The sequence below is a fragment of the Hemitrygon akajei genome, chromosome 14 (genome assembly GCF_048418815.1).
Source record: "Hemitrygon akajei chromosome 14, sHemAka1.3, whole genome shotgun sequence".
Lineage (NCBI taxonomy): Eukaryota > Metazoa > Chordata > Chondrichthyes > Myliobatiformes > Dasyatidae > Hemitrygon > Hemitrygon akajei.
This window is the reverse complement of record NC_133137.1, coordinates 91,516,543-91,588,631: the sequence shown is the minus strand read 5'-3', so window position 1 is coordinate 91,588,631 and position 72,089 is coordinate 91,516,543. Positions and strand designations below refer to the sequence as shown.

General features: G+C 41.9%; 1 long non-coding RNA gene across 2 annotated transcripts; it reads right to left on the bottom strand.

Moving 5' to 3' along the window:
- Positions 1–30,875: 30,875 nt before the first annotated feature.
- LOC140738777 (uncharacterized) lies at positions 30,876–47,101 on the bottom strand. 2 transcript variants are annotated; one of them, XR_012101449.1, is made up of 4 exons: positions 46,754–47,101; positions 38,341–38,449; positions 35,520–35,633; positions 30,876–32,477 (listed from the first exon to the last, which is right to left on the bottom strand). It is a non-coding gene; the product is annotated as an uncharacterized lncRNA (long non-coding RNA). The 2 variants fall into 2 exon arrangements; XR_012101448.1 differs by lacking the exon at positions 30,876–32,477 and having other exon boundaries at positions 34,902–35,633.
- Between the last annotated feature and the right edge of the window lie 24,988 nt (positions 47,102–72,089).

Genomic DNA, 72,089 nt, shown 5'->3' with positions numbered 1-72,089 from the left:
GACAAATGTTCCAAAGTGGATAATGACAATGCCATGCTTTAAAGTAAAGTTGGGGAATTTTTAGGTGTAGCTTCTAGGTCAAACAGGGATTCATTTTTTATCAATTTATGTGGTAAGTCTTGGTATGAGATTCGAATCCATGATCCTTTGACTTATTAGGGGCATTACAGCTATCTTGGTTTCTAAAGAATTCTGGCAAATGATTGTCCATAGATCTGGTAGTTTCTCCCAGTCTCCTTCACTATTCTGCAAAGATACAAGTGGAGCCTGTTATTGTTCTATTTTCACTTCCATTAACTTTTGTTTCAGTACAACAGCCAGTTAAATTCTCACAACCAAATAGCTCAAACACTGTTTGATTGGCACCTTATTCTGTCCAAATTCTGCAAATACTTTATCCTTTTCCAGGTCCAAGAGATTTCAACCCTTTACTGATTAACTGTTCACTTACAATAATTTCATACACTGATAGCTTTGCAAAGCTTAAACACCATTGCTTTGTTGACCTTTAATCTTTTTTCATGTTCTTTCTCAGCTTTCCTGATTTCTGTTTTCTTTCATACCTTTTACATTCCCCAAATTTGTTATATGCTACATTTCACTGTAACATTTGCTTTGTTGGAATATTCAACCTTATCCATTTTACTATTAAATAATACACATTTCTGGTCTGTTGTTCAATTACTCGTTTTATCCCCCCTCAAACAAAGGACTTTGATCCAGTTTTATAGAACTAATTTCATTGTCTGCTCATTTCCTTTACTTCATGCTCAGCTTTTATCAAAATACGGATCTTTCTGTTGCCTCAACTGCTCCAAAGTCTTTGTAACTTCTATTTACTTGATCATTCAGAACCAGATCCAGTTGTGCATCTTTCCGTATTTGACGATCTCGGACAGAAGGATTTACGTAAGCGCTTCTGGGAAAGTTGATAAAATGGTTTTATTTTCATCAACTTGTTTTTGCTTTTAAAAAGAATAAGCTGTTCACTGGGTTGAGTGGGCGCTCAGCCATTTTGTAGCTGAATCTGGTATGTCTGGCTGACATGACATAGCTCTGCTATATCTGAGGAGGCTCAGGATTACTCTTAAAAATAGTTAGAAGCTCCAGCAGCAAAGCGATTTAACATGATGCAAGAGTTATGAATTTACAGTACAGAAAGCCAGCAAGCTGCTAGCAGACTGCATTTGATAATTTACTTATAAAGATGTCAGACATCTAATTATTGCAGTCTCAAACTGTAATTTGTGAAATGGTTAATATATATATAACTCTAACCTCTCTTTAAAAATTCACTGAAATAGGAAAGGAATTTCTCCTCCTTTCAAAAGTTTCTCATTCTATTTCACTCATCAAAGTCAAACATTATATGTTAACAATGGTACCCAAACACTTTTCCAGACTTAGCTTAAATTTTGAAGCAAGTGAAACAAAATGATCTGGAAATTAGGCGGAGTAGGAACAATGATTGTCTCTATTGAAAGCAGAAATACCAATATGTCATCGCATAAAGTTCAAAGTAAATTTATTATCAAAGTATGTACAGTATATAAGAAGTGTTGGCGCGTGGCCTAGTGGATAAGGCATCGGTCTAGTGATCTGAAGGTCACTGGTTCGAGCCTCAGCTGAAGCAGCGTGTTGTGTCCTTGAACAAGGCACTTAACCACACATTGCTCTGCAACGACACTGGTGCCAAGCTGCTTGGGTCCTAGTGCCCTTCCCTTGGACAACATCGGTGGCGTGGAGAGGGGAAGGCTTGCAACTTGGGCAACTGCCGGTCTCCCTCCAACCCTGCCCAGGCCTGCGCCCTGGAAACCTTCCAAGGCGCAAATCCATGGTCTCACGAGACTAACGGATGCCTACATACAGTATATATCACCATATATTCCCACAAGCTTCACGTTTTTGTGGGCAACCGCAGTGGGCACAAAGAAACACAATAGAATCAATAAAAATCTGCACACAAACAAAAACAAACAACCAATGTGCAAAAGAAGTCCAAGTCAAGTTCAAGTTTATTGTCATTCAACTGTACACTTGTATACTGCCAAACAAAACAATTGTTTCTCTGTAGGAAGGTGCACAACACATAATTCACACACATAAAGGAATATCACCGCTAGTAAATAAACAAGTAACATGGTGCATTTGCGACACAAGTTCAAAAGTAAACAGTATAGGACCACTGGTACTTCAGGCAAGATGAGGTCTGGGTGGTGGCGGGGAGTTCAGTAGTCTCACGGCCTGGGGGAAGAAGCTGTTTCCCCTCCTAATAGTTCGTGTCCTAATGCTACAGTATTTCCTGCTGATGGTAGTGGATCGAAGAGATTGTTGGATGGATGGGAGGGATCGTTGACAATGCTAAGGGCCCTGCACGTGCAGAGTTCCTGATAAGTATCTCAGATAGATGGAAGAGCGAGCCCAATGATCCTCTTGGCTGCCCTCGGAATCCTTTGTAGGGTCTTGCAGTCAGATGGCCTACAATTCCCATACCAGACAATAATGTAGCTGGTCAGGACACTCTCAATGGTGCCCCCGTAAAAATTGGTTAGAATGGGGTCGGGAGCCTCACTCACCTCAGGAAGTGGAGACACTGCTGTGCTTTCTTGACCAAAGAGGTGGTATTAAGGGAGCAGGTGATATGGCTCAGCTACAAAATAAAAATAAAAATAATAAATAAATAAGCCATAAAGAACATTGAGAACTTAAGTTGTAGAGTTCTTAGGATGTGGAATCAGTTCAGTGCTGAGGTGGGTGAAGCTATCCACATTTGTTCAGGAGCCAGATGGTTGAGGAGTCATAACTGTTCCTGAAGTTGCTGATGTGGGAACTGAGGTTCCTTTATCTTCTTCTTGATGGCAGCAGTGAGGAGTGGGGTCCTTGATGATGGATGCTGCTTTCTCATGCCAGCCCGCCTTGTAGGTGTGCTCAGTGGTGGGGAGGACTGTTCCTATGATGGACTGGAACATTTCCACTACTTTTTGTAGGCTTGTCCATTCATGGGCATTGGTGTTTTCATACCAGTCCACATATAATTTGTCAGGATACTCTCCACTGTGCATCTATAGAAGTTCGTCAGAAGTTTAGATGACATACTGAATCTGTTCAAAATTCTAAGGAAGTAGAAGCACTACTTTGCCTTCTTTGTAATGGCACTTACACACTGGCCCCAGGACAGATCCCCTGAAATTACACTGCCAAGAAATTTAAAGTTACTGACCTTCTCCACGTCTGATCCCCTGATGAGAAGTGGCTCATCACCCTCCTCCTGTTGGCTTTGCTGATGTTGAGTGAGAGGTTGTTGCTGTGGCATCACTCACTAGGTTTCCAATCTCCCTCTCACACGCTGATACTGTCAATACAGTGACGTTACTAATGCTGATTCCCAGAACTACATTTATTGTTTGTGGTAGTTTGATGGTAAGCAGAGCTAGGAAGGCTTGAATTCCTGCCCTTACAGTCTAACATTGGCAGAAGGGAATCCAAATACATCAAGAAGTGCTACAAGTTTTGACATCAGCCCAGACTTGTGGTATAAAGTGGATGAGTATTAGAGAGGTTATATTGATGCAGGAGGAAAGTGTTACGAGAGGAGAGTGAGGCAGGCTGGGCAGGTGTAAAAGTGAGAGCTCCAGCAATTGGTGCTGAAGCCTCCTTATAAAAGGGACTGTTTTAAGATAGTTGGTCCTTGTGGCATTTTTATTTGCTTGGCATTAGCGGCGGACCAGTCGATTCGCGATTCATTAGCAGGAGCAAATAAAAGTAAAGCAGGGTCAAAGCAGAGTGGACATTGTGTGAGTGGACCTGTGTAGGAGTGGGAACTTGAGGGTTTGGCGAGGAGGAACAGGTCAGGCTTTTGTAGCGGTTGAATAAAAAGTCACTGAACTACAGCTAATTAAATAAAGTAGGGATGATGCGGGATCAGGTGATGTTGTGGGAGCTGGTGGACCCCATTGGGGTTCCTGGTGACCACATCTGCAGCAAGTGTTGGCTGCTTGAGGAACTCAGGCTCAAAGCTGATTATCTGAAATCTCAACTTCAAACCCACTGTGGAACATCAGGGAGGGGGAGAGTAACCTGGATTCTCTGTTTCAGGAGGTAGTCACACCTCAAATTCAGTCTGCGGTCAAGAACAAGAAGGTGTCGCTGTGAGTGAGGTGGGTAGTGGGATCCATGGGACAATGCTGGGGGGTCCTCAGCCCTTGACCAACAGATCTAAGATTCTTCCTTCCTGTTTGGATGAGAGCGGGGACTGTAGGAAAGATGAACAACCTAACTGAGGCACTATAGTTCAGGGAGCCATTCTAGAGGGGGGAAAGAGGAGAAATGTACTGGTAATTAGGGATAGGATAGTCAGGGAAATACACGGAGTTCTTTGTCGTGAGGATAGAGCTGTGGTTTGCCTGCCTGGTGCCCGGGTTCAGGACCTGCAGAGGAATTTGCAGTGGGAGGGGAAAGATCCAGTTGTCATGGCCAGTGTGGGTACCAACGACACAGATGGATGAGGAAAGAGGTTCTGCTGAGGGAATTTGAGCAGATAGGGACTAAATTATAAAGCAGGGCCATGTGCAAATTGGCACAGGGTCAAGAAGATTAGAGAGTTAAATGTGTAGATTGGTGTCGGAGAAGTGGGTTTGAATTCATGGGAAATTGGCACCAGTATCGGGGAAGGAGGGAGCTGTACCAAAGGGATGGGCTCCACCTGAGCCGTGATAGGACCTGGATCCAGTGAATCGCATCATTAGGGCTGTGGATAGGGCTTTAAACTAAATAGTGGGGGTGGGGAGTGGATTCAGCAGATTGGAGAAGTATGAATAAAGTAAAAAAGAAAAGTGGGGATAAAGATAAAATAAAAGCAAAAGATATAAAAGAAAAGTGTAAGAATGGAGTGAAGAAAAGTCAAGTGCAAAGGAGTAAAAGGTTATAAGATCTTAAAAGCACAATAAGGGCATTTTATTTGAATTCCCACATCATTCGAAACAAGGTCAGTGAACTTGTGACACAAATCAGTACAACGGGGTATGATTTAATGGCCATTACAGAGACATGGTTGCAGGGTGGAGAGGATTAGGAATTAAATATCCAAGGATATCATGTAATAAGGAAGGATAGGCAGGAAGGTAAGGGAGGTGGGGTAGCACTCTTAATTAAAGATGAAATTAAGGCAATAGTGAGAAATTATATAAGATCCAAGGAGCAGAATGTTGAATCTATTTGGGTAGAGATTAGGAATAGTAAAGGGAAAATAAACACTGGTGGGAGTTGTCTATCGGCCACTGAATAATAACGTTACAGTGGCACAGGCAATAAACTGAGAAGTATCTGAGGCATGTAGAAATGGAACAGCAGTTATCATGGGGGACATTAATTTGCGCATAAATTGGGTGAATCAAATTGGTCAAGGTAGTCTTGAGGCAGACTGCATAGAATGCATCCGTGAAGGTTTTCTTGAACGGCATGTAACTGAACCTACAAGAGAAAATGCTATCTTAGATCCGGTACTATGCAATGAGACAAGTAAAATTAGTGATCTTCTGGTTAGGGATCCTCTTGAAAGAAGTGATCACAGTATGATTGAATTTCTCATACAAATGGAGGGTGCAATAGTTCGAACTAAAACCTGTGTATTATGCCTAAACAGTGGAGACTACAATGGTATGAGAGAGGATTTGGCTAGTGTAGACTAGGAACACAGGCTATATGGTGGAATGGTTGAGGAACTGTAGAGATTTTACAGTATTCAACAAAAGTATGTTCCAGTTAAAAGCAATGTGAGGACCTCGATACAAGAGCTATCACTAAAGATGTAGTGCTGAGCAAATTGTGGGCCTGAAGATAGATAGGTCCCCTGGTCCTGATGAAATGCATCCCAGGGTACTGAAAGAAATGGCAGAAGTTATAATGGTTATAATTTACCAAAATTTTCTGGACTCTGAGCAGATCCTGACAGATTGGAAGACAGTGAATGTCATGGCATGGTTTAAAAAATGATGCAGGGAAAAGGCAGGTACCTATAGGCCAGTTAGTTTAACTTCTGTCTTGGGAAAATGTTAGAAGCTATCACTGAAGAAGAAATAGCAAGGTATCTGGAAAGAAGTGGATCCATCAGGCAGAAGTAGCATGGGTTCAGCAAAGGCAGGTCCTGTTTGATAAACGTATTGGAGTTCTTTGAGGATATAATGAGCACAGTGGATCGAGGGAAACAGATGGACGTTGTTGATTTGGATTTCTAGAAGGTGTTTGATATGGTGGCGCATAAAAGGTTTATCCATAAGATAAGGATGCATAGAGTTGGGGGTGATGTACTAGCATGAATAGAGGATTTGTTAACTAATAGAAAGCAGAGAGTTGGAATACATGGGTGTTACTCTGGCTGACAATCAGTGGTGAATGGTGTCGTAACTGTTCACCATATACATTAACAAACTGGAAGAGGGGAGTGTATCTAAGTTTGCTGATGATACTAAATTGACTGGAAAAGCAAATTGTGCAGAAGATACAGAGAGTCTGCAGAGAGGTATAGATAGGTTAAGTGAGTGGGCAATGGTCTGGCTGATGGAGTACAATGTTGGTAAGTGTGAGGTCATCCACTTTGGAAAGTAAAACAGAAAATCAGATTATTATTTAAATGGTAAAAAATTGTAGCATGCCGTGGTGCAGGTGGACGGGGAGAATTTGTGCATGACTCACAAAAGGTTGGTTTGCAGGTGTAGTAGGCTATGAAGAAAGCAAATGGAATGTTGGCCTTCATTGCTAGAGGGATTGAATTTAAGAGCCGGGAGGTTATGCTGCAACTGTACAGGGTACTGGTGAGGCCACACCTGGAGTACTGTGTGCAGTTCTGGTCTCCATGCTTGAAGAAGGATATACTGGCTTTGGAGGTGGTGCAGAAGAGGTTCACCAGGTTGATTCCAGAGATGAAGGGGTTAGACAATGAGGAGAGATTGAGTCACCTGGGACTGTACTTGCTAGAATTCAGAAGAATGAGAGAAGATCTTATAGAAACATAAAAAAATTATGAAAGGGATAGATAAGGTACAGGCAGAAAATTGTATCTACTGGTAGGTGAGACTAGAACTGGGGGCATAGCCTCAAAATTCGGGATAGTAGATTTAGGACAGAGATAAGGAAGAACTGTTTTTCCCAGAGAGTGGTGAATCTGTGGAATTCTCTGCCCAATGAAGCAGTGGAGGCTACCTCTGTAAATATATTTAAGACCAAGTTGGATAGATTTTTGCATAGTAGGGGAATTAAGAGTGATAGGGAAAAGGCAGGTGGGTGGAGATGAGTCCATGGCCAGATCAGCCATGATCTTATTGAATGGTGGAGCAGGCTCGACGGGCCAGATGACCGACTCTCACTCCTATTTCTTACATTCTTATGTGCTTAAATAATTTTACTGAGAATCAAGTAACCCCAGATCTCCACTGTCATGTTGATGAAATAATACTAATCACTACTAACCTGTACCTGTTGGCCACTGAGTCAATAGAAGGCAATTTGTCTGGCTTACAGTACTTGGTGATATTACTTTAAGTTCTGTAATGCATGTATTTTTTATGATTTTGTGATTTTATGGGAAGTTTTACATTTGCCAATTACTTCCCTGATATGATCTTTAAAATATTTGCTTGTTTTGTCCACAGCTTTTTCCTCTGAAACACTCAGAAAGTTGAGGTTTAACTGGATGCCAATAGCAACACTGCACCAGATCTCCATTTAGCAATCTAGAGTGATAATTTCACTTTATCTATCTGTAGTTATTAACTTTGGACACTCACAACCTCTTGGAAATACTCTTTGGTTACAAAGCACTCATTTTAATATGTTCCATATGCAAATACTAGGATAGGTGCAGAAAAATGTCATTGTACACCAGTTCACTCAGGGCACTAGCTACACGTTGCACACAGAGAGGCAGCAAGCAGCAATGAAATGAGCAGCTGTTTACAGGGTCTATGATTAAAATGCAAGATGAGCTCAGCAATCTGCTAGTGAGACCTCCGAATGACCCTGTGCCTCTTGCTCTTTCATGTTTCCAATAGCCCAGGACTAATTTGGTTCTGTCTTGCTTAGCTTGTCATACATATGCTGTGATCTAACCTGTTATCTATAGTGCTCTGCACAATAACTTTTTAAAACTTTCATAATGGATCCAAGTAACTTAATATTACAGATTTACCAAGATGAAGGCAAAATATAGCAGACTGGAAAACATGTAGAGAGGTCAGTTGGACAATCACCAAGATTAGATGCATCTACATCAGGGGTCCACAAACCCCTTGGTTAATGGTAGGGGTCCATGGCATAAAAAAAGGTTGGGAAACCCTGATTTAAATCAATGTATGAAGAACTTTAGGTAAAGCCACCGAACTGGAGGCATTAGAGACAGCCTACAATTATAACATCTGAAGTAAGACAGCAGTGAAAGTGAATGAAAATTTCAGTAACACAGCACACTAAAGAGTAAATAGGGAAAACAGGAAGATCGCTGAGGCGGTGCGTTGAGAAGGAGCAGATGGTGCGTTGATGATGAGGTCTGTAGATTTTAAGATCAGTAACAGCATTGCAGGCAAAGCTAAATTATAGAAGGTACTTTCAAATTGCTTCCATTGAGATGATTTTACAGTAGAGTGATCAGCTTTTGCTTGCTGCAGGTGAAAACAAGAACAAGGGAGAACTGTACTTTCCACTGGGAGACACAGGATCATGTCTCACAGAACACCAAAGTTCAAAGTAAATTTGTTATCAAAGTACCTTTCTGTCACCAAATACAACACTAAGATTCATTGTCTTGCAGGCATACTCAATAAATGCAGAGAATAATAACCATAACAGCATTAATGAAAGACCGCACTAACTTGGGCATTCAACTGGCCTGCAAAAGACAATAAACTATGCAAACACAAAAAGAATGAAGTAATAGTAATAATAAATAAATAAGCAGTAAATATCAAGCACAAGAGGTGAAGTGTCCTTGAAAGTGAGTCCATAGGTTGTGGGAACAGTTCAATGATGGGGCAAGTGAAGTTGAATGAAGTTATCCTCTTTGCTTCAGGAGCCTGATAGTTGAGGGGAAATAACTTCCTGAACCTGTTGGTGTGAGCCCTGAGGCTCCTCTACTTTCTTCCTGATGGCAGCAGCGAGAAGACAGCATGGCCTGAATCGTGGAGGTCCCTGATGATGATACTGCTTTCTTGTGATAGCATTTTGTGTAGATATGCTCAATGATAGGGTTGGCTTGACCTATTGGGACGCATCCAGTTCCTGCAGGATTTCTCGTGGGAGTGTATTAGAGTTTCCATGCCAGGCTGTGACGCAGTTAGTCAATATCCTCTCAACTACATACCTGTAGAAGTTTGCCCAGCTAACTTAAATGTAACACTGAACCTATACTTAGCCGCACAGTTATTACATAAGAACATAAGAACATAAGAGATAGGAGCAGGAGTAGGCCAATCGGCCCCTCAAGCCTGCTCCGCCATTCAACAAGATCATGGCTGATCCAATCTTAACTCTAGTTTTCACCAAATCCCACAAGGCAACAGTGCCAACCAACAGGGCACCATGCCGCCCATTTTATTTTATTATTCATCCCGCCCAAACCCATGTGATCACCTGGGGAAAAAAAACTGAGTTGCCAATTGAGGAGAAAAAATCTGGAAAATTCCTCTCCGACCCATCCAGGCTATCGAAAACTGGACCAGGAGATCACATGGCTGATCTAAACCTAGCCTCATGTCCACTTACCTGCTCGCTCACCGTATCCCCTAATGCCATTTTTATCCAGGAAAATGTCTATCTCCGTTTTGAATTTATTGAGTGTAGTAGCTTCCACAGCTCTCTGGGGCAGTAAATTCCACAGCCCCACTACCCTCTGAGTGAAGAAATTTCTCCGCGTCTCAGTCCTGGAACGGCATCCCCTTATTTTAAGATTATGCCCCCTAGTCCTAGTTTCACCCATCATTGGGAACATTCTCCCCGCATCCACCCGATCAAGCCCCTTCACAATCTTATATGTTTCAATAAGATCGCCTCTCATTCTTCGGAACGCCAATGAGTAGAGTCCCAATCTACTCAACCTCTCATCATACATCAACCCACCCATCCCCATTAGTGTAAATCAAGTAGAGCAGTGGGCTAAGCACACAGCCTTGTGGTACACCTGTGCTGTTGGAGCTCATGGAGGAGATATTGTTGCCAATCTGAACTGGCTGGGCTCTGCAAGAGAAGAAATCAAAGATCCAAATGCAGAAAGAGGTATTCAGGCCCAGGTGTTGCTGCAGACTCAAAGCTTTTGCAAGGGTTAATGCCCATTCCAAGGTTATGTCTCTTTCTGCCAGTAGCCTTGTTGAGTGCTTTGACTATGCATGCCACCTACAAACTCGTCCCTTGATGCATCAGAAAGTCCATTTCTAAAGTCATAGTACGGGAAAGTTTGCGCTGTTCTGCAATGTATTCAGAAAAGTTCCTGTCCTTTGTAAAATCTAAATCTCTCAGCCATTGCCAGCAACTTAGAGCTCAAGTGATTTTGTAAAACTGTGACAATTTTGTCGAACGTCTTGCTTGCTGGTTTTTTAGTGGTTACTAGGTTGTGTGAGAGACCGTACCCATTAAGGCAATAAGTGTAGGGGCTTTCTTGTGCTCCTCCACGTTCTTCGCATTACAATACAATTCAACCCTGTCAATATACGACTCCCAGCCTTCATTAGTGCTCTCAAATTCATCGTCTTTCTCGAATGAAACCATTACCGAGTTATTTTCACTTTAAATTCAGTGCATCTTTTCACTGTTTCTCATGCATTCATTAGTGCCCGTGATGGCCCTCTCTGTACTGTTGAACTCTCTCTGTTTCATTCCAGAATCGTGCTGTAGCTGTCGGTGCAGTTGGTGATATTTCCCGACCTTCAGATCCGTACTCTTTGCCAATTTGTTGTGTCTGTGCACAACGACATATTGATTAAATAAAAGCACGGACATGGAAGATGTCTTTAACTGGTGTATTCACATTGCAGTGAGAGAGAGAGAGAACAGTGCGCATGTGTAGACAACAGATCGATACGGGGTCCTGGGGAGGGGGGTGTTATTGCTCTAAAAGAAATTGATCTATACATTACAGTTTTCAAGGTCAGGGGTACACGAGTCTGACAAAACCACCACATCAAAACCCACCTGGTCAGCAGCACAGGGGCGCCGCAGGGAACCGTACTCTCTCCGGTCCTGTTCACCCTGTACACATCAGACTTCCAATATAACTCAGAGTCCTGCCATGTGCAGAAGTTCGCTGATGACACGGCCATAGTGGGGTGTGTCAGGAATGGACAGGAGGAGGAGTATAGGAAACTGATACAGGACTTTGTGATATGGTGCAACTCAAACTACCTGCGTCTCAATATCACCAAGACCAAGGAGATGGTGGTGGACTTTAGGAGATCTAGGCCTCATATGGAGCCAGTGATCATTAATGGAGAATGTGTGGAGCAGGTTAAGACCTACAAGTATCTGGGAGTACAGTTAGACGAGAAGCTTGACTGGACTGCCAACACAGATGCCTTGTGCAGGAAGGCACAGAGTCGAATGTACTTCCTTAGAAGGTTGGCGTCATTCAATGTCTGTAGTGAGATGCTGAAGATGTTCTATAGGTCAGTTATGGAGAGCGCCCTCTTCTTTGTGGTGGCGTGTTGGAGAGGAAGCATTAAGAAGAGGGACGCCTCACGTCTTAATAAGCTGGTAAGGAAGGCGGGCTCTGTCGTGGGCAAAGTACTGGAGAGTTTAACATCGGTAGCTGAGCGAAGGGCGCTGAGTAGGCTACGGTCAATTATGGATAACTCTGAACATCCTCTACATAGCACCATCCAGAGACAGAGAAGCAGTTTCAGTGACAGGTTACTATCGATGCAATGCTCCTCAGACAGGATGAAGAGATCAATACTCCCCAATGCCATTAGGCTTTACAATTCTACCGCCAGGACTTAAGAACTTTTTAAAAGCTATTATTAATGCTTTTTGAGATGGTGATTTAGATGCATATCATATTTTTTTACTGAGTTAAGTATTGTATGTAATTAGTTTTGCTACAACAAGTGTATGGGACATTGGAAAAAAAGTTGAATTTCCCCATGGGGATGAATAAAGTATCTATCTATCTATCTATCTAAAACATCACCTATCGTGAAACACACACGATCCTTATGGTATATCGAAAAGCCTTCCAGTTTGTTCGCTGTGTCTGGCATGCCTGGAGGCCCAGCAAGGCCCAGTGTGTACCCTTCCACTGATGGGAGATTGCTTACAGAACATCAGCAGGGTCCAGTATATCCTTGAACAAGGTCCATTTGATCTTGAAGGCTGTGTTGTACTGATGCCCACCTCTGCATCATCAGCTCACAGCTTCCCAGCTCTGGGACTGGGAAATCTGCAGACCCATTTGGAATCAGAATCAGGTTTATTATCACCGGCATGTGACGTGATATTTGTTAACTTAGCAGCAGCAGCTCAATGTCAATACATAATATGGAAGAGAAAAAATGAAATAATAATAATAATATGTAAATAAGTAAATCAATTACAGTATATGTGTATTGAATAGATTAAAAATGTGCAAACAACAGAATCACTGTATATTATAAAAAAAGCGAAGTAGTGTCCAAGGGCTCAATGTCCATTTAGGAATCGGGTGGCAGAGGGGAAGAAACTGTTTCTGAATCGCTGAGTGTGTGCCTTCAGGCTTCTGCACCTCCTACCTGGTGGTAACAGTGAGAAAAGGGCATGCCCTGGGTGCTGGAGGTCCTTAATAATGACCGCTGCCTTTCTGAGACACCGCTCCCTGAACATGTCCTGGGTACTTTGTCGGCTAGTACCCAAGATGGAGCTGACTAGATTTACAACCTTCTGCAGCTTCTATTGGTCCTGTGTAGAAGTCCCCCTGTACCAAACAGTGATGCAGCCTGTCAGTATGTTACATACTACCTGTATGTATAATCTATATTTTCATTTATATTTATCATTATTATTGTTATGAGCAGAGAGACAACATCTGCCGGAAGTAAATTCCTTGTATGTGCATAGGTACTTAGCGATTAATGTCTGATTCTGATTCTGAGAATGCTCTCCACGGTACATCTATAGAAGTTTTTGAATGTATTTGCTTACTTGCCAAATCTCTTCAAACTCCTAATGTTTCTCTCTAAAAACTCCTAACTCCGCTGTCTTGCCTTCTTTATAAGTACATCGATATGTTGGGACCAGGTTAGGTCCCCAGATAACTTGAAACTGCTCACTCTCTTCACTTCTAATCCCTCTATGGGGATTGGTGTGTGTTCCTTCGTCTTACCCTTCCTGACGTAAACAAAAGCTAAATGGAGCTTTGTGTTCATGCGTTTTACTTTTAGTTTTAAAACTATGTAAAACAAAATGTTAATTTCCATCTTTTTTAACTATTTTAAGTCTTGTACAGACTGAGCAATATTCAGGGCAGCGTGGTGCTGTGACTGGCAGTTCTACTGCCTCTCCATTCCAGGGTCCCATCCTGATCTCACCTGCTGTCCTCCATGGGCTTTGCATGTTCTCACTGTGGCTGCTCAGGTTTTCTCTGGATGGTCCAGTTTCCCCCACCCTTGTCCCAAAAATGTAGAGGTTGCTAGGTTAATTGAACACTAAAAGTAGAAGAAGGTTGGGGTTGGGTGAAGATGGAATGGGGGGGGGGGGCGGTGTGAGGCTAGTTGATGGGAATTCAGGGAGAATAAAATGGCTAGAATAAGGTTAGTGTGAATGAGTAATGTATTACTGAAGAGGATTCAGCAGGACAAAAAGTCAGTATCTGTGCTATCTCTCTCTCTCTCTCTCTTTCCTTTCACCACACGAGGTTCCTTGCTGTAGTAGGTTGAGCTACCCTGGACTTTGTTGATGTTCTATGAGACACCTCTCTTTGGAAGAGTACACATTGGGCCTTCCTGATGTTCCGTGAGATATGGTCCCATGTCTCCCAGTGGAACGGTAGACACTGGACCTTGTTGATGTGCCCGATTCTCCTGCGGACGGATACACGCTGGGCTCTGCAGAAACAAGGTTCTACAGAAACTGATGGTACTGAGTAGCATTTGGGAAATCAAGCAGCAGTAAAAACAAAAACAAACTTAGAAACTCTCAGGGCATCATCAGCATAAGGTGGAGCTGTAACCCTGAGGGATCAAAATGAGATGTACATGATACAAATTAATCAGGAAGGCTTTAAAAAAAAGCAGTTCATCAATTTTAATGGAAAGGCCTATCAAGTGGATCACCCTGACCAGTCAAGCAATATCTCTGTACTATATCATTGTCAGAAGTTAAATAATGGAACACAGACAATGGTAAAACAGAGTATCTGGGCTACCAAGTAATAACTTCTGTAGCACTGGGGATGCCACAGGTATGAGAAATGAAAAATGAAGGGGTTCTTCAGGCATAATTTCATTTTGAGGAGACCAATAAATACTGGAGAGGGTTCCACAGAAAACAGATATTAAATGTGTTTCATAGTTGCACAAATAACAATAAACCTACTTGCCTGACCCTGATGAGAAGAAAATACAAATTGGAAAAAATATAACAGGAAAAAATGAATGCCAAAATCCAAAATAGGTTTGGAAGGACCAGGATCAGATAATGTTTGACATATTGCAAGGCACCAGTGTAAGCTTATAAGTGTTTATAACCTGTTTTAGAGCTTCGTGCACCCTAGTTGCCTCTAACTAAATACCAGCAAACACAACTCCAACCTTTCCAACTTCTGTTCGCGAGACACCCTAGGCCAGATACTTACTCCCCCATTTCCGCATTTTACGAAGGTGGTTCTTTTGGCTCCCATTTTTTTTCCCCAGTGAGTACATGTAGTACTATTCAGTTTCCTACACTGTTTCTGAACTTCCTCGTGATCTTTGTGCATTGAAGTCTCATTTAAAGTTGAACTCTTTTGGTTTCAAACGTACGACATGGGTGTGGGTTCATAATTTGTTCAGAGGAAGGAAACAAAGCATTAAGAACAGAGGTGGATTACAAAGAAGGAAGCAAATTAGGGTGCTCTGGGGAATCATATGGCATCCCACCTATTCCTGGTAAACACAATGATCTGGAACTGCAGTTTCAATAGAAGCTGTTAAGCGCACGGGTGACACTGTGACGCACTGTGGATCATGCACCGATAGAGCCGGTAGCAATGCACCATGGCCTGGCAATTCCAGAGAGGTTAGTTAAAGGGAACTGGCTTTAGAATGGATTGGAAATGGGAAGTGATTGCAAGGAGGCAAATGTCTCCCACCGTCAGTCATAAAATGGTCCACTGAAGAACTGTGGATTCACTTTCTGGAGCACTGGACACATTTGTAGCCTCACTAACACTGGCCAGCAATTCAGTTTCAGCGGAGCACCTACACTCCGTCCGCCAGTCAAGATGGTGTTAAACGGCGGCTCCTTTGCTTGCATCTTTGGAAACAGCTCTATTTCTATCTTTGATATCTCTTTGTTTCCTTTTCAAGGTTCTTTTGAAGACCCTGACCTGGAGTTCTTTGTGGGAACGGGACCTGCTCTCAGGGTCTCACGACCAGCCGCTTTTTGATAGGCCAAGGACGCGGCCCGGAAGGCTAGTGCACCTTCAGGGTGCCGGGTTTTTGTGGCTCTGGGGACGGGCTGATTCTAGGCCGGTACCCCTGACTGAAGCGCCGTGGGAGAACATGGAACATCGGGAGCAGCTGGTTGGCCGCCGGGGTTTGTGTGTCCGGAGAGCTGCACCTTTCATGCTGCCGATTCTCTGGGTGCAGAGCTCGGAAAAAGCGACGTAACAGACTTTCAACATCATAAATCACCATGTTGTTCGTTAAGCCTTCCCTCTCGCTGTGAAACAGGAACACCCCTTTTCCCCTTATTAGGGAGAGAGAGAGCCTGTGGTATGTCGAATACCGGGTGAACGAGTAGCTTCTGGGGTACTGCAAGTCCCTGTCTTTACTGATACTCTGCTGCATGCTTGAGTGCTCGGTGGAAGACGCTGATTTTTTTTGCTGATGGGGGAGGGAGGGGGTCATTACCTTGTTGCTGCTTGTGTGTGTGGGAGGGGGAGCTGGGGGAGGCTTTGGGGTTCTAATGTTTTAACTGTCATTCATTCTTTGGGAACACTCCTCTGTTTTTATAGACATTTGCAAAGAAAAAGAATTTCAGGATGCATGTTGTATACATTTCTCTGACATTAAGTGTACCTATTGAACCTATTGAAAAGCGGGATCTCCCAGTGAACACCCATTTTCAGTCTGATTGAAATATTTTAAACTGGGCTATACAAGTATTAAGTCAAGGCAAGTTTCTCAACACCAAAAGGAGAGAAGAAAGAAGCTGGCCCAAAATGATATGTAGAAATACATCTATTTCTACTTTCTTTGTAGGGCTGGGAGAGGTGGCAGTGTTCATCCAGGTCTCATGTACAAGATTTTGGGCTTGTTTTCCATGAAGTCACCCTCCCAACCCTATCATGGAAGAATCTCTCAGCGACGACTGGCTTGCCTTCCATTCTGAAGTCAGTCATCAGGCTGCAGGTGGTTTTTCCAATGATGGCAGGATTTAAAATGGTTAAATGGTCGACTGAAGAACTGTGACTTAATTTCCTGGAAAACTGGACACGCTTGCAACCTCCTTACCAATGGCCAGCAATTCAGATTCAGCCACAGGCCTGCGAACAATGGCTATATTTATGAACGTTGGAGACAAGCCAACCGAATTTTGCAAGAGCTGTTACACACATCAACCAGGATAGTAAACACAAGGTGCAAACACGCAAGTTTGGATTTTAACACAGTTGGCTTGTGGGAAAGAAGTTCTTCCTTCTCCCGTTCATTTCCTGGACTGAAACCCCCTGGGAAGCATCGTGGGAAGCTTTCCTTCTCAAGCTGTCTTTCAGAAAGTAATTTTCAATTTTTTTTTGCAATGCGTTAGAAATAAATTAAAGATGTTTTAAATAAAAACACTAGGAAATTAAATTAGAGAAATGACTTCGCAGCGAAGTCCATGTCTCCTTTGCAAAGTTAGCCTTATTTAATCTTCAGTGATCTCCAGACATGATTTCTATATGTTTTTCTACCAGCCCCTCTGGCAACTGTAGCTGAGCTATTGTTGGATGCAATGACTCATAGTCTCTGATGAAGTCTATTTAAAACTCTTGCCTTTAACTTAATATTCTTAAAGGTATTTTCCAACTATTACACCTTCACATCCATTCCCACAGCCTACAAGCATACAGGCCTGGCCATTTATCTTTTCCTACCTCCTTTGCTTCACAGTTGGCAACAGATTAAGTTTTCATCCTCTTCTCTGGAACTTTGAAATCTCATTTTTTCCCCCCTATTAAGTGCTGAAGGACACTATTCCTCCCTCACTATCATTCAGGGCCCCAGACAGTCCTTCCAGGTGAGGCCACACTTCACCTGTGAGTCTGTTGAGGCCATCTACTGTATCCGGTTCTCCTAGTGTGGCCTCCTGTCTATCGGTAAGACCTGACATAGATTGGGAGACTGCTTCGTCGAGCACCAATGCTGTGTCTGGCAGAAGAAACGGGATCTCCCAGCGGCCACACATTTTAATTCCCACTTCCCATTCCCATTCTGACATGTCAGTCAGTCCATGGTCTCCTCTACTGTTGCGATGAGGCCACATTCAGTTCGGAGGAGCAACACCTTATAATCCATCTGGGTAGCCTCCAACTTGATAGCATGAACTTCAGTTTCTTGAATTTCTGGTCATTCCCCCACCTCCTCACCATTCCCTATTCACTTTCCCTCTCTCACCTCATCTCCTTACTTGCCCATTGCATGCCTCCTTCCTCTTTTCTTTCTTCCATGGACTTCTGTCCTCTCCTATCAGATTCCCCCTTCTCTACCAACCAACTTCCCAGCTCTTTACGTCACCTCTTCCTCCTCCCAATTTCACCCATCACCTTGTATTTCTTTCTCTCCTCCCCCCCCGCCTTCTTAATCTGACACCTCATCTTTTTTTTCTTCAGTCTTGATGAAGGGTCTTGGGTCGAAACATTGATTATACTCTTTTCCATAGGTGCTGCCTGGCCTGCTGAGTTCCTCCAGCATTTAGCGTGTGTTGCTCGGATTTCCAGCATCTGCAGATTTTCTCCTCTCAGTGGTCCTGCCAATCTTAATAGCCACAACTGAGACCTCATAAGACCTTCCCCAGAAGCCTTTACTTAATGCACCATCAAAAATGAAAATGAGATTGTTGCAAATTAATCCAAACCGGTGTTATAAAGAAAGCAGTGACTGTGGTCATAATTAAATTTCAATGACTGGGAAAACCAGCTGTATATACAACTGCTCACTATGTTCTACTTACCTGAAGAAAGTGAAAATCGTTCTTAACAGTTCCAGGAGTAAAATAGAATTAAAGTATTTCCAGATAGAGCTCGGTGTGCAGATATTTAGAGATTTGACACACTCTTCAAGACCGATTGATTTGGATCGCTTTCAGTTTAAGCTTCTTTCAAAGTTTAACTAGACAAACACATTTCTTTTAGACAAAATGTAACATTTAAGTCTTAACCCTTATATCAGTGGTTAGTGGCACCGTAACTTGAGGCACAAGACCAGACCAACCGTTAGTACAGCAGGCACTTCCAAAAGAAAGGATGAGGTACTGGAATGAACAAGGGAAGAACCATAGCTCTGCAGGTGGAGAGCACTTGTCACAATGTGTATGAAACTCAGCAATCTCATCCAACCTTTCCAACCTGACAGACATTATTGGGGATACATAAATTAGCATCAGGGTGCCCAACAATTCCCCTTGACTGGAGGCACAGAATGAGTTCATGCTATTTAACAGTTGGTAAGTCAAGTACATCCTTTCAATTTTCTCTACAGATCTACGGAAAACAGGTCCCGCAACGATACAGCGCTGGCCAGAACCAAACAGTGAAATAGTTCCAATCATGAACATGCCGACCCCAAGGATTCCTCTGGTGGTGTTCAAAGTGACCTCAGCTTCATATGCGCAGACCAGAACCATCTTGGGGGATTCTGAGATTTTACATGATTGGTCAATCGCACTAACTGGAATAGCTTGCCGAACACCTGCTCTATCCCGACTAACATTCAGATTCCATTCTGGATCCTTGTCAACGTAATTTTCACAGTTGTGATCGTCCTCAGCTTTGCCTCCCTGCTCCTTTGCGTGCCGCTACCATTGCTCCATCCATGTCAATTTGCTGCTGTCGTCCACGTCCGATAGGCATTCCCATTTTGTGTTAATTGTTAAATTTTAATTTAGCCTCGTTAACGATGGACAGTGCAATCTCTATGAGTTTGAAGGTGGTGAAGCCTTGAATTCTAATCCTGCTCGGAAACAGGAACTACAGAAAATGCATCAATACAACGTCATACACCTGGAGTCTGGTATTATTCCATTCCTATCAGATTCATCATCAACATCTTGCAGCCAAAATCTTCAACCAGTGACTTTTTTCAAGCATGACTCTTGTAATATCTGCTATCTACCAAATAAAAGCTCATCCATTAAATAGCAGAATATTTCACCAGTTATATCAAGTTAATGATGAAGAGTTTGAACACTTGAACAGTCCATTGGCTGTCAAAAGTCTGCTGCTTAAAATGTTTCTTTGAACTTTTTGACACTGTTCTGGAACTTTTGCTCAAAGTCGACAAGAGCTTCAGAAACAAAACTGAACAACATCATGGAGATGTGGCATTCCTAGCCGATCTGTATGACAAAATGAACTTTCTAAATATGAAACTGCAGGGTGCGAATTTCAATTTAGTCTGGGCAAAAAGTGCATGTCCACTTTTATCAGAAAATTGGAAATACATAAGCAGAATATTGGGAGAAGAATGTTCTCACAGTTTCCCTGCTTGGAAAGTATGGTATTGTCTTTCACAGAAAGTGATTTGCAAGAGTACTGCTTACACCTGCAGTCACTGAAAGATTTTCAGAATTGATTCAAGGATTTGAATGACCTGGAAATGCTGGACTGGGTAATTAACCCATTTCTTTGCAAGGTGGAAGAACAGGAAGAGAGCCCGCAAGACAAAATTATCAAAATTCAGAATGATGAAGAAGCAAAAATGCTTTTCAAAAATGTTGATTTTTGTGGCATGTGGTTGCACTATCATACAAAGTTTCCTGGTGTTTGGAGAACAGCCAAACTGCTCTTCATTGCATTTCCATCCTCTTACATTGTTGAAAGAGGCTCAGTGCAGTGAACTATGTACTCACATAACCAGAAACCTCTTGGATATTATTATGCAAGGGGACAAGGCTTTCGCTGTCACAGTTTGAACTAGATATTTCAACTCTTGCTAAAAACCATCAAGCTCAAGTATCACACTGATGTTGAAGCTGTTGTATGGTGCACAGGTACTGTGTAAACTAGGTGTAAAGGCAAATAAAAATTTAAAGCAGAATCATTTTTCTCATGTTAGCATATGGTAGACACAAACTCAGAATAAAGGAATGTACCTTTCCAACTAAGAAAAGATTTCCAACTAAAAAAAAACACTTGGAGGTCAATTCAGTGGGTGCATTTAAGACGGGATTGATAGGTTATTGATTGGTAAAGAGGTTAATGTAAAGAGGGAGAAGGTGAGAGAATGGGATTAGAGTTGTTAGGAGAGTTGTATCTTTGTACATGTTTAGCTCTTCTTTGGTTTTGAATTTCTCGTTTCAATAATAGGAGCAGTAGTGTTCCTCGGGAGAACTGTGCCTCTTGCTTTAGTGCCGTGGAGGGCAAAGTAAGAATCGGCTTTGCTGGGGATTCCATTCATTAGCTACAAAGTTTTGAGAGGAGGTGGGATCAAGGCTCAATAATTGCTGTGGTCAGGCTGCCATTCTCTACAAAAGGACAGGAAAGCTAGTTTCTGAGGATGCATTGGAAGAGGAGTTTTGACTTGCACTAAGAGTAGATCTTCATCTTGCTCAAAGTTCAAAGTAAGTTTTATTATCAAAGTACATATATGAAACCACATACAACTCTGAGATACATTTTCTTGTGGGCATATGCAGTAAATCTCTAGAACAGTAACTGTAACAGGATGAAAGACAGATCAACCAGAGTGCAGAAGACAACAAACTCTGCAAATGCAAATATAAATAAATAGTAATAAATAAGAGAACATGAGATATTGAGATAAAGAGTCCATAAAGTGAAATTATTGGTTTGAGGAACATTTCAAGGATGGGGCAAGTGAAGCTGAGTATAGCTGAGGGTCAGCAACTGCTTCTGAACCTGGTGTGGTGAGTCCTAAGGCCCTGGCACCTTCTACCTGATGGCAGCAACAAGAAGAGAAGATGGCCTCACTCCTGCCATATCTGATTCATTCCATGGTAATGCCAACAGTGAAGTTACATGCTGCACACCTCTCAAGTTACTGCTGGGCACCCGCAGGCCTTGGTGGTTAAGTGCATCACCCACCCAGTAATTTATGACTGAACAGAGCCAATACCTTCTCTCTCATGCTGTACAAACGCAGCATTGCACAACAGAACTTCTGCACAGTTCTCCAGACTTTGTGTGAAAGGGAGGTGGTGAGGGAGGGTCAGAGGTTGGGTGGGATTTCAGGGGTTAGGTGGCAGGTCAGAGGTTGCATGGGAGAATGTTACATTCTTTGCCACATTATTTCATTGGGTTTTCCTCTTCAAGGTTTCAGTTAAGATACTGTTTCCAGGCCTTTCCTCTTGCCCCTGAATTTTGTTTCAATAGAAAATAATATCACTCACTTCTCTTTGGAATTGTCACAGATGGATTGATTCACAAATTTATAATTGAATCCTTACAGAGCTGGATCATTAAAGGTCACAGAGTTAAGCAACATTTATACAAACACGGTGCCCTTCCTAGAGCATGTATTTAACACCATAAAGTAATATAGGCAAATATTTGGACTCATTGATACATTAGGACATATGCTACTTTCAACTCTTTCTGGTGGGGAGAATTTCTATGGTGTCAAAATCTGTTTTTAATGATACACATATGGTTATTATTAAAGTAATTGTTTCCCCAAGAATACTTGCCAAACATTTTCAGTCATGTCAAAATTTGCTCTCTGACATTTCCTTAGAAGAATATAACTGAAATTCTGATATATTGGTTCCTATATAAACCTGTATAAAATTGAAGTCCTTAGAATGAGATAATTCTGTCTGAACCTGTCAGTACGTAGAGATTTCTTTATAACTACATGCGGGATATTGAAACCTGTTCTCAATTTTAAGAAAAGAAGGAAACTTACATCAGTTAAAGTACTGAACAAAATGAATAGGTTTACAGTAAATGGACAGCGTTTGATTCTGTCTTTTGAAGAAAGTTATCTCCAAAGATTTAGCAGGTTTAATCTGTTCTAGTGTGACTTCCAAAATACTGGGGGGGGTGGGGGGAAGGTTGACCAGATTGAAAATGTGAATTATATTTTATTGCTGCTGCTTCACATATTTATACCACTGCTTGTTTTGTTATAGGAGAGCAGTAACGTTATACTGTCTCATGTAAACATGCACCTCACACTTTATATCAACCTGTTAATCTTCTGGCCATACATTTTAATTCCACGTCCCATTCCTATTCTGATACGTCTATCCATGGCCTCCTCTACTGTCAAAATGAATCCAAACTCAGGTTGGAGGAACAACACCTTATATACTGGCTGGGTAGCCTCCAACCTGATGGCATGAACATTGACTTCTCTAACTTCCGTTAATGCCCCTCCTCCCCTTCTTACCCCATCCCTGACATAGTTAGTTGTTTGCCTGCTCTCCATCTCCCTCTGGTGCTTTCCTCCCCCTCCTTTCTTTCTCCTGAGGCATCCCGTCCCATGATCCTTTCCCTTCTCCAGCTCGGTATCACTTTCGCCAATCACCTTTCCAGCTCTTAGCTTCATCCCACCCCCTCCGGTCTTCTCCTATCATTTTGCATTTCCCCCTCCCCCCACTACTTTCAAATCTCTTACTATCTTTCCTTTCAGTTAGTCCTGACGAAGGGTCTCAGCCCGAAACATCGACAGTGCTTCTCCCTGTAGATGCTGCCTGGCCTGTTGTGTTCCACCAACATCTTGTGTGTGGTGGTGTTTGAATCTTCAGGCCATGTCACTCAGGGACTTGTGCTAATATTATTTTGTGGCTGTATGTGCTGGATCATAACTATATGGGCTGTGTGACTGTGGTTTGCCCTTGGCCCTAGAGAAACAATATTTTGTTTGGCTGTACACAAGTGCATCCTTGAATTTGAACTTGAACTTGAAAATTGAACAAAAAAAACTAAGTAATCATTCACAGTGGGATTACAGTGGAAGTTAAAATATTGTAGTTAAAAACAAAGATTATTTCTTTTATCAAGGTAAATATCAAAGGTTCAACGGTACAATTTAATGTCAGAGAAATGTATACAATATACATCCTGGAATGATGTTTTCTTCACAACAGTCCACAAAAACAGAGGAGTGCCCCAAAGGATGAATGACAGTTAAATGTTGGAGTCCCAAAGCACCCGCCCCAGCTCCCCCACTCCCATGCATAAGCAGAGGCAACAATCCCCCGTTCCCCCACCAGTAAAAGAAGCATCGGTACTGCCACCGAGTACTCAAGTGTGAGCAAAGCAATAGCAAAGACACAGACGTTTTGTATGTGTCACTCTCAGTTCCTTTGCCAATCACGTTCATTCCCTGTCCTCCAATTCTTGACTCCTGCATTAAGGTGACGAGGTTCTCTTCATTTACTTTGTGTCTATCTTTTTATGGTTTTAAATGTTCCCCTCTTTTCCAAGAAGATTGATCCTGGCTTTCCCAATCTACCCACACAACGACAGTCCGACATCCCTGATATCTTTCAGGTAAGTCTTATGTCCAACATCTTCACAACTTTCATAAAGTGTGGTGCCTAGAACAGTGGCGTATACTGGTTACTGCTTCATAAAGGATTGTTATTATTTCCTTGCTATTGAACTCTAAGTCTCTCTATATAAACACTAGGATCCCATATGCTTTTTTTAAACACTTCCTCTATCGCTGTGGCGACTCACTTTCTACGCAGGCGAACCGGCTCACAAAATGGTGCGCGTGTCGGCAGAGAGGCCAGCCCCAAAATGGCGCTGGGCCTTCTTCTTCACCAGCAAGGGGAGAAAGCCCACGCGCAGGAAGGGGCTTCTGTAATGCACCTCTGACGTCATTTCCGCCCGGAGAGGGCAGGAACGGAACTGCGTAAAAGCCAGTGCCGCGAAGTTTGAATAAACCAGTCTCGAGTGCAAATTACAGACTGCGTGTCGTTATTTCTAGATCTGTCTGTAGCACATCGTTACATTGGTGACCCTGACTACATCACCATGGCTCTTTCAATACCTCCAGATCTGAGTTTTCAGCATCTCTTTAAAAAAGGGGCTTCTACTGTTTTTATGCCATGGACCTCTACCATTAACCGAGAGGTCTGTGGACTCCAGGTTGGGCATTCCTGCTTTAGAATAATGCCCTCTGGTTTAAATTGCTAATTCTAATTTTTCCTATCCAACTGTAACATCTCACAATTCTCAGCATTAAATTTTATCTGCTATCTATTCACCCGTATACCAGCCCATTTATGTTTCCTGGAGCCCTCTGAGGTTTGCCAATGATGGGCCAGTCACAAAGTCCAAATCATTAATTACATAAAGAAATGCAGTGGTCCAAATGCTGGAGGAGCTCAGCAGGTCGGGCAGCATCTATGGAGGAATATGTCCAGTTGATGTTTCAGGTCAAGACCCTTCATCAGAACTGGACAGAAAGAGGGCAGGAGGAAGAGTAAAAGGTTAAGTGTGGGGAAGTAGCACAAGATAGCAAATGAAAGGTGAATCCAGATGAGAGGTGGAAGATAGGTAGGTGGATGAGTGGGGACTCCAAGTTTAATTGTCCCCATGGCATAAAATAGTTTGGGAACCCCTAGTCTATGGCCTTCTCTACTGCCATGTTGAGGCTAGACACAGACAAATGATCAACACCTCATATTCCATCTTAGTTTTCTCCAAACTGATGTCAATTTCACTAACTTCCTGTAACCACACCCCTCTGTTCCCTTCCCCACTCCCCTCCCCCATTTTTTCTTATTACTGAGGCCCCACATACTTTCACTTTTGCCCTCTCCCACCCTCACAACCTGCCCATCACTTTCATCTTCCTTCCTCTGCTTCCTCATCTCCTTCTGTTATTCTGGTCTACTGTCCTTCCTGTTGCATTTCTTCATCTTCACCCCATTGCCTCTTCTACTTATCATCCCTCAGCTTCTCATTTCCTTTCTTCCTCCACCCCCACCCTCCTGCCTTCACCCTCTCACCTGAATTCGCCTATCTCCTGCCAGCTTGTGCTCCCACATCCCTGCCCACCCCCATTCTTTTATTCTGCCTTCTGTTTTCTTCCTTTTAGGGCCTCACCCTGAATGTTACTGGAACTGTTCATTTTCCATTGTAGATGCTGCTTAACCTGCTGAGTTCCTCCAGCATTTTGCATGCAGTGATCCAGATTCCTAGCATCTGCAGTCTCTGCAGTGGGGAACAGACAGGAGATTCTGTGGACGTGAACAGGACACCCGGATGGTGCGTTGCCTCCCAGGTGCCAAGGTCAGGGATGTCTCCGATTGTGTCCACAGCATTTTGAGGAGGGAGGGGGAGCAGCCAGATGTCTTGGTACATATTGGTACCAACAACGTAGGAAGGAAAAGCAATGAGGTCCTGAAAAGAGAATTTTGAGAGCTAGGTAGAAAGCTGAGAAACACGAGTATTGTGAACAATTTTGGGCCCCTCATCTTAGAAAAGATGTGCTGGCATTGGAGAGGGTCCAGAGGAGGTTCACAAGGATGATTCCAGGAATGAAAGGGTTATCATATGAGGAATGTTTGATGGCTCTGGGGCTATACTTGCTGGAATTCAGAATGATGAAGGGGGATCTCATTGAAACCTTTTGAACGTTGAAAGGCCTAGATAGAGTAGATGTGGAAAGGATGTTTCCCATGCTGGAAGAGTCTAGGACAAGAGGGCACAGCCTCAGGATAGAGGGGCGCCCTTTCAAAACAGAGATGCGGATGCCAAAGGGTGGAGAATTTGTGGAATTTGTTGCCACATGCAGGTGTGGAGGCCAGTTCGATGGGTGTACTTAAGGCAGAGCTTGATAGGTTTTTGATTGGACATGGCATCAAAGGTTACGGGGAGAAGGCCGGGAACTGGGGTTGCGGACGAGATGAAAAAAAAGGAACAGCCATGATTGAATGGCAGAGCAGACTCGATGGACCAGATGGCTTAATTCTGCTCCAATGTCTTATGGTCTTGTGGTCTCATATCACCTCGTGAAGAACTCCAATATGCACCTCCCTTAGTCTGAAAAACAGTGACGAATGCTCTTCATTGCCTGTTACTTTTCTAAATCCGTGTCAGTGCTACAACAGACATTTTGTTCTGCAGCAACAGAAACAATAAATTTCGTATCTAGAAACTTAGTAAATTTTTATTTCCTTAGGGATACATCGCAGAATAGGTCCTCCCGGCCCTAAGTTCCACAGTACCCAGCAACCCATCTATTTAACCCTAGCCTAATCACAAGACAATCTACAATTACCAATCAACCTACCAAATGGTACTTCTTTGGACTGAGGGAGGAAACAAAATCACACACAGAAAGCACGTAAACAAACTTTCTCACAGAGGGCACCGGAATTGAACTCCGAACTCAGACGCTCTGAATTGTAATAGCGTCGCGCCAACTGCTATGGTACCATGGCGTCATCAGGCAAATCCACATATACCACACCAATTACAATAACTTTATCAACACTTATCTATTACTTCATCAAAAAATTCCCCCATTAGTTAGAAACCATTTGTCTTCCATAGATCCATACTGTCATTCTTCAATTAATCCACAATTGTCCAAACAATCACTAATTCTGTCCCTGATTATTATTTTTAGAGAATTCTCAAACATTAAACTGTAGTCAGTCAGTTTACCCCTACTCCTCTTTTAAAAATGCATCCACCTTCCTTGCATTGTCTCTGAAGCTATGAGTGGTGATTGATAAGTTCATGGCCTAAGGTAGAAGGAGTCAATTTTACAAAACCTAGCACATTTATTTTTCCACATAGTCCTCTCCTACTCCTTCTGGAGGGAGATGAATTTTTAACTTCAAACTTTCTGCATAATCACTCAAAGAGTTGAACTGCATGTGCATGTAACGAGAGCTGTATAACTCACCTCCTTCTACCTTAGGCCACAAACTTAACAATCACCGATCTGTGGACACCTTCTGGAGGACCAAGATCCGTATGCTCCACAACCGCTGGACTAAGTCTGTAAATGTAGGAGGGGACTATGTTGAAAAATAAATGTGCTAGGTTTTCTAAAATTGACTCCTTCTACCTTAGGCCATGAACTTATCAATCTCCCCTCATATACTGTTAATGTTTAGAAAGTTCTTACCTCCCTTCCCTTAATAATTAAGGATGCAAACTAGCTGGCTGAGGTGATTTATCCATTTTAATGTGCAGTTAACCTTTCCAATACATCCACTTTATTAATTTTAGCCCATTCAGAATCTCCCCTATGTCTCTGTTTGCAGAGGCTCCATTGTCCTCCATATTGAAGATTGAAGTATGGTAGCAGTTAGTGCCTCTCCTTGCCTTTTGTTTTCATTGGTAAGGTTTCTTTGGTTTGTACAATGTACTGTGTATGTAATCAAAATGGCTTCTTTGGTTTTAGTACTCTTTTAGTTTTAGTAAAATCTTTAAAGTGTATTCTGTAACGGTATCTGGTGTGAGTTTGATATTGTGTGGTACGCGCGGCACAAACTTGATTCTCACAGCACCTGCATGTACGGGAGGTGGGGTTGGTGAGTGGCTGGATCTCCTTTTCCCCTAGACATACACCAGCCTGTTGGGTAGGTGTTACAGGTTGGTGCCATTTCTCCTCTTACATTCCTTTTCTTGTTCACAAGCTGATGGAATACCTCTTTCGTGCTTGTTGCTGGTTTTCCCTCATGCTCTCTCTTTGCCTCTCAAGGCAAGTCAAGTCACTTTTATTATCATTTCAACCATAGCTGCTGGTACAGTACACAGTAAAAATGAGACAACGTTTGTTCAGGACCATGGTGTTACATGACACAGTACAAAAACTAGACTGAACTACGTAAAAAAACAACACAGAGAGAAACTACACTGGACTACACTTGCTCTACACTACTCTCTCACTTGCTTTTTAACTTCTCCTATATGCTCTGTGTTCTCAGTCTCAGTCTGTTCTCAATTGCCTTAAAAATCTCGCATCTTTCATATGCTCTCTCTTTTCATTCTGTTTTGCTTTTTATCTTTTCGGTCATCCGGAGACTTTGGATTTAATTTCCCTGCCCTTCTCCCTCATGGTAATGTACTTACTCTGTCGCTGAGTCATCTCAATTTTAAAGGCCTCTCTTTGTTTAAATAGCATTTTGCCTGCCAAGTTTAAATTACAATTTACCTGGCCAGATCTGTACTCATCATATTAGAACCAGCCTTTATCCAATTAACTATTTCTATCTTGGCACTGTCTATATCTTTTTTTCCATAGCTACAAAAATAATATTGTCATGCTGCCTCTTTCCCAACTGGTACTTGTTCCACTTGGCCTGGCTCATTTCCCAGAACCAAGTCCGGCAACACAGCCTCCTTTGTTGGGACAGAAACATATTGATTAAAAAATAATTCCTGAACACAGTTTCTCCTCCTGATACTTAAATGATGGCATTGCCTTTGTTAGCTAAGTGAAGTACCCTCATCCTTACTCTGTGGTTTTCGCCCATCTCTGCAATTTCCCTTTAGATTTGCTCCTCTACGTCTGTCCCCAGGATCCCATTTCTTTTCCTTTCGGTAGTCACCCAATTCCTCATTGATTCACTTACCCTAGCTGTGGAGTGCCCACCTCTGGAAGTAGCTTTGTGGATTGGCTTTATTGCTAAAAGTGTCAGCTCCTTCATTAGTAACACTTTTTGAATCCACAATTCTGAATTCCAAGCCTCTTACCTGCCAATCACCTCCCTAGGATCCCCCCCGCCTTCCCTTTCTGTCATGGTCCACTCCCCTCTCCCATCTGATTCCTTTCTCTACAGCCCTTTATCTTTCTCACCCACCTGGATTTGCTTACCACCTTCTTGCTATCCTCCTTCCCTTCCCTCCCACCTTTTTATTCCGGCATCTCCCCCCTTCCTTTCCAGTCCTGAAGAAGGATCTTGGCCCGAAACGTCGACTGTTTAGTCATTTCCATATACATTGTCTGACCTGCTGAGTTACTCCACCGCTTGGTGTGGTGTTCCTTTGGATCTCCAGCATCTGCAGACTTTGTGAATAGAACAATGCAGCATGGCTACATGCCGACCACAATGCCCACCCAGCAGGTTCCAAGTTCGGCCCATATCCCTCTGAGTCCCACCCCTCCATGTGGCTAGCAAAGCACTTCCTGGGTGATACTACTGTATCCACCTCAACCCCGTTACTTCTAGCATTTCATTCAATATTGCCGCCACACTCTGCTCGAGAAAATTTCCCCTCAAGTCCCTTTAAAATCTTTCCCTGATCACTCTAAAGCCATGCCCTCTAGTTTTTGGACTCCACTGCCCTGGGGACAAGACTGCTACCATCCACCTTGTGTGAGCCCTTTTTATTTTAATGAATTCATTATTCATGATTATTTCAGATAAACTTAATTGTTAAATGCAATAATTTTAAGCTTTTAGTATTTAATTATTTTTCTAAAATATATTATGCCAGAGACATTGAAGACCTCCACTGTGTTCCTGGCCAGTCAAACTGTGTTGGAGTTTTGCCCATTGTCAATGCCTCCAGGGGATTTTCTGGGATGGAGCTTTCATAATGCACCACCAAGGTTCTGGCATGGCTCAGGCCGTGTTGCTCAATGTCCAATGCATATAGATTTTTGCATCTGGATCAATAAAGTATAGGCATGCAGTGGCGATGGGAAGATGTTTCATACGCACAAGATCAGACTCAATAATTCCTTATTGTCTGCGAGTTACCTCACTTGATGTCATTGTGAGTGGACAGACATATCCTGAGTTGAAATACAACCTAAACCCACTAATCCATACATAAATAGACACACAAATATTTCAAGTGGAAATGCATCTCGAGCCAAGATATGCACAGTTAATTAAAATGTAAAATTCCCCAAGCACCTTTCATCATTTACTGCTCCACTACTCTGCCCGGTATTAAACGGTGACATTTGCCAACCTTTTAGTCTCAGGCATGTGGCTAGATGCAATATGACTGAATGTTCATCACTTGTGCATCTCGACTGGGGCTCAGGAAAGCACTGAAGTTCGAAAAGTCACTGTCCAACATCAGAGTGACTTTCACAAAGTGTAATCAGTTTCCTAGCTTGTTATGGGAGCTGTTGCCTACAAGCAGATTTCCCTGGGGTTTGTTAAACCAACAGCCAAAACATGCCTGTAATTGAGGAGGTATGAAAATATAAACAGTAACTCCAGGAAAAATCCAAACCTTTCACAAGCCCTTTGGCACAGCTGCTTCCTTCCCCATGCCACCAAAATAATCACTGTAAGCTCGTAGTATTAGGCGCGTGGCTATTGTATATTTACACACAGAGCACAAAGAGCTGCAGGAACAGATGCTTAGCAGTTCTTAGCTTTTGATTTCCTGTTTACCATTTTGCTTGCATTTCATGGTGTGAAAATTTAACAGAGTTTTTAAAATGCAGAATGAAATGCAAGAAAATTAATTAGCATTTATGTCATTGGAATAATTACATTTATTTATTTTTTGTTTACAGAACAGATCCTTCCAAGCCACCAGCCCACACTGCACAGCAACCCACGTATTTAACCCTAGCCTAATCACGGGACAGTTTACAATGACCCATTAACCTTAATCTTTGCACAGTGGGAAGAAACCGGAGCACCCAGAGGAAACCTACGACTACATGGAAAGAATGTACAAACTTTCTTACAGCGAATGTCGGAATTGAACTCTAAACTCTTGTGCCCCAAGCACTAATAGGATTGCACTAACTGCCATGCCACTGTGGCTGCAGGATGCCCAACAACATTGGTCACCATTTTTTCCATGTAACAATAGGACTCATTTTAAAATATTATTGAGAAATGCGGGTGGTACGAAGAATGCATTTTGATTATTTACATTTTAAATAGATTTTATGTTATTAATGTTCTAATTAAACTTAAGATATTCTTTACCTAGTCCTTCCCCTCAAGCTGTTCTCGGGAAGTACACCCTGCAATCATGTTTTGAAATGAGTTTCAAACTACAACCAGGAAACAAGTTCAAATTAAACTTCATTTTATAAATAGTTCACAAATCAGTTCTTGTATTGAGAGCCCATTTCTGTATCTTTTGGAATGTCTGTTGAGTGACTTTGGCATTCATCTCTCATTTAGTGTAACCAGCTTCAATCAATATCTATTAGATAGGTACTTAGTAATCACAAATCTATCAACCTCCACTTTAAATATGCCAATAACACGGCCTCCACAGCTGTCAGCGGCAATGAATTCCACATCTAGCTAAAGGAATTCCTCCTCATTTCTGTCTAAGGGACGTTGTTCTATTCTGAAGTTGTGCCCTTTGATCCTAGACTCTCCATCTATAGGAAGCATCCTCCCCACGTCCATTCTATTTCAGTCTTTCAATATTCAATAGGTTTCGGTAAGATCGCCCCCCTCAACTTTCTTCTGAAGTCCGCTGAGTACAGGCCCAAGCCATCAAATGCTCCTCATACATTAACTCTTTCATTCCTGGAATCATTCTTGTGAACCTCCTCCGCACTCTCTCTAATCCTAGCGTATCTTTTGATAAGGTGTCCAAAATTGCTCACAATACTCCAAGCGCAGTTTGACCATCTCATTATAAAGATTCAGCATCCAGACTCTTCGCAGAGTCAATCAGTAATCTGAAGTGAGGTTGTATATTTGCACAGTATTCTTGCTATTAAACTAAAGGTTAACTGAATTTTAAATACAGCATTAAAATATAATTACTGCTTAATAGTAAGTTTTATATGGTAGAAAAATTTATGTGGACAATTTCAGTCTCTCAAAATAATGATCCTTGCTTGAGTTTTGAAATAAACGTTTTCATTTATGTGAGGTTCTGGGATCTACCTTAATCCTCTTAATACAGTTTTTGTACAACTTACAAAAAAACATGAAAAAGTTGGATTTTGTATGTGAGAATTCTCCAATCAGATTGGCTGCTCACTTTATTTGACCTGCATCAGCCCTGACATCAGCTGTAGAGGTTATAAGAAAAGGAGAATTCTCACCACAGCTCATTAAAGCTTTGCGAGCAGCTGTTTCCAGGGTCATTACTGCCTACAGAATCTGGGCCCAACAATCCCTTGTTGTAAACTTCTTGTTAGACACAGATTGACGCTCATCTGTTAACATCATTCTCCACAGAGCTTCTAGGTAAGAATAAAGGGGCAATGCGGTTAGAATTTCAGTATAAAAACAAGACAATGTATGGAACAGAAAATTTGCACAGGATTTGAATCACTTTTATATGTAGATTAAAGAAATGTATTCTCTGTTATTGATTTTACCACTTAGCAATGGATTTTCCAATATGGAGAATTATACAGATATCTAAAATTATATTACTATTATGATTTAGTATAAGAACATGAGAAATAGGAGCAGGAGTCGGCCATCTGGCCCGTCGAGCCTGCTCCGCCATTCAATAAGTTTGTGGTTGATCTGGCCATGGACTCATTTCCACCTACCTGCCTTTTCCCCATAACCTTTAATTCCCCTTCTATCCAACCTTGTCATAAATATATTTACTGAGGTAGCCTGCACTGCTTCACTGGGCAGAGAATTCCACAGATTCACCAGTCTGGGTAAAGCAGTTCCTCCTCATCTCCACCCTAAATCTACTCCCCCAAATCTTGAGGCTGTGTCCCCTAGCTCTAGTCTCATCTACCAGTGGAAACAACTTTTCTGCCTCTATCTTATCTATCCCTTTCATATAATATAACCATATAACAATTACAGCACAGAAACAGGCCATCTTGGCCCTTCTAGTCCGTGCCGAACGCTTAATTTCACCTAGTCCTACTGACCTGCACTCAGCCCATAACCCTTCATTCCTTTCCTGTCCATATACCTATCCAATTTTGCTTTAAATGACAATACCGAATCTGCCTCTACCACTTCTACTGGAAGCTCGTTCCACACAGCTACCACTCCCTGAGTAAAGAAATTCCCCCTCGTGTTACCCTTAAACTTTTGCCCCCTAAGTCTTAACTCATGTCCTCTTGTTTGAATCTCCCCTACTCTCAATGGAAAAAGCCTATCCATGTCAACTCTATCTATCCCCCTCATAATTTTAAATACCTCTATCAAGTCCCCCCTCAACCTTCTACGCTCCAAAGAATAAAGACCTAACCTGTTCAATCTTTCCCTGTAACTTAGGTGCTGAAACCCAGGTAACATTCTAGTAAATCTTCTCTGTACTCTCTCTATCTTGTTGACATCTTTTCTATAATTCGGTGACCAGAACTGTACACAATACTCCAAATTCGGCCTTACTAATGCCTTGTACAGTTTTAACATTACATCCCAACTCCTATACTCAATGCTCTGATTTATAAAGGCCAACATACCAAAAGCTTTCTTCACCACCCTATCCACATGAGATTCCACCTTCAGGGAATGATGCACCATTATTCCTAGATCACTCTGTTCTACTGCATTCTTCAATGCCCTACCATTTACCATGTATGTCCTATTTGGATTATTCCTACCAAAACGTAGCACCTCACACTTATCAGCATTAAACTCCATCTGCCATCGTTCAGCCCACTCTTCTAACTGGCCTAAATCTCTCTGCAAACTTTGAAAACCTACTTCATTATCCACAACGCCACCTTATAATTTTATGTTTCTATAAGATCTCCACTCATTCTTCTGAATTCCAGCAAGTACAGTCCCAGGCAACTCAATCTCTCCTCATAGTCTAAACCCTTCATCTCTGGAACCATAAATCCAGATACACCTGGATTTCACATATCTACGTAGCCAGTCTGGTGTACTAGAACCACAGTCTCCCATTAATGACCTATCTCAACAGGACTGACCATACAGTAAACTCCCCTCAGCAGTAAGTTTTCTGCAGCTTCCCACAATTTCAGAGCTTTCCCACAATACCCTCTGAGACTCCCATGTCACATTTTCAGCAGGGATGAATCTTACATAAGTATGGAATAGGAAGGTTTTATGTGTCGGGGACTTCACATGGGTAATTTTTGTCTTTCTTCTGACCCCTGTAGATGCCAGTCGGGATTGCAATGCAGTCATGGCCAAGGAATCGATGTCAGTTTTGAGCAGAGTGGAGTGCTGCGTCATAATGCTCTTTTACATCAAATCAGTATGGAACAGGGTCAATGCTCCAGCTTGCCTATCCCCTCTTATCTGTTTTCTGTGTTTCCGACTCCAGGGAGTCACAGGATCAGCAACACATAGACAAGAATCCATCAAAATGAAAAACAAAATGACAAACTCATGCTTGAACTGTACGTAAATGATCCATCTGACCTCGCATCGTGTTGTTCGTCAGAAGGATTTGAACAAGTAATCGTCGCAAGAAGCTTTCTGTTTCAGGAAAATGCAAAGTGAGGTCAGTTTATCTGCACTGAACATCAGTTACCTCCAAAGAGGAAATTTTTAAATTCCAGTCCTGGTCCAGTGCCTCAGATGCCCAGAATACAGATCAATAACTCCGGGATAGTGTTAATTAGGTCCTGTGGGATTCCTATCTATTGAAATTCCCCAACACATATCCACGACACCAAAAGCGCTGTAAATGGATGAGACCTGTAGCAGCTGCTTTAAAGAACCTTGCACACAGAACCTTGTTTTTTTGTTATTCTGAGCAGCGATGGAAATGTTTACATTGGAGATATTGTTAATGAATCCTGAGGATTTTAATTTTACTTGGAAACTCTCTGGCCACGAACGGCTTCTGTGACACTGCTTTGGTCATGATTTGCTTCAAAACTTAATGTATTCTGAAAAGGATTAAGAACTTTTAATTGAAATACGAGGGGTGATTGTTAAGTTTGTGGCCTAAGGTTGTTGTTGTGGCATCCGTCGGTCTCGAGAGATCATGGATCTGCGCCTGGAGTTTCCAGGGCGCAGGCCTGGGCAGGGTTGTATGGGAGACCGGCAGTTGCCCAAGCTGCAGGCCTTCCCCTCTCCAAGCCACCGATGTTGTCCAAGGGAAGGGCACTAGGCCCCATGCAGCTTGGCACCGGTGACGTCGCAGAGCAATGTGTTGTTAAGTGCCTTGCTCAAGGACACAAACACGCTGCCTCAGCTGAGGCTCAAACCAGTGACATTCAGGTTATTAGTCTGATGCCTTGCCCACTAGACCACATGCCAACACGTAAGTGGCCTAAGGTAGAAGGAGTCAATTTTAGAAAACCTAGCACATTTATTTTTCCTACATTTACACACTTAGTCCAGCGGTCGTGGAGCATACAGATCTCTTCTTTGTAGAAGTCGGTATCTTGGACCTCCAGAAGTGGTCCACAGCATGGGGTGATTGATAAATTCATGGCCTAAGGAAGAAGGAGATGAATTATTAACTTCAAACTTTCTGCATTTTCACTCAGAGTTGAACTGCACGTGCATGTAACGAGAGCTGTATAACTCATATCCTTCTACCTTAGGCCACAAACTTATCAATCACCCCTCGTAATAAGTAGACAGCACAGTGGTTAGCTATTACAGTTCAGGATGTCCCAGCGTTTGGAGGTCAGCTCCAACACTGTTCAGTAAAGAGTCTCTACGTTCTCCCTGTGGAACGCATCAGTTTTCTTTATGTCTTCCGGTTTCCTGCCACAGTCCAAAGACATGTTGGGTAGGTTAACTGGTCATTACAAATTGTCCCAAGGTAAGGCTGGTGTTAATTGGTGTTGTGGGGTTGCTGGGACGGTGTGCCCTGAATGGCTAGAATGGCCGACTCCACACTGTATTGCTAAACAAATAAAATAAAACTTTAAGGTACTCTTTGTTCCCAATCACGAATTTAGTATCCTTTTATTTCAGTCCAATTTCATTTCATGGGTGATTCGCGAAGTTTTGATGTTCCAGTCGTGGTGAGGCAAGTAAGACTGATTTTTACCTATTTGAGCAATTGGTGTTGACCTTATTGCCTACCGTTTAATGCAATCCTTTGGCAATTCACAGACCAAGCCATAGTCTTAGGGACTGTTAATCTCGTCAGTAGATGGGATATAATCAGCTGGAAAACTAAGAATTTGCAGTCTGCTCAAGATTACAACAAGTAATCAGATTTCAGACAGGTAAAACAACATTTATATTTGAAGCAGTGGTCTGAGGTATCGAAGTAAAGGAAATTATTGAGATTAAATTCTTAAACCAGGTAATAATTATGATGAGTTGTAGCAGTTGGATCTTCCTGTTTAAATATTTTTGGAAAGGGCATGGGGATGTTTACTGGAAACATTTTATGATTGTGCATTGCTGAATGGATTCTCTCCCTCACATAGCGCTCATCAGGAATTTGGGCACAGAGGTTCGTGCGTTGCATAGTATTTTCCGATCTATTAATCTGTTGACTCTGATTCTGGAATTCGCAACATGCTTTCCTAATGGGAACTAAGTGCACATATTCTGAAACTGGCCACTGAAGTGTAAGTTGTAACCTTTGTGCCAGTGAATTGGAATAATGTAGAGTTTGCTATTAATATAGTTAACCAGTGGCACTCTGCCTAATGACCTGTGTTGGAAGAGAATGCAAGAATTTGAAAGATCCTGCCCAATTGTCTTTGGAGGGAGGTACATCTGTCCCACACACTATCTATTGTTAGTCTAACCAAGCAGTCGGACTTCAGGGTGCAATCTAAAGAAACCCCAAATGGATCCTGTGAGTGATTTGTCCACAAGCAAACCTGGAATTGAGAATAGCTGCAAATTATTAGGCCCAGTGATCTTTCAAAACAGGTGAGAAGAGAATCCTTCCAGCCTAAAGATCTTAAAGATTAGCTTTATTTGTCACATGTACGAGGGGTGATTGATAAGTTCGTGGCCCAAGGTAGAAGGAGTCAATTTTAGAAAACCTAGCACATTTATTTTTCAACATAGTCCCCTCCTACATTTACACACTTAGTCCAGCGGTTGTGGAACACACGCATCTTGGACCTCCCGAAAGTGTCCACAGATGGGTGATTGATAAGTTCATGGCCTAAGGTAGAAGCAGTCAATTTTAGAAAACTTAGCACATTTATTTTTCAACATAATCCCCTCCTACATTTACACACTTAGTCCAGCGGTCGTGGAGCATACGGATCCACAGTGTCCACTGATGGGTAATTGATAAGTTTAATAAGGTGGAAAGAAATACTGTTTAAAATAATCAAACGAAGACAGAAAAATGGATAAGTACCTCAATATATTTGGGTATCATGATTAAAGGGAATAGGGCTCTGAGGAAGAATTACTAATCCAAAGTACACTTTTCACAATGGAAGGAATAGATTCTGCTGAGATTATTTCCTTTTCCTCGTTGTGAGGAGTTATTCCACTCTGTTCAGATGGAGAGCTGCTTTGTCAATCGTCCCAGCAATAATGTGCACAAGTCTAGTTGCTTGTCTTTGGTTCGTAGACTTGCAGGTACCGCTTCTCAATGGAAAAATGGATTCTAGTGCTTGTTCAATACTGAAAAGTTATTGATAAGTAGGCTTAGATATCTGGAAGATTCATTCTCTAAAAAAGCTGCTTTAATTTTAATTATAGCTCCACCTTACACTGTACTGCCCATAGGTCGTTTACCGCAACACACAGTATATTCTCCCAAAGAAGTCTCGGATTTTACTTGTAGAATTGTTTAATAAATATATTTTCTTCTTTTCTGAAATGTGGTTGACCGACTATTATCCAAAATTATTTTAAGCACTCGCAGGAATCTAATTTGTTGGCATAAAAAGTAAATGGTTCTTCAAGGATGCATGAGATGGAACCCCATCATTATTAAGTGTAGCTTATACTGGAGGATCTAACTCTTGTGTATTTGCAAGCTAATCAGTACATGCGATCAAATATAAATAATGGCAATTTTATGATCTCCAGCTCCATTTAGAGGTTAACTTACAGACTTGAGCTTTTCGGTAGGCTTAAGCTTCAGAGCAGGATATTTAGAGTGAGGTTGGTAATGCAAACGGCCCTGCGAAAAGAAACCTAACACGTCTCTCAGCAATGCATTCTCAATATCTTAATGTTCCTATTCAGCTTTGCAAGACTTACAGCTCATGTACCATCATCTTCAAGTAGGCCATTGGATTCTGTTCGAGCTAGGCTGATGTGAACTGAAAATTATCTCAGCAAGTTCTGTATCCGTGTCTGTTTTACCCTCCTTGACAACCGTGAAAAGCAAAACAAAACAAAGATCAGCATATGTCAATGACACCTTGACTTTTTCACTCCACCTTTAACAGATTTTCTATAGAGATATACAGATTCATATGTAAATCACGGAATGAACATTCGGGTTTCTTCCACATGAAACCTTGTGATATTTAGTCCTGATTTTAATGAGACTGCCTGCAAATTAATACTTTTAGATGTAGTAGTACATATTAATCAAGACTTGCTATAAGGTACTACTACAGTAACAGTGGCGTAGTGGCATCAGCGCTGGACTTCGGGGCGAGAGGTCCTGAGTTCGAATCTGGCCGGCTCCCTCTCCATCCGTGCCTGCGTTGAGTGTCGACCTCGTAAAAATAAACCTGGAGAGGGATGGGCTCCATCAGGTTTCAGATGCCCAAGACACGATGAGCATTAAAAAAATGCTTGTCATGATGGCACCCCGCCGACTCCACCAGGAGTTAAAGGGTGCACACACACACACACGACAGAAGGTCTAGAAATGACCTCTACAGGAGGAAAAAGACAAACATATTTTACTGACTGAAAAACAAACCAGCAATCCAATTAAAGAATTATGTTCCTACCTCACAAAGTTCCAAGCATTCCTTACACATGAAATCTCTGCACAGGGATTTATCAAACAAAGAATATTTCATGCAACACATTCAAGCAGTCAATCTGCTTTTAATGAATATGTTTTGGACTTCAGTTGCATAGTCCGTTGTTTTGTTGAAAATTAAGTTTCTGCGGTTCCTGTTGTTCAAAGTTTTATCTGTTGTCCAAATGTTTTTTTCTTCCCTGCTGAAAATCATTGTTTCAGCTTTAGCTGGCTCTCCTGGACCAAACTTCAAAGTTATCAAAAAAAAAAAATCAGTCTAGTTTAATGGAGTCCAGTCCTTTACAAGCAGTTTAATATTTGGAACAAGATAACTTGTATAAATGACTCTGATATTTGGTTGTCATTAAAAAAGTGGCATCTAATCTTTATTTCTTTGAAATCAGTTTGGTCAAGATGGACAACTTTGCTTGAATCTATTTTAAGTTTCTCTGGTTAATTACACTAAACATGTTATTTTCTGGCTTCAGAACATTCACTTCAAAGAAATGAATTCAGATTACATATTTTAATGCCAGTATGTCTTGCATTGTATTTAAAGTGACACAGAGTAAGTACTTTTGGCCTACTAGGCCCATGCCTGTACCCAGGGGAGTAATCCCTTTAGACTCATTCTCCTCATTTCCCTGTAATCCGGCAACACAGAATATTGAACAATACCACATATTAACAAGCCCTTTAACCCCCGATGCCTGTGCCAACCACAATGTCAATCTAGCTAATCCCGTGGTCTATATCTCTCCATTCTCTGTCTGTTTCTGAGTCTGTATAACTACTCTACCTCTTAAATGTTGCCATCATATCTGCTTCCATCACATCACCTGGCACTCTGAGTAAAATCTCCTTTTAACTTTCCTCCTCTATGGCTCCTAATACTTGATACTCTGTGGGTTATGGCAGTTATAGTGGAGCAAACAAACATTCTGTCTGAAACAAAATTTAAAAATGCTGGAAATGTTTAGGATTTCTCTCCTACTTGTCAATTATCTGCCCTTTGGTTCATTCAAGGGTCATCAATTAACCTACTGGCATATCTTCGGGACTCTGGAGGAAAGATCAAATGCAGCTTCCTTCATCTGTGAGACAACATCATCAACTGCAGCACCCAACTCACCTGGCACTTCAGAGAGGATAAATCTCAAAGTAATGCTTTTTCCTTGGACTCTTGTTTGAAACAAATGATGTGTTGGTAATTAAGACCATAAGATATAGGAGCAGAATTAGGCCATTTGGCCCATTGAATCTGCTCCGCCATTTCAAAGGTTTTAAATGTACATTTAATGTCAGGAAAATGTATACAATATACATCCTGAAATTATTTACTTCACAATCATCCACAAAAACAGAGGAGTGCCCCAAAGAATGAATGACAGTTAAGTGTTAGAACCACAAAGCCCCCCCCCCCACACATGGCTGACCTATTTTTCCTTTCAGCCCCAGTCTCCTGCCTTTGCCCCATATTTCTTCAAGAATCAATCAACTCTGCCTCAAATATACATAAAGACTTGGCTTCCACAGCTGCCTGTGGCAAAGAATTCCACAGAATCACCTTTCTCTGGCTAAAGAAATTCCTCCTCATCATTCTAAAAGGACACCCCTCTATTGTGAGGCTGTGTCCTCTGGTCTTAGACTCTCCCACCATAGGAAACATCCTCTCCACATCCACTCTATCAAGATCTTTCACCATTCATTAGGTTTCAATTAGCTCACCCCTCATTCTTCAAAATTCCAGTGAATACAGGCCCAGAGCCATCAAATGCTCTTCATATGACAAACCATTATTTTTGTGAACCTCCTTTGAACCTTCTCCAGTTTCAGCTCATCCTTTCCAAGATAAGTGGCCCAAAACTGCTCACAATACTCCAAGTGAGGCCTCACAGTGCTTTATAAAGTCTCAACATTATATCCTTTTATATCCTAGTCCTCTTGAAACCAATGCTAACATTGCATTTGCCTGCCTCACCACAGACTCAACCTGCAAATTAACCTTGAGGGAATCCTGCACAAGCACTCCCAAGTCCCTTTGCACCTCAGATTTTTGTATTTTCTCTCCATTTAGAAAATAGTCAAATAGAAGATGTAGAATTTGTTGCCACGGATGACAGTGGATGTCAAGTCATTGGGTGTATTTATGGCAGAGATTGATAGATATCTGACTAGCCAGGGCATCAAAGGTTATGGTGAGAAGGCGGGGGAGTGGAACTAAATGGGAGAATGGATCAGCTCATGATAAGGTGGTGGAGCAGACTCAATGGGCTGAATGGCCAACTTCTGCTCCTTTGTCTTATGGTCTTAAGGTTTAATCATTTCATTTCTTCTAACAAAGTGCATGACCATACACATTCCAACACAGTATTCCATCTGCCACTTCTTTGCTCATTCTCCTAATCTGTCTAAGTCCTTATGTAGCCTCTCCACTTCTTCAAAACTACCTCCCCTCCACCTATCTTTGTATCATCTGCAAACTCTGTAACAATGCCATCAATTCCATCATCCAAATCATATTACATAGAAAGAATCAGTCCCACACAGACCCCTGTGGAACATTACCAGTCACTGGCAGCCAACCAGAAAAGTCTCCCATTATTCTCAATACTTTTCCTCCTGCCAATCAGCCACTGCTTTAACCATGCTAGAATATTTCCTGTGATGCCATGGCCTTGTAGCTTTGTAAGCAGCCTTATGTGTGGTACCTAGCCAAAATCCTTTTGAAAATCCAAGTACACATCAACTGATCTTCTTTTGTCTATTCTGCTTGTTATTTCTTCAAAGATTTCTAATAGATTTGTCAGGCAAGATATTCCCTTTAGAAAACCATGCTGACTATGGCCTATTTTACCATGTGCCTTTAAGTACTTCGAAACCACATCCTTAACAATCAACTCCAACATCTTCCCTACCACTGAGGTCAGACTAATTGGCCTAAAATTTCCCTTCTTCTGCCTCACTGCTTTCTTGAAGAGTGCCTCCACAATCTCCTCAGCCACCTCTTTCAGAACACTCGACGTACACCGTCTAGTCCAGGTGACATATCTACCTTCAGACCTTTAGTTTCTCAAGAAACTTCTCCCTATTAATGGTAACTTCACACATTTCATGGCCCCTGACTCCGGGAACTTTCACCAAACTGCTAGTGTCTTCTACAGTGAAGTCTGATGCAAAATACTATTTGAGTTTGTCCATCATTTTCTGGTCCCCAATTACTACCTTTCCAGCAATTTTTTCCAGTGGTCTGACATCAACTCTCACCTCTTCTTTACATTTTATGTATCTGAAGAAACTTCTGTTATCCTCCTTAATATTATTTGCTTCTTCCTCTTTGGGATGTATACATCCTGTGCCTTACGAATTGCTTCCACAAACTCCAGCGATTGCTGCTCTGTTGTCACCCCTGCCAGTGTTCTTTTCCAATCAGTTCTGGCCAACTCCTCTCTCTAAAGCCTCTGTAATTCCCTATATTCCTCTGTGATACTGATACGTCTGACTTTAGCTTCTCTTTTTCAAATTTCAGGTTCAATTTGATTATATTATGATCATTTTCCCCTAAGGTTCTTTTACCTTAAGCTCACCAATTAATGATCACAATTCAAAAATAATTGGCATAAAAGTGGCAGTAGATGAAAAGAATTAATGAAAAAGAATATTTTCATATGGCATGGTGTTACAAGGTTGAATGCACAACATGAAAGTGGGTGGGGGTGGGGTCAAAGTAGATCAAGTAATAATCTTCAAGTGGAAAAACATACATAAGTACAAATTAAAAAGAATGCTGGGCTATGAGGTGAGATGAGTAAAATGCATCCGACTGAAGTCCTTTTAAAGATCCTTTATAGGCACAATGGACTGAAAGGTCTCATTCTAGTTTGCAAGAACTTCACAGGTAGACATTTCTTACATGTACTCAGTTTATTAATGAAGTTAATACCTCAATTAGGTGATAAAGATATTCAAACCTGGTTCAAAAAGATGGCTAGTTAGTGTAAGACTTCATTTTCCACACTAATTTTAATACTATTCAAAACAGATTCTTCTGCAGCATGCTAAAGCAGTAGAGTTAGAATATTCAGGGAAAAATGACTCAGCTTTCTTTATACTTGCCTTCCTTTTCAACACTAAACTGTGACTCATCATGATTCAAAAGCAAAGCATGCACAAACAAGAAAGCTTCCTTTCAACACATTATTAAGTCTCTTATGTCTTATGGTCTATGGATGTAAACATTTATTTTTCTCTCTATTATCTACAGTTATCTATGATTACTCCCCTGGTGTGAATGTTCTTGATTTTATTTAAAGTGAATGGAATGTAATAGCTATAATAGAAAACTCTATACTTAATAGTTTAAGGGGCTGACTTGCTTTCTTCATTAACATAATCAAGAACAGCAGGAAAATTAAGGCATGGTGAAAGCAGGAATTTACCAATTATCTGTGTGTAGCTCTGCTCAGAGGATTGCTGCAACTTCAAAAATGTACGAATGAACATTTGGAAAAAGTGAGGGAGGATCTGGGAATAGTAATTTAAAAGTTCCTGGCTCCACCGCTGTATTAGAAATGATTGAAACAATGTTGAGCTGTTTTCCACAGTCACAGCATAATACATATCTAGATACATAGACCAACATCTATGTAAAAGGTGGAAGGCATATTATATGTTTAAGAAAAGGAACCGCAGAACATTACCACTAGTACTTAGTAATTGTTCATCTTTATCATTACCAGTAATTAAATTGCATTCTCTATATTTTTGCAATGTCAGTCCTGCCTCCAGTCTCATTAATTAGACATAGCTTTTGAAAACAAGAATTTCCAATTGAAAAAAATCTAACTCCAATTTTCTAGCTCTCTGTTTAATTCTTTCAAATCTTATCCTTTTTTTTGTTAAAGCATCTGATTTCAGCAAGTATCATTTTTTCTAATTAACTAGATCAAATCTTCATCATACAGTACACATGAAGATGTTTTTGCTAACAATGTAATGGTAATTGAGTGAATTTTTTACTTAATGCAGTTTGTGATGTACATCATATTAATTTAATTGGAAGCATTGCAGTGTGACCCTCCAAGAGGACCACAGCCTTGTTGTGGTTTGGAGGCTTGTTGTCTCAATGATCTGGAGAGCTATGTTGTCTGGAGTCAGGGCTTTGTGGTTTGGCCCTTGGTAGGGTCACCCATGCCAAACATGTCAAAAGGTAGAGGCCAGAATAAGAGTGGTCCATTGGTTCACTAGGTTTCGGGTGTTCAGCTCAGGGCTAACAAGCCTAACTGGTAAAACACAATTGTTATGGAAACAGTGTTGAAGAACCCTTCTACATCTGAGTGCAACAGTATTCCTGAGTCTCCACCCAGGACTTGCATGACTGACAGTAGTGAAAACCGAGCGGAAGATACTGATATGATTAAGAAAGCCCTGAACACCGCCAGAGATGGAGGACCTTGATTGCTGCCCTAAACGCCCGCAGCATATCAGGCGGTAAGGAATTACAGTGTGATGTTTCAAATATTCTGTCACAGCAAGAAGTGGTAACTTGCCTGACCAGACCAATGATGATATCACATAAAACTGGTGTTAATCCAGGGACCACAGCTAAGGTGCAAAGGCCGTTGTTTGGCTAAGTGCAGCAGTTGATTTATTAAATGCATGTGTTGCTATTTTTGTACTAAATGAACATATTCAGAGACAGGAAGAGAGAGTAGATTTGGTTTATAGTATTTTAGCATGCGAACAGAATAACACAAATTTTAGCATCACCATGAGCATGGATGAGCAACCTGATGAAGGTAATATCTGCAGATCCATGCTTTCTGGTCTTATAAAACAAGGACAAATTCCACCAATGGTTTTACTGCTGAATAGCAAAAAAAAAGCATAGTTATACCCACCCTCTGGAGAGTGATGGGAGTACACTATTGTATGATCTGGATCTAAGGTGCTGGTGAGTAATTTCTTTACTCCTGATAGTTCTCTTGTTGATTGATTCACTTCATGTTTGCTTCTTCCTTACTTTCTTGCCTGTTACTCATTTCCAATTCTATGCAAGGTTCCGGAGGTGCTCACATTCCATTCTTAGGTGTTAATGGATGAAAAATTATGGATCAAGTCCATGGAGCTTTGTGCCTTGATTTCTGCTTCAAAATTGCTTTTCAGGAATTCAGCATCTTAAGTTTTTGCCTGTGAACTTAAAGCTTTTAATGACCTGATCACTCATCAGGGCACGTTCTTCACTGGATTCAAGGATACAAGTTGGCGCTTTATCCTGCAGACCCTACTGTCGGTAATGTATCAGTGCAGAGGGCATCTTAATGTGTACCCAAGCTCAGTCACCACTTTTTAGGTACAGCTGTACACCTGCTTGTTAATGCAAATAACAGCCAGTCAGGTGACAGCAACTCAATGCATAAAAACATGCAGACATGGTCAAGAGATTCAGTTGTTGTTCAAACCAAAAATCAGAGTGGGGAAGAAATGTGATCTAAGTGACTTTGATCATGGAATGGTTGTTGGTGCCAGATGGGGTAGCTTGAGTATCTCAGAGACTGCTGATGTCCTGGGATTTTCATGCAAAACACTCTAGAATTTTCAGAGAATGGTGCAAAAACCCCACAAGAAATCTAGTGAGTTATCAGGAAGGAAAACACCTTGCTAATGAAAGAGGTCAGAGGAGAATAACCAGACTGTTTCAAGCTGACAGGAAGATGACAGTAAGTCAGATAACCATGTGTTACAACAGTGGCGTGCAGAAGAGTATCTCTGAACACACAACACATTGAACTTTGAAGTGCATGGCCTACAGCAGCAAAAGATCACACTAGATTACACTCCTGAACCTAATAGAGAGGTCAATTCCAGCAGGGTAACTGTTTATGCCATAAGAATATTTCATTTTTATTCAGAGAGCCAACCAAATCAAGAATTATTGGCATATATAATAAGATATTAATTTTTAAATACATAGTTAGACAATGCAGTAGAGTGATACTTTTCTTACTCTGGCAGTTTTAAAGATCAGGGTGTTAAATAAAAAAAAATAAAAACAGGATTTGTAACACTGCTAAGATTATCAAGAAGAAATGTTGAAACCAGTACTTCTAATTAATGGTTACACTTACTGCCCATGTCAATGTTATTTACAAAAGTAAATAAACAATACACAGATTAGACCAGACATTAACTCTCTGCAGGGTAGTAAATTGACATAGAAGCTCATCAGAACTTCTTCCCTATCATGAGCTGCACGGTCACGAGTGTAGAGAGAGTCGAGCAGAGGACTAAGCATGCATCCTCAAGGTGCGCTAGTGTGGATTGTCAGCCAGGAGCTGATCGATCTTCCTTTATTATAATATAGCATCATGATGTTATAATATATGTAATCTGCCCTCCTCATTCGGGTTAGCCTATGTTCATCTCCAAGCCCACCAATGGTTAATTGCGTCATTAGTTCAGGGGCAGATGGAGATGGACAACAAACACTAGTTTTGCCAGTGATAACCACGTCCCAGGAGTGAATAAAAAGTTGCTCTCCAAACGTCTCCAACCACCTTAATACTTTGTGATCTGCCCAAACTCTCACCTCCTCCACTCTCTCACTGTACTCCAAAGTTGCAGGGCACCATTTTATGAGCTGAGGCATGCCCCCACTCCCCGTGACCCCTACCTTCCCTCCACTCCCCTTACCTGCTTTTCCACGAGATGCTTCTGCTGGGACCAGTCTTGTCCAGAGGGAGCAGTGGAAACTTGTCCTGGAGTCAAAGTTTCCCATCAGCCACTTCCTCTGCACTCTGCCAAGGCACCGCACCAGCTCACACCAGAACCTCAGCTCCAGAAATATCAAAGCCCAGCTGCTCACCGTAAAACACAGAACGAGTTCAGTGTCATTTAATCCTGCTGCTGATCCATGTCACAGAGTGAGTCACACCAGTTTCCTGCACTACCCATCGCAAAAGGGTCAAAGTGTGGACAAAGATGTGCAGGAAAATTACCATCAACTTACAATCTGCTCTGAGCACACCGTGACTACTCTGGCCCCATTCTCCCTCCGAAGCAATGGCTTAAAATAAACGGCAAGGCACAAGGCCAACAATTTGTTCCAAGGGTGTGATTTTTTCTGTTGCATTTTAATCCTCACAGCTGTTAGTTGACAAAAGAAAGGAACTCCCAGGGGAATCTGTTCTAGTGATATGAAGGCCAAAGCTGTCCCACTACAATCTGAATTTGCATCAGAGTTGTGGCAATGATCGGCCTATAAAGAAATCCTTTAGCATTTCCCCTTCTTCTCTTTATTACATAGGAAAGGCTATGGGATAAAAAATAAACTTTATTCAACAATAATCGCAGCTCTGACTACGGTACACAGAAATGGAAAGCAGCTGATTCTCATTGCAGTCAGCATCAGCTATCTGCAAATCACAAGGCGGTCAGGTCGACTTAATAAATGCGGAGGTTAAAATGGTCTCTTGTGCATTCCCCTTGGGGAAGATATCTAGCAGCAGAGCTGGACCCAGTTATTCCTTTCATTTTCAATTGTTCCTGGTAAAACTGCAAATTTGTTGTATAATTCCCCATAAAAATAAAGAAAGCTGCAAATTTTATCTAAGGTAACTTTTGGTCTGAACCACATATGATATTGATTACTTTGAAGAATTCAGTTATATTTCATGTTGGTTAACTCTACATTCTAAATCATTCTAAAATATGGCTCCCTTCTTCTCTGGCCAGCTTCCTTTCATTTGCCTCTCCATCCCATCATTTTCTAAAAACGGTTTTGTAATTGAAAAATTTGCATTTGCCAGAAGCACTTTTGGGCATCTTGAGTTAATGTTGGAATGGCTCCTGATGTACGCACATACTGTCACTGTAACCCACACACAAGTATGCACAATAGGTAGATTGTGGCATTTGCTGGCACACATGCTTCCAAAAGCAAATACATAAGGGTAGAACTAGATACAGAACAGCTATACCAGGGGTTCCCAACCTTTTTTATGCCATGGACCAATTCCATTAAGCAAGAGTTCTGTCAACCTCAGGTTGGGAACCCCTGATCTACACAAAATGCTGGAGGCACTCAGCAGGTCAGGCAACATCTAGGTAGGGAAACGAGCAGCTGTCACTTCAGGCCGAAACCTTTCATCCAGACTGGAAAGGAAAATGCAAAAGCCCTCTTCTCCCTTCCAGCTTCTGCTCTCTTCCTTTCAAGTTCTGATGAAAGATCTGACAGAAAATGTTGACTGCTCATTTCCCTCCATGGATGCTGCCTGACCTGATGAGTTCCTTCAGCGTCTTGTGTGTGTTGCTCAAGATTTCCGGCATCCGTGGACACTTCTGTGCCGAGAAACAGAACATGCTTTGTCGGAGAGAGCAATGCATGACTCAACAGCAGTATCTAGACACAACAATGCATCAAGAGTTAGATCATATGGGATAAATTGATGTTCTATATACACTACAGTATACAATGCTGAGTAAATGTCAACAAAGGGGAATAATTTTCTGATAGAAATTCCACCTTTCAGATGAGAAGTCAAATCAGATTCTGTCATATTGACCAATGAGTAACATTCAAAAGAATTATTCAATTGCTTATAACGTGTTTTAGGATATTCTATTATACGTATGAAAGCTCCTGTATAAATGCAAGTCCTCGCTTATTCCTTAGCCACATTTATCCACGTTCCTCTCCATGCCAGTAAAGTTACGTAGTCCCACTTGACAGATGAGAATGGCTATAGTTGTGTATCACCTTCTTTTGCAAATGTGTCGCAAGTGTTATTTAATATGATGAATAAACTCTTCTGGGGTTTGGAGCTGGGTACAATATACTTGGCTGGAAGCTCGAGAAGAGTTTATTCATCAAATACGCCGGGAAAGCACGAGATTATTTAATATGTTTTGGGTATTTTAGGGTGAGTAACTAGTAGAGTGTAGGTGAGATTTGTGTCAGTTTTAAGTGTATGAGGGTGATGAGAGGATGAATGTTAGGTATGAATCTGATCTGGAGGAGATTGGTGTGGCTGGGAGTAGGGGTCTACTGCATGAGTTAGAGTCACACAATACAGCACAGAAACAGGTTCCTCCACCCAGCTTGTCCATGCTGACTAAAGAGTCTTCCTGAGCTGGTCCTATACGACTACATTTGACCCATGTATGTACCTCTAAACCTTTCCTAAACATGTACATATCCAAGTTTGGGATCAGATCGTTGACTGCAGGAAAAGGATTACCATGTACAGACATCAGGACTACTAACTGACAATAGAGCTGAAGTGAGCACAGGATTTTATGATCATATGCAACATGATTTAAAGGCTAAACTGTAATATACCTCATCATCATTTATATCTCTGCTGAGAGGTCATCATCAGGCCTAATATATATGAGTAAAGTCAAAGTAAAATTAACTGCAGAATTTTGCCTGCAACTTACCTCACTATTTTCAGAAGGTTAGGGCCAGATTTTCCACCCTTTTGGCATTTGGTGACCCAGTTGGACGAAGTGGTGAAGAAGGAGTATGCCATGCGTGCATTCATCCAACAGGGCATTGAGTACAAGAGTTGGGACGTCCAACTGTGTCACCAGTATGTAGGAAGCTGTTTGTACACACAAATTCATGGCAGAATAATAATCAGAACCTTTGACTCTGAAGTGATTTTCAGTGATTGCATGAATCTTGGTTTCTCGAAGTAACCAGGTTGCATTAATACACCACATAACAATAAATATCTGAAATAAAACAGAAGCTCTCGGATGTACTCAGCGGATCAAGCAATGATTGACTGGCAGAGTGAAAAAGTGATTTACTGTACAGGTAGAATTTGTTACATTCTTATTCATTTGGGACGCTTTAATAAATTTATAATGGGTGAGAACATTGAGGAGCTTTGTGTTATTTATGTAGCACTTCTTCAGGACATTTTCAGAAAATAAAGCCTTCCATGTTGAAGTTACTTCATTGTATTGATACAGGCTTAATCAAATTCATATCAGAATTATTTCCTCAGAAAGCCATGAGCCAAATGAGGTTTTAGTGGTGAAAAATATTTAATTGTACATAGCAAACAAAAGCAGAATCTTGCTTTATACCAAATTGTATATTAAAAATTATTTAAATGTAGTTATATTTACAATGCCTCAATAAAAAAGACTCCATTTTATCCTTTATTGTTAAGCTGACATTGAGAATTTTATAACATATATATATATAACAATCACAGCACGGAAACAGGCCATCTTGGCCCTCCTAGTCCGTGCCGAACTCTTAATCTCACCTAGTCCCACTTACCTGCACTCAGCCCATAACCCTCCACTCCTTTCCTGTCCATTTACCTATCCAATTTTACCTTAAATGACACAACTGAACTGGCCTCTACTACTTCTATAGGAAGCTCATTCCACACAGCTATCACTCTCTGAGTAAAGAAATACCCCCTCGTGTTTCCCTTAAACTTTTGCCCCCTAACTCTCAAATCATGTCCTCTCGTTTGAATCTCCCCTACTCTCGATGGAAACAACCTATTCACGTCAACTCTATCTATCCCTCTCAAAATTTTAAATACCTCGATCAAATCCCCCCTCAACCTTCTACGCTCCAATGAATAGAGACCTAACTTGTTCAACCTTTCTCTGTAACTTAAGTGCTGAAATCCAGGTAACATCCTAGTAAATCGTCTCTGCACTCTCTCTAATTTATTGATATCTTTCCTATAATTCGGTGACCAGAACTGTACACAATATTCCAAATTTGGCCTTACCAATGCCTTGTACAATTTTAACATTACATCCCAACTTCTGTACTCAATGCTCTGATTTATAAAGGCCAGCGTTCCAAAAGCCTTCTTCACCACCCTATCTACATGAGACTCCACCTTCAGGGAACTATGCACTGTTATTCCTAGATCTCTCTGTTCCACTGCATTCCTCAATGCCCTACCATTTACCCTGTATGTTCTATTTGGATTATTCCTGCCAAAATGTAGAACGTCACACTTCTCAGCATTAAACTCCATCTGTCAACGTTCAGCCCATTCTTCTAACCGGCATGAAAACCCACCTCATTATCCACAACACCTCCTACCTTAGTATCATCGGCATACTTACTAATCCAATTTACCACCCCATCATCCAGATCATTTATGTATATTACAAACAACATTGGGCCCAAAACAGATCCCTGAGGCACCCCGCTAGTCACCGACCTCCATCCCGATAAACAATTATCCACCACTGCTCTCTGACATCTCCCATCTAGCCACTGTTGAATCCATTTTATTACTCCAGCATTAATACCTAACGACTGAACCTTCTTAACTAACCTTCCATGTGGAACTTTGTCAAAGGCCTTGCTGAACTCCATATAGACTACATCCACTGCCTTACCCTCGTCAACATTCCTCGTAACTTCTTCAAAAAATTCAATAAGGTTTGTCAAACATGACCTTCCACGCACAAATCCATGCTGGCTACTCCTAATCAGATCCTGTCTATCCAGATAATTATAAATACTATCTCTAAGAATACTTTCCATTAATTTACCCACCACTGATGTCAAACTGACAGGTCTATAATTGCTAGGCTTACTTCTAGAACCCTTTTTAAACAATGGAACCACATGAGCAATACGCCAATCCTCTGGCACAATCCCCGTTTCTAATGACATCTGAAAGATCTTCGTCAGAGCTCCTGCTATCTCTACACAAACTTCCCTCAAGGTCCTGGGGAATATCCTGTCAGGACCCGGAGATTTATCCACTTTTAAATTTCTTAAAAGTGCCAGTACTTCCACCTCTTTAATTGTCATAGGTTCCATAACTTCCTTACTTGTTTCCCACACCTTACACAATTCAATATCCTTCTCCTTAGTGAATACCGAAGAGAAGAAATCATTCAAAATCTCTCCCATCTCCCTCGGCTCCACACATAGCTGACCACCCTGATTCTCTAAGGGACCAATTTTATCCCTCACTATCCTCTTGCTTTTAATATAACTGTAGAAACCTTTCGGATTTACTTCCACCTTATTTGCCAAACCAAACTTGTATCTTCTTTTAGCTTTTCTAATCTCTTTCTTAAGATTCCTTTTACATTCTTTATATTCCTCACGCAATTCCTTTACTCCATGCTGCCTATATCTATTGTAGACATCCCTCTTTTTCCGAACCAAGTTTCTAATATCCCTTGAAAACCATGGCGCTTTCAAACCTTTAACCTTTCCTTTCAACCGAACAGGAACATAAAGATTCTGTACCCTCATAATTTCACCCTTAAATGACCTCCATTTCTCTATTACATCCTTCCCATAAAACAACTTGACCCAATCCACTCTCTCTAAATCCCTTCGTATCTCCCTTCGCATTTATGAATGCAGATCTTGATTATCCTTGCTCAATGATAGACCTTTTATATAAACACACAAAGTAAGTTTTGGAACTTAATTTTACTTTTCCAGAAACTCCTTTTCTTCCTTCTGAGTCAGAGGAATGTAGTTTTATAGCACTGCTAGCATCCTCTCTCCAAACCACAACAATATCATATTTTCTTATTTTTTTACATTCACATTTAAATATTGAGTTTTCCAACACAAGGAACAATAGCGTGAAATCATTACCAGATTTCAATGGACAGGTAGCTGTGCTCTTCTTGCTAGTTGCTGTCATTGTGACTTTTCCTATTTGTTTGGTTAGCCGTGAGGATCCTCGCACATCAAGAGACCGCATTCAGGAAATTGCAGACATTCATCCTTGATTCAGACCAGCAAAGTATGCAGCCTGCCTATTATGGAAAGAGTGTGCAGCATAAGGGAACAATCTCGCGCGGTAGCCAAACCTGCGGTCAGCCAAATGTACTCTGAAACATTAACTTTGTTCTCTGATAATTCCAAACATAAAACCACAGCATCAAAAATAAATAATTATTGGATACATATTTGGAAAAGAGTGGTGGTGCAGGAGATGAAGTGGCATTTGCAAAAGCTGATTTTAAATGGAATTATTCACACTTTGGAACACTTCCATGTTCTGTTTTTAATATTTCAATAATATTTGACTAATATTGTAAGCATACTAACTGATAGAGATTTCTTTGTTGTTTAAATAATTTATTACAGGTTACATGTAAAAGAACATGAGATATGTCATTATGCCAAAACGTTACAAGTGCATGCCTTGCTAGAAGTAAAACAAAACTAAGACATGTTATTCTTGGTTCCGTACTTTTGCTTTCTGTTACTTTTATGGTTTGGTGTTGTAAAACATAACAGTGGCATTGAGGTATTTTTGAAATGAACCTGAGATGACTACCTACCTGTTAAATTGCAGCATGACATTCAAGTTATAAAGAAGCAGCACAGCATGTGACTCTTTGGAAGGGAGAGAGAGAGAGAAAACAGTTCAGTTAAAAAAAGGCAGAACATGGGGTCATTAACAGTGAGTACCAACTGATAATAATCATAAGTAAGAAAAAGCAGAATTGGCTGGCTATATCGGAAGGATAGACATTTTCCACTGGAGAACTGGCTCAGGTATACTGAGCAGATAGAGTTGTATTTTGAAGCAAATGGAATAGCCAATGAAAAACGAGTACCAGTTTTGCTGAGTGCATTGGGTTTAAAGGCATACAGTTTGCTTAGAAGCTCAACTGCTTCAACAAAACAAGCCAAAATTAGCTTTGCTAATATCATGAAAGTAATGCAGCAACATTCAGAACTGAAGCCATCGCTAATTGCAGAACATTTTACATTTCATAAGAGGGTTCAAAAGGAAGGGGAGTCAGTTTCAGCGTATGTGGATGAATTGAAGAGATTGTCTGAGCATTGTCAGTTTAGTGATGAGCTTCATAATGCACTGAGAGATCATTTAGTTTGTGGAATCTTACTAGAAAGCTTTCTAAAGTGTCTCCTAATGAAGCACAACTCATACTTAAAAGAGCAGTTGGAATCACTGCATCTATGGAAACAGAGGACAGAGACCCACTGAGTTGCAGTCAGGAATGAAAGTGAGCATAAACAAAATTGCAATGTCTAAACAGAAACCAACTGGCTGATCAAATTGTGTTACTGTTGTGGCAGACCATGCAACAAAATAGGACACATACAAAGAGCATGCCAGGCAGATGAAAATAAATGGAGCGCAGAGGGAAGAGGAAAAGATGAAAAGTCAAGTTGCAGCTTGTAAAAAAGAGCATCAATCTGCATGCTTTTGATGAAAAATATGATAATAATGAGAGCAACACAGGACTGAGTAGCCTTAAGATTTACAATGTGAAAACTAACAATAGACAAGCAATATGGCTTACACCAGAAGTGAATGGCAAATTAATTAAAATAGAATTGGACACTGGCTCGGCTGTTTCAGTCATTTCACAAAATGAGTTAAAAGGATGTTTCAAAGATGTTGAACTGAACCCTGTAGATATCCAGCTGAGAACTTATATAAGATATCTCCTGTGGAAATAACATTTGTGACAGTGAAATACAACAACCAACAAGTACATGAGTCTAGTATGTGGCAAAAACAGGAGGGTCAGCATTGTGGACTTATGATTGGCTAAGGAAACTACGGCTTGATTGGAGATCCATCCACAATTTGAATGCCACATCCCCTGCAACAGAGCCAACTGAAAGTGAATTAAGAAAAGTACTGGAAGATGCCATAGCAGTGTTCAAGGATGGCGCTGGAAAGCACAAACATATCAAGGGTAAAAATGTTAAATGAAAATGCCACATCCAAGTTTTACAAAACCAATCTGGTTCCTTATACCATCTGTGATACAGTAGCCAATAAGCTAGATCGCATGGAAGCTGAAGGAATTATTTCCAAGGTTGAGTGGAGCTTATGGGCAATGCCAGTGGTCCCTGTAGCTAAGAAGAATGGGCCTGTCAGGATCAATGGTGATTTTAAGATCACCATCAACCTAGTACTGAAAGTAATTCAATGCCCTCTGTCCAGGGTAGAGAGTATCTTTGCAAGCCTTTCTGGAGGAAAATAATTCATTTATAGTGTTGTCATGTTACATGTTATGAGTGATGGAAGGGAATGCTCCATAGCTTTTGCATCATGTTCCCTTACAACTACAGAGAAAAATTATACATGGATTGGCAGAGAAGCCTTGAGTCTGGTTTGGGGTGTAAAATGTTTCAACCAGTACTTGTATGGGAGAGGGTTTTCTTTCCATCAAATGGCCAGAGTGTCCATTTTCAATCCACAGAAGGGTGTTCCACTAACAGCAGCAGCACAAATGCAGAGATCGGCTCATTTTCTTGGAGGACACCATTACAAGATCAAATTCATGATCATAGAGTAACAGAAAAGTAGAGAATAGAAACAGGCCCTTTGGCCCATCTAGTCTGTGCTGAACCATTTAAACTGCCTAGCTCCATTGACCTACACCTCAGTCCTAGCACTCCATACCCATCCTATCCATGTACCAGTCCAAACCTCTCTTAAATGTTGAAATTAACAATATATCCACCACGTGCTGCCAACCCATTCCACATTCTCATCACCCTCTGGGTGAAGATGTTTCTTTTAACCATTTCACCTTCCGCCCTTAACCCATCAGCTCTAGTTGTAGTCTTATCCAACCTCAGTTCAAAAGCTTGCATGCATTTATCCTCTCTAAACCCCCATAATTTTGTATACCACTGCCAAATCTCCTCTCAATCTTCTGTGTTCTAGGGAATAAAGTTCTAACTAATTGAAACTTTCCTAATAACTCAGTCCCAGCAACATTCTTGTAAATTTTCCCTGTATTCTTACAGTCTTATTTACATCTGTCCTGTAGGAGATGTGGCACAACAGCTAAAACTTTGACAAAGTTCTATAGATGGTGTACTGGGGAGTGTATTGACTGGCTGCATCACGGCCAGGTAAGGAAACACCAATGCCTTTGAACAGAAAATCCTACATAAGATAATGGATTCTGCCCAGTATATCACAGGTAAAGCCCTCCAAACCATTGAGCACATCTACATAGGATGTTGTCTTAGGAAAGCAGCATCCATCATTAGAGATCCCCATTACCCAGGATATGCTTTTTTCTCACTGCTGCCATCAGGTAGAAGGTACAAGACCCTTAGGACTCACACCACCAGCTTCTAAAACAGTTATTACCACTCAACCATCAGGCTCTTGAACTAAAGGAGATAACTATACACATCTCATTTTAAGGACTCTCTATTTTGTTACTTTATGTTCTCATTATTTATTGGTATTTGTTTATATTTGCATTTGCACAATTTGTCTTCTCCACTCTGGCTGATCTTTTATTGATCCTGTTATAGTTACTATTCTTTAGAATATTTTGATCTCTGAAGGTCAATGTGACAAAAACATTCTTTATGATATTATCTACCTGCAACAGCACGTTCAATAAATAAAGGACTTGTATTCCCAGATCTCTTTGTTCAACCACACTCCTCAGTGCCCTACCGTTCTCTGCGTAAGACCTACCTTGGTTGGTCCTACTGAAGTGTAACACCTCAAACTTGTCTGCATTAAAGTCCATCTGCCCATTATTGCAGCAGGTCCAGATCCCACTGCAAGCTTTGATAGTCTTCCTTGCTGACCACTACACCCCCAATCTTGGTGTAATCTACAAATTTGCTGATCCAGTTAACCGCATTATCATCCAGATTGTTGATATACATGACAAAGCACCTATCTCTGTGGCACTCCACTAGTCACGGACCTCCAGTCAGAGAGGCAACCGTCTCCTACCAGTCTCTGGCTTCTCCCATAAAGCCAATGTCTAATTCAATTTACTACCTCATCTTCAATGCCAAGTGAATGAAACTTCTTGCCCAGCCTCCCATGCAGGACCTTGTAATATGCCTTTCTGAAGTCCACGTAGACAACATCTGCCACCTTGCCTTTATCAAATCTTCTGGTAACTTCTTTGGAAAACTCAGTAAGATTGGCTAGATGACTTACCATGCAAAAAGCGATGCATGCAGAGTATCCCTAGTCGGTCCCTGTCTATCTAAGTACTCATACATTCAGACTGTTAAAATGCCTTCCAATAACTTTCCCACTACTGGTGTCAGGCTCACTGGCTGGTGTCTTTACTGAGATCTTTAACCCTTTGCTTTGGCAGTGCGTGGTGCCCACCCGCTTCAAGCTAGCTTCAATTACGTTAGTGCCCTCGAAGAGCGTGGTGATCTGCCTCATTGACTATCACCCAGTTGCACTTACACCCACGGTGATCAAGTGTTTTGAGAGGCTGTTGATGAAAACATATCAGCTCCTGCCTGAGAGGTGACTTGGATCTGCTCCAATTTTCCTACCAGAGCAACAGGTCCACGGCAGATGCCATCTCATTGGCTCTTCACTCAACCCTGGAACAGCTGGACAGTGAATATGCATACATCTGGAAAATGAATCTCAAGCTTGTATATGGTGAAAGATATGTACTTTAAAAATAAAAAATTACTTTGAACTTCGAACCATAATTTCCTGGTTTATTTTTAGAGCCTTTCTTAAACAGCAGAACAACTTTAGCTATCCTCCAATCATCTGGTACCTTGCCTGTTGCTGAAAATGATTCAAATATCTCTGCTAGGGCTCCTGCAATTTCTGCTCTTGCCTCCAACAGGGTCCGAGGGAACACCTGGTCAGGCCCTGGGGATTTGTCTCAGGGTTGTATATGGTGACTTACATGAATATGTACTTTGATAATAAAACCCCATCACATAGCACTAGTAAACCTTCCCGCTAGGATATTAGTCACCCTCCAATTTAGGTGCAAACTGTCTCTTCTGTACAGGTCCCATCTACCCTGGAAGAGAGCCCAATGATCCAAAAATCTAAAGCCCTCCCTCCTACACCAACTCCTTAGCCACGTGTTAAACTGTAAGCTCTTCCTATTTCTGGTCTCACAAGCATGTGGCCCTGGTAGCATTTCTGAGATCACAACGCTATAAGTTCTGTCTTTTAACTTAGCACCTAACTCCCTGCACTCATTTTGCAAAAGCTCGCCCCTGTGTCATTGGTTCCTATATGGACCATGCCCTCTGGCCCTTTATTCCATTACGAACAAACCAAAAGCAGTTGCTTTAAAATGACGTCATTATGTCAGACACTGTCTCTTAAAGAGAACACAACAACTCAATGATGGTGTATGTGAATTATGCAGAACAGTTTCTATTATGAAAAATATGCGTCATCTGTCACCGATTACATTACCCTACACAGGCTCCCCCAGGGTTCACCAAAACTGGCATTGTGAGTCTGACTGGAGCTTGGGTCCTGTGTGCCTTGGTTGGAGTAACAGCAGGTGCCTCTGGTTTTTCCAGGAGTGTGCTGACACACATGGTCATGTCACGATTCAGGGGTACGGTAGTGGACCCATCCTGGTCTTGGTCAGTTGGTTTAAGGTGATCTACAGAAATACATTTAGGTTTCCTCTTCCTCTCTACAATAAAAGTCTTATTGTCCCAATCCAAAACATGGAATGGACCATCATAAGGAGTTTTGAGGGGGTCCTGATGTCCAGCAAAAATGAGCGATGTAGAACATAGGTCAACAGGAACCCAAGAGTGCTGTACGCCATGATGAGAGGTGGGGATAGGTGTAAAAGAATTGAGCTTACCGAGGGGGGAGGAATGCTGTTGAGATGCCGACCAGGTAGTCGTGGCATCAGGAATAAAGTCACCCGGCACCCTTAGTGACTGCCATACATCAATTCAGCTGCGGAGAATTGCAGATCCTCTTTTGGAAACGTTTTGAGCCCCAGCAGGACCGGGGAAGATGATCATGTCGACACTTGTCCATCAGGGAGGCTCTCAGAGCAGCCTTTGGAGAATGGTGGAAGCCCTCATGCAGGTCATTGGACTGTGGGTGGTACATGATTGTGTGATTCACTGTTACACCAAGGTTCAGGGTCACACTGAGGACCAGAGGTCTGACGTGAATTGATGACCGTGGTCAGATGAAGTATCAGACGGGGTGCCGAACTGAGTGGCCCAGGTGTTGATGAAACACCTGAGCTACATCTGCAGCTGTTGTCGATGCTAGAGGGACGACCTCTGGCCTCCAGGTGGTACGGTCCACCATGATAAGGAGATGTGTGAAACCGCAGGGGGGGGGGAAGAGGACCAACCAGGTCCGCATTGACATGGTCAAACCATCGCTCAGGGACCTCGAAAGGTGCCTGAATATGACGGCTAGTTTTTTTCTGCTAGCGCACAAAGCAAACCACACTCCAGTCTCGCATATCCTTCCTAAGGCAGTGCCACACAAGCTCAGGGGAACAATTTTCTGTGAAGCCTTCCGGCCTGTGACATTCAGCCACGGCATTATTTTCCCCTACAATGTGCTGTACGTCAGTCTTGAATTCTGAAAGATAGGCCAGGTGGCATTGCTTTGGCCACTGAGTACACCGGGGGGTGGGGGGGGGGGGGCTTGTGGCCTACGAACGCTGTGAAATGTCGAGCCTCCAGTTGAAAATGAAAATGGCACACAGCCAGATTGAGACCGAGAAGCTTGCGGTCAAATGCGCTGCACTTCCTCTTGGGGGGTGAGGCACAGGTGCCGGCCGAAGAAAGTGAGCAGCTGCCACGCGCCTCCAACCAACTGCTTGTGGATAGCACCCACTGCACAATCTGAGTCATCAGTAGTGATGGCTACAGGTGCATCGGAGAGTGGCTGTGGCAGGACGGCTGCATTCCTAGGACTTCATTTGGTGTCGTCAAATGCTATGATCATGTCTGCTGACCGCTCAAGCAATCGATTAGGGGCACTGCCTGTAAGGACGCTATACAAGGAGAGCTTAAGTTCAGCAACTCATGGAATGAAACGGGGATAGAAAGTCACCATACCTAATAACTCTTCCAGTGCTTTGGTAGTGCAGAGCAGTGGAAAGTGGCCAAGAAAGTCAATAGTAGACAACCCAGCTTGGGGTAACAGTGGGGTTAGTAATCTGCCCACATTGGCTTAAGTGCATGAAAAGTATGCAGAGATGTGACAAGTATTCAGTTTGGATGCGCTGGTGACAAGCACGTTGTCCAGGTAACTAAAAATAAAATCTATGTCTTTTACCACAGAGCCCATTTGTCGCTGGAAAAGGGTACAGGGTACCAACCCAAAGTCCTTTATGTCCACGAGCCAGCAGTTCTTAAATCTGCACCATTTTGCTGCCCGTGTCACAGAACAAGCATCATACTGAAAAGTGTGTCCATAATGATCAATAGACGACCCTGGCAGTAGGAACCCGCAGTATTCACAGACCTCCGATGCCTGGATGCGCTGGCCCTGTCGAAGGTGCATGGTGATCAGCACTTCTCGGCGTCCACACCGAAGCGTGCGTATTCAAACCGCAGACCCGGTGTCCGGTTCGGAGCCGGCAGCGTGAGTCTGCGGGAGGCACCGCTGACAGAGCTTATTGAGACAGGGAGAGGAGGAGCAACCATGAACCTTTACCGGTAGACAGTCAGACATCTTAGCAAGCTCCCTCTGGTCCTTCACAGGTGTACTAGTGAGCGCTGTGCGGACTTGGGTACTTGTTGCATAAAGAGTTCTTTAAAAGTAAAGCAGGGGCGGTAATGACCCGGGAGGAGATAGCATGTGGCCAATTAGCTCTGAAGGCCTAGTGTCACCCAGGCTGGGTAAGCAGTACACGATCAGACACAAACAGTAGAAAAGTCTGTCGCTGGTGAGTTTCAGAGTGACATACGGTATTTATCCCACGCAGGTGGGTGTCTGGGTAAACTCACCACATTGGCTGCAGTGGATGGTATTTGATACGATTCGCAGTGATTTCTTGCAGCACGAACTGGGCTTCTGCCTCTGCGAACCATGTGGTGGCATGCTCCTCCAAAACTCCACAGCTTCAAAATGGCCGACGTGTCGTTGAGTGACTCTGGAATCATCCGGCAGCATCAGGGTCACCAACGTAGGATTTTGTGAATAAAAAGTCATTTTATGTGCTTAACAAAAGCCACAGCTCTTTACTTCCATTGAGAGAAAACAAAAGCAGTGACTTTACATTGAAGCCATTACGTCAGACACCGTCTCATAAAGTGAACACAACAACTCAATGACGGAGTTTGTGACTTGAGTAGATCAGTTTCTATTATGAACAATATGTGTATCTATCACTCATTACATTACCCTATAACAATAATAAACCAGTTTACCAAATGTAGTCTGATCTGCTAATGCACGTTCACTGGAAAGAACTCCTAGTCAGGTTTCCCTTTGCTTCCAAACTGTTGGCTGCCAGCCTCAGCACTATTCTGCTTCAGTGTGCCCCGCGTTGCATTGCCCAGCCAAGATTGGCTTTCTCCTAGGAGCTGATGACTCCCGTTCATTTTTTTGAAAACCTCCATCCTTGGGTTCTTTCAGTGTTTTGAGATGAAGAAGGAGATGCTGCCGGGTCTTTTTAAGAGCATCAATGTGGCTAAGTCCCCAGAGCTTGATGGAATATACCCTAGGGTATTGAAAGAGGCAAGAGAAGAGAATGCTGGGGCTTTGACGAAGATCTTTACACCTTCTTGAGCAAAAAGCAAGGTTCTGGGGAACTGGCGAGTAGCCAATGTTGTTCTTTTGCTCAAGAAGGTTAGTACAAAACTCTTGAACAATCTACTAGTAGATAATGAAATAGAAATCTTATAGCCAGAGCACAACTCTAACTGGAAATTGGCATAGGCAGGGGGAAGATTATGTGATTGACAGTATCAGAAATTGTATTAAACAATGAATTCCTTTTTAAATAAACAAGATTCTGGGACAATAGCTCAGGACAAAGTACATAATCCAAGGGGGCAAAATGACTTCATAATCAAAACCTGATATCATGCAAAGGGAATTGAAGTGAGGTGGAATGTGCTCGGGGATAATGAAATCATTTTTAATATAATTTAAGTCACAATCCAAATAACTGCTATGGGATTTGAATCAGCTGTTAAATTATGACCAAACCTGATTATATAACCATCAAAAAGAATTACAAGGAAGTGTGGCATTTTTCCCAAATCAAGGCTTTAATGGTTTGAGGTCCATGACATAATTTTTGGATCAAAGATGGAAAACAAAAGAAAGCATCCTTTAGGATTATTGGAAGCAACTGGACATTACAAAGTATATTGTGAGCTAGCGGCATGAGTCAGTAATTAGCAGTAACGTAAACAGGAGGTCAATCTCTGATGATTGGTTTTGAAGCTAATTCATGTACAGGAATTTGTCCATCTATCAAAATCTTTAAACTCAGTAAAATGATCAAATTTTCATACCATAAAGTTCATGCAAAATTAAAAATAAGGATATGATCATATTATTTCTCAAAGCTGATTGGGTCAAATTATGTAGAGTCTTGAAACTTATGCAGAATGCTAATAAAGAAACTGGAAGCATTCACCATCATGGGAAACCAGCTTACAGCGCCACCAAGTGGACACACAAGTCCCTGTCCCTCCAATACAGCAAACTGACGATTGGAGACGCAAGAATTTGTAAGTGCAGAGGTTTGGCACAGAGAAATAAACAAGCTGCTGGAGGACGACAGCAGATCAGACAGCACCTATGAAGGCAAAAGGGTAGTTGATATTCTGAGCCAAGGACTTGTATCAGGACTGAGAGAGGAAAGGGAAGAAAGCCAGCATAAAGGAGTGAAGGGGATGGGTGAGGTGGAGCTGGCAAGTGATAAGTGGGTCATTACTTACGGCAAGTTATGTCACTGGTGCTCAGAGTAGCAGTGAAGGTCCTCCATGTCTGGTGGTGTTCAGGGCTTCCTTCATCATGTTGGTAGCCTCCTCTTTGTTTTTTCACTACTGTCGGTCATGGAAGTCCAGGTGGAGACTCAGGAATACCATCACACTCAGATGTGGAAGGATTCTTCATTGCTGTTTCCGTAACAATTTTGTTTTACCAGTCAGGGTTATTAGTGCTGAGCTGAACCCCTGAACCTGGAGGACCAGTGGACCACTCTTAGTCTGGCCCCTGCCCTTTGACCTGTTCGGCATGGGTGACCCTACCAAGAGGCAAAGCTTAACGCCCTGACTCCAGCCAGCAGGGCTCTATGGTTCGTTGAGGCACGCGAGCCTCCAAATGCTATGACAAGATTGTGGTCCACTTGAAGGATAAGTGAGTGTGGTGAACTACATATACCTGTCTGGACTGCTCCTGTGGCTCCTCCCACAGACCCCGGTATAAAGGCAATTGAGGTACTGCTCCTTCCTCAGTCTCCAGGATGTTGTGTGGTGGTCGCCTGCTGCTTGTGCTTTCTTCCAGCCAATAAAAGCCTACCTTAACTCACGTCTCCGAGAGTTATTGATGGTGCATCAGGGAGTCATGAGGAAGTGTTTGTATGCAGATGGAGCCAGCTGAGGGACAGAGGGGAGGAGATAGTGAGAGGTTGGGAGCTAATTGGTGGAGAGAGATTTCATAAGGAAAGATATGTGTAAACTAGAGTGACCACTGCTAAATATTAGCAGATATATTGGAGGTCAGTGTTGGACTCCTTTTCTGAAAATTGGTTTCAAAAGTGAGTATAATGAATTGTGTTTTTAGTGCAGAAAACCAAGAAATAGTTTTTGGGATATCCATTGTCAGAAGGCTTACAATTTCAATGCAAAGGTGTTAGAACGGGTGCAGAAATTTGGAGTATTGACATGCTTTAGAAACTTTTTTTGATTCAGAGTTATAGTGTTAATAAAAAAATTAATGCAAGCATACATTGCATAGAGTAATCTGAGATAGGAGATTCCTCAGCACTGGTGTTACTTATAGATACTGTCAATCTCAGCACTGTTTGGAAAAATTAGTGTGGATGTCAAATGAAAGCCCCTGGTAAAGGTAATGGGAGCATTAGAACCAGAATCAGGTTTAATATCATTGGCATATGTCGTGAAATTTGTTAACTTTGCAGCAGCAGTACAATGCAAGTCATCACCCTGACACAAGTGGTGTCAAGAAAGCAACCTCTCCCTCAATGTCGCAATGTTTTTATTAAAGGAGCAGATTGTGGACTACAGGAGGAATGGAGACTGGCTAACCCCTATTGACATCAATGCATCTGGGGTTGAGAGGGTGACCAGCTTTAAGTTCCTTGGTATGAACATAACCAAGGATCTCACATGGTCTGTACATACTGGCTGTGTGGTGAAAAAGGCATAACAGCACCTCTTTCACCTCAGATGGTTGAAGTTTGGTATGAGCCCCCAAATCATAAGAACTTTCTACAGGGGCACGATTGAGAGCATTCTGACTGGCTACATCACTGCCTGCTATGGGAACTGTACTTCCCCCAATCGCAGGTGTCTGCAGAGAGTGATGCGGACAGCCCAGCACATCTGTAGATGTGAACTTCCCTCTATTCAGGACATTTACAAAGATAGGTGTGTAAAAAAGGCCTGAAGTTGAAAAAGACCTGAGTCACCCCAACCACAAACTGTTCCAGCTGTTACCATTGGGAAACGGTACCGCAGCATAAAAGCCAGGACCAACAGGCTCCAGGACAGCTTCTTCCACCAGGCTATCAGACTGACTAATTCATGCTGATACAACTGTATTTCTATGTTATATTGACTGTCCTGTTGTACATACTTTTTATTATAAATTACTGTAATTGCACATTGCACATTTAGATGGAGATTTTTACTCCTCATGTACGTAAAGAATGTAAGCAATAAAGTCAATTCAATTCATTTCAATTCAATACATGATGATATAGAAAAGAAACTGTGAATTACAGTAAGTGGGGCGGGGAGCTATCGGCAACATCACCGAGGTAGCAGAGAAAGCCTCAAGATGGCTCTGGATGAAGAGAGCAAGTCCATGGGGCCTGCAGCACAAGTCGTGGCTCCATCAGCCACAGCTGGGTGGCCTGGGTGAAGGTGTCTGATGGGAAGACCCGAAACACACAATGACCCCAGCTTACATCACTGGTCATGTGTTCAGAGCATCATGATATGTATTCTGCAAATCAAAATAAACAAATAAATAATAGTAGTAATAAATTATATATACATATAATAGTTAAATAAGTAGTGCAAAAATTAGAAATAAGAAGTAGTGAGGTAGCGGGAATCTAACCAGTTCTTGCTCTGATGCAGGCAGTGGTTGTATGTCACTTAGAACATAGGACATAGAAATTTACAGCACATGACAGGCCCTTCGGCCCACAATGTTGTGCTGACCATGTAACCTAGACTTCAGATGTACATGATTGCCGGAAGCTGCGAGGTCTAGCTGCACTGTTTGCTGCAGCAGGAAGATAGTTTTGTGAATGGTAAGTACCAATTTAAACTAACTTCCACTAGCCAATTCTGAAACTGCAGTTCTAAAAGGGGAAGCGTCCCCTGGCTGTGAGGGATGCCTGCGGACACTCTAGATCTTGCTCCAATGTGTATCTTCAAACACCATCACCGGCTTTGGACATTGGCCAATGTGACACAGCCACGTGACATGCTCGCCAACAATCTCTACAGCGCAGCATTCAGACAGGACCCCTTCAGCACCGTCAGTGAGCAGTGCGAACAACACTGTATCAGGCTGCCGAATGCCTGGTGGTCTGGAGGTCTTCATGTTGCAAGCAGACATGATGCCTGCAAAACCACGTGTACACATTCAACGTCGCCTTCAGCAACGAAGGTGGTCTGCATCCACCGCTCTGCCAGTTGGATTCTTGCAAGAAAGTTCGAAGTTCAAAGTAAATTTCTTACCAGAGTACATATACGTCACCATGTTCAACCCTGAGATTCATTTCCTTGTGGGCATTCACAGTAAGTACAAGAAACACAATGGAATCAATGAAAAACTGCACCCAGACGAATGGAACAGCAACAAACGTGCAACAGGCAACAAGATGCGCCAAAACAAAAAAAAAGCAATAAATATTGAGACAATAAAATGAAGAGTCCTTGAAAGTGAGACCATAGGTTGTGGGAACAGTTTAGTGATGGGACAAGTGAAGTTGGGTAAAGTTATTCCCTCTGACCCAAAGCCTGATGGAATAACATTGTAATAACTTCTTGATCCCGAGGCTCCTCTTCCTTCTTCCTGATGGCAGCAGCGAGCAGAGAGTATGACCTGGGTGGTGGTGGTCCATGATAATGGATGTTGCTTTCCTGCGACAATGCTCTGCGTAAATGCACTCAGTTTTGGGGAGGGCTTTACCCATGTTGTACTGGGCTGTATCCATTACTTTTCGTAGGATTTTCCATTCAAGGGCATTGATGTTTCCAAAGCCACACATACCAAATGCCTGAGAAATTCAACAGATCAGACAGCATCTCTGGAAATGAATAAACAGTTGATGTTTTGGGCTGAGACACTTTTTCAGGTCTGGAAAGGAAGGGGGAGATGGCAGAATAAAATGGTGGGGAGAAGAAAGGAGGGCTGGCTAGGTGAAGTTAGGTGGCTGGGAAAGGTAAAGGGCTGGAGAAGAAGGACTCTGCTATTTCCATATCAGACTGTGATGCAACCAATCAATATACTATCCACCACACATCCATAGAAGTTTGTCAAAGTTTTAGATGACATGCTGAATCTTCACAGATTTCTAAGAACTTAGAGGTGATGCTGTGCTTTCTTCATAACAGCACTTACTGCTGGACCCAGGACAGGTCCTCTGAAATTATAACACTGAGGAATTTAAAGTTGCTGACTCTCTTCACCTTTGATCCCCAGATAAGGACTGGCTCATGGACTTTTGGCTTCCTCTTCCTGAAGCCAATAATCAGCTCCTTGGTCTTGCTGACTTTAAGTGAAAAGTTGCTTTTGCAGCGCCACCCAGCCAGGGTTTCGATCTCTCTCCTTTATGTTGATTTGTCACCACTTTTGATTTGCCCAGTGGCAGTAGCATCATCAACAAACTTAATGGTGGCATTCGAGCTGTGCTTCGCCTCACAGTCATAAGTAGAGAGAAATTTTTTCCGGGAAACCAAGTGTGCACTGTATGTATTCCCTAATGCAAAAACAAATGGTGAGAAGATGCGAATATTTCCAGCTGCATATTTTCAACCATTGCACATTTTCACAAATAACTTGGCAAGCCTTGACTTCTGGCACATTCCATACGTTTGTTTTGTAGCAGACAGATGCACAAGTTGAAGACGTGCCAGCCAGTGGAGGTTCAGCAGGTGGCATCTCCCTCTGGAACTACCATTCCAACAAAGCTCTGTTGAGCCCAGACCTTCTCTTTCCTCTTCTTCTTGTGTCAGATTTAAAAAATTACTGAGCAAGCACAATGGAAGCCTGTAAACTGCATTGCATGATTCTTCACAAGGCTGAGGAGGGGGTAGATGGTGAATTCTCACTTTTCAAAGTTAATTGAAATTTATTTCTTAAGAGTTAGTGAGGCTCTCATTTGGCAAAGAGTCATGTGCTCTTGAAACATATGGACTGAAGCCGACTTTAACTAGGTCAGCTCTACATGTAAAGCTGCCGGAGGCTAAAAACCAGACAGAGGTGCTGCTAGATTCAGTCTCTATATTTTTGAATGAGCTAATTTTAAACTCCCACTTTCATTGCTGCTGACTGAATTACACTGCATGAGAAATTATGTTATTAATTAATAGATGGTACACCGTGTCACCACTAAGTAACTAAAATGGTAAAACTCCATGGCAAATGGTGATAAAAGTTTTCACTTCAACACTTCAGCATTTGATTATACGTCACCTGTCAAACATGCAAAGGCTTCAATATTTGACAGGTCAGGTGTCGGATTTGTATATGGTAAGCGACTATGCCAATGACCTGGAAAATTACAGACATTGAGGGAAACAATCAGGAAATCTGGGGAAAAAAGAATCTGACATCATTATCCAGCTGGAAATACAATAAGTTCAACAAGATCATCCTTGGCTGGACTGGAATGAGTTTACACCTGATTCTTTGACAAATCTAATCCAGACGTAACCACGTCCTGGGAAAGCAAGAGCTGATGTTGTCTGGGGCCAGGGCCAAATCAAATCATGTGCTACAGTGGTTAACGTACCGATCAGAGTACCTGGCCTGAAAGTGTGACACTTCACTCTTGGTCATCAGATGGTGTCAACCTTTGCCATCTGCTGTACTGGGAGGATGGTCACAATAATACAGGTGTCCCCCCCTCCTTTACAAAGGTAGAGCGTCCTATGATCTCTTTCTTAAGCCGAAATGGCGTAAAGCAAAGAACCATTAATTTATATGGGAAAATTTACATAAAAGCAAAAATCCTCTTTGTAATGCAAAAACAGGTTATTAACGTAGGTCTTTTGTAAAAGCGAAGTGGCGTAAAGTGAACATTCGTAAAGCGGGGGACACCTGTAATGACCATGATAGAGGTGTACAAGATGATTTTGTGGGTAGTCAGAGGCTTTTTTCCCAGGGCTGAAATGGCTAGCATGAGAGGGCACAGTTTTAAGGTGCTTGGGAATAGGTACAGAGGAGCTGTCTGGGATTTTTTTAATGCAGAGAGTGGTGAGTGCGTGGAATGGGCTGCCAGCGACGGTGCTGGAGGTGGATACGATAGGGTCTTTTAAGAGACTCCTGGATAGGTACATGGAGCTTAGAAAAATAGAGGGCTATGGGTAACCCTTGGTAATTTCTAAGGTAAGGACATGTTCGGCACAGCTTTGTGGGCCAAAGGCCCTGTATTGTGCTGTAGGTTTTCTATGTTTCTATGTTTCTATAATAGATTGCTGCATGTGACCATTCTTATGTTTTATAAATCCAAAACATAACAACTATTTACGGGAAAAAGACAGGAGCCCAGGAGAATGGATCTTAGTTTGTTCTTTACCTTAGCAAGACACTTACATACTCTATGACGTGGTACCATCATGACATATGCCATTCACATACTTTTACGTATAAACTGTAATGAATATTTAAAGAAATAAAGAATGCTTACTCAAACAATTAATTTACAATATTACTCAAATATTACTGAAATATTAAATGCACAACACTTCCTCCCTGCTTGGCTATAAACTCCAACCAAATAGAGAATGCATCTTAGCCATATTACATAACAAAACTACTATATACAGGCATCACAGCACCATAGATTTTAATTGGTCTCATTCAGGCCTAAAGATTTCATCGTTGTGGAGGCTTTCTTATTCTTGTGGAATAACATCTTTCCCGACGGGGTGGGTCGGTCACTCAGGTGAGGCTTGTGGCTGTGAAACAATCTCAGGTTGTAGGGCCTCCTCCGTGGTGGTCGTAGGACCTAACTCAGGAACTGCAGGAAGTGGTAATGACATCTCTGGACTCCTCTGGATTTGTTGGCATCCCGAACAGCGCTGGGCAAGCTTCACTGGACAGTACGGATTATAATGTATGAGTACTGTGTCTAACGTCAGCTCTCCCTTTACCTTTTCCAAAGCCACATCACGTAGCTTTCCCCATTGCTATCTCCTCCTGATCGGTAATAATGAGCTCAGGGAGTGGGCCATAGCAGCCAGGTTTGGCAGGAACCTGTTATAGTAATAGACAAATCCTAAAAAGTGTGACATGTCCTTTCGCCGTGGTGTATGTACCACCGCTTGAATTTCTGAGCACGCTTGTGTAATCCTTGTGCATTGATGGTGTAATCACAGTAAGTGATGCCTAGTTCAAAGAATTCACCCTTGTCAGGTCATGCTCTGAGCCCATAGTCTTCTAATATTTCTAAGACTGTCCTAATATTTTGGGGATGTTCCCTGTCATCCTTACCAGTAATAATGATGACATCCAGGTAACACTGAGTGCCTGGGCAGCCATGCAGCACCTGGTCCTTAGCTTTCTGCGAGAGTGTAGGTGCAGATGCTACTCTAAAAATAAGCCTGTTATATTGATAAAACCCTTTGTGAATGCTTATGGTGAAAAACCATCTCCGTCCGTAGGTAGGCCTCAGCTAAGTCCACTTTGCTGAAGTGTTTCCCTCCAGAAGGTTTGCAAGGATATCCTCTATCCTGGGCAGAGGGTGTTGATCTACTTTCAGTACTGGGTGGATGGCGACCTTAAAATCACCACAGACCCTGACAGACACATTCTTCTTGGCTACCGGGACCACTGGCATTGCCCAAGGGCTCCACACAACTTTGGAAATAATTTATTCAGCCTCCGTGTGATCTAGCTCACTGGCTCTTTTATCATGGATGGTATAAGGAACTGGACAGGCTTTGTAAAACCTGGGTGCAGCATTTTCATTTAGTACTATTTTACTCTTGATGCAGTATGTTTGAGTTTTTGATTGACACCACTGAAAACTGCTATGGCATCCAGTAACTTTCTTACTTCACTTTCAGTTGATTCTATTGCAGGGGATGTGGCAAGTAAATGATGGATGGATTGCCAACCAATTGTAGTTGCCTCAGCCAATCATGAAACCACAATGCTGACCTGTTTTTACCATATACAAATCCAATGTGGCATTACATATGTCATTCCCACAGGAGTTACATTTTGTCCAGTACAGTTCTTACTTGGATACCTACAAGCTTCAGTTCAGTGTCTTTGCAACGCCGTACTAACTCATTTTCTGGAATAACTGAAACAACTAGGCCAGTGTCCAATTCCATTTTAATTAATTTGCCGTTCACTTCCGGCACAAGTCATATTGCTTGCCTCTTGTTAGTTTTCACTCTGTAAATCTCAGAGCTACCCAGTCCTGTGTCATTCACATCATTATCAGATTTTTCATCAACAGCATGCAGATTAGTGCTTTTTCTGAAACTTCAAACTGACTTTTTACCTTTTTCACTTTTCTGTGCAGCCCATTTATTTTTGTCTGCTTGACATGTGCTTTGTATGTGTCCTGTGTTGTTGTATTTTGCCTTTAAACCTGTATTAGTCTGGTGGATGTGAGCCCCTGCCATAATGGTAACTCAGTTTGTTTGGCTGATCAGGCTTCCGTTCAGATGCTGCAATTTTGTTAATGCTCACTTTCATTCCTGATTGTAACTCAAATCCACCTCTCTCTGTTGTTTCCATTGATACCAGTCTTCCAACTGCTCTTTTAAATGTAAGTCATGCTTCAGTTAAGACCTGTTTCTTAATGCTTTCTTGTAAGATTCCACTTCTTGTAAGATTAAACTTCTAAGCAAACTGTATGCCTTTAAATCCAATGCACTCAGCCAAGTTGGTACTAGTTTCTCATTGGCTATTCCATTTGCTTTAAAATACTCTTCAATTAGCTCAGTATACATGAGCTAGTTATCTGTTGAGCATGTAACCTGCAATGAATTATTTAAACAAATAAAGAATGCTTATTCAAACAATATTTTTACAATATTACTTAAATACTATTGAAGTATTAATACACAGCACCCATAGTTCAGCCATCAAGAGAAGAGTAGATAGTTTCTAATTTATGCATTTTCTTTCAAACTGAATCTCTTCATACCTCACATCTCATCTAACCCATGTGATGCAGGCTGGAAGGACTATGGACAATTTAAAAACTGTCAGCACAACTTTATAATTTAGAAATCAGGAAAAATAATACCTTTAGCCCTAAGAACACACAGGGACGATTCACTTTTAAATTTCACTTTCTGGTGCATTTTATTGCATGTAAGTGCAGCATTAAAGGACGTCATAAAGTGAAGCTAAGCATGAAGAAATTTAAAGTGGAAGTGCATCTTTATCGCTGTTCCACTTATCCTCAAGCATAAAGAGTGAATTGGTCCTTCACTTGGTAAAATTCCATTTTGGCCCCCCATTAGTAATGTCAATTTACAGCTGGGAGAGTTGCTGCCTCACAACCCCTGTGACCTGGATTCAATCCTGATCTCTTGCGCTGCCTGTATGGAGTCTGATTTTCTTCCTGTGGATGTTCAGATTTCCTCTGGTTTGCCCCCACGTCTCAGACGTAGGTCTGGTAGGTTGAGTGACTGCTGTAAACTCTCCCTAGTTGGGTAGGTAAGTGATAAAATCCAGGGAAGGCTGATGGGAATATGGGGAAAATAGGATATAGGGAATATAAATTGAATGATGAGATTGCTCTGTGAACTAACTTTGATATTGTGAGTAGATATGATAAACTAAAATCAACCTTTCAGCCTGCTCGCTCCTCATTATGCTAATCAGGGAAATTGTTAGAGACAACATGC